The sequence below is a fragment of the Mobula birostris genome, chromosome 7 (assembly GCF_030028105.1).
Source record: "Mobula birostris isolate sMobBir1 chromosome 7, sMobBir1.hap1, whole genome shotgun sequence".
NCBI classification, from domain to species: Eukaryota; Metazoa; Chordata; class Chondrichthyes; order Myliobatiformes; family Myliobatidae; genus Mobula; species Mobula birostris.
In genome coordinates, this window is record NC_092376.1 from 113,303,646 (window position 1) to 113,369,211 (window position 65,566).

At 40.9% G+C, this 65,566-nt stretch overlaps 1 protein-coding gene across 10 annotated transcripts; it reads right to left on the minus strand.

The window, feature by feature from the left end:
- Positions 1 to 5,229: 5,229 nt before the first annotated feature.
- LOC140200378 (matrin-3-like) lies at positions 5,230 to 42,901 on the minus strand. Of its 10 annotated transcripts, none has more exons than XM_072263625.1 (16): positions 42,822 to 42,901; positions 34,332 to 35,395; positions 26,182 to 26,243; positions 25,326 to 25,364; positions 24,883 to 24,977; positions 24,464 to 24,501; positions 23,729 to 23,863; positions 23,347 to 23,478; positions 22,904 to 23,044; positions 22,490 to 22,621; positions 18,784 to 18,836; positions 17,363 to 17,765; positions 16,168 to 16,215; positions 10,060 to 10,513; positions 9,472 to 9,593; positions 5,230 to 7,525 (listed from the first exon to the last, which is right to left on the minus strand). In XM_072263625.1, the coding sequence occupies exons 2-16, from the start codon at positions 35,220 to 35,222 to the stop codon at positions 7,436 to 7,438; spliced, it is 2,835 nt and encodes a 944-aa protein (XP_072119726.1). In that variant the 5' UTR covers positions 35,223 to 35,395; positions 42,822 to 42,901; the 3' UTR covers positions 5,230 to 7,435. The 10 variants fall into 10 exon arrangements, with proteins under 10 accessions (XP_072119726.1, XP_072119732.1, XP_072119729.1 ...); XM_072263631.1 differs by having other exon boundaries at positions 34,332 to 35,223; positions 42,822 to 42,864; XM_072263628.1 differs by having other exon boundaries at positions 42,746 to 42,824.
- Between the last annotated feature and the right edge of the window lie 22,665 nt (positions 42,902 to 65,566).

Sequence of the window (65,566 nt, forward strand, 5' to 3'; positions counted from 1 at the left end):
AAAAGGTGTCCGTAAAGCAGCTGGAACCCATGGTGTTCACAGACCTTTGATGTCTCGATGCACTGGCACTGTTGAAACTGCAAGGTGGTCAGTGCTTCCTTGCGTTCCTACCAAAGCGAGCATGGTTAAAGCACAGACCCAGTTTTGTCCTTTTGCAGTCGCGAGGGTGTGTATGTGTTGGAAGCCCTGCTGACCGGGCTTATCGAGGCAGGGAAAGGAGAAGAAATTATACACCTGAGTGTAGACTATCAGCCATTTTAGCAAGCTGTCTATATAGTCATTCACGGCTGCATTAGCAAGGGCTGTGCAAACTTGATCAGGCATTTTCTGTATGAAGAGTTCTTTAAAAATAAAACAGGGCTGGTGATTCCCAGGAGAGAGGGCATGGAGCTCCGAAGGACTGCCACCGTTTGACGCACTCAGACTCAGATAATCCAGCAGTCTATAAAAGGTGAGTTTTCAGCAATCAGTATTTATCGTGTTCATGTGGATGTTCAAGTAGACTCACAATTCTCGCTGCCGTGGAACTACTCAGCAATGCTACTGCATAGTAATATATGGTGACGCCCACTGAGATTTCTCGCAGCATGAATTCGGCCTCAGCTTGTATAACCAAGCGACGGCATTTTGCTCCCAAAACTCCAGAAGTTTCAAAGAGACTGCATTGGCCGACATTGTTCAATAACTCTCGAATCGTTCTAGAAGAGCATCGTGATCACAAGTGTAGTTATTAATAAATAAAACGGCAGAGATGTTTTAAGTTTAAGGGTAACCGTAGCAACTCCTTTATTGTCAACCAAACCCAGAACATAATGCACGGTAAAAAAAAACTTCAGGTAATTATGCCATCATGTCAGACCAGCCTTTTAAAGTGAACCGCACGGTTCCACCTGTTACATTACCCTACAGCATCATTAGTGGAGTTTTTTTGAGCGGTAGACAAACTGGAAAAAGGTCCAAAGTAGTTGAAGATGGGATTTTATACGATCGTTTATCAACCGCTCAAAGCACTCCATGTTGTTGATGCTAGTGCCACCAGGCGGGAATCATTTAGGCCAGTTACCATAATTTTCTTGAGCACTCAGAATAATGGTTGCTGCCTTGGAGCCTGCAGGGACAGTCGACTGTGTCAGAGGCATAGTAAAGATATCCATTAACACTTTTGTTAGCCGGGTCGCACAACCTCAGTAACTCACCAGGTGGATTGTCCGGACCTGCAGCTTTGTGTGAGTTTACCCTGACTAGGATCCTCTTCGCTCGGCTACGGCCAGACTAGGTATCTCGGGTGGCGGGCGGGGGGGGGGGGGGGGTGCGAGGAGCAGGTTTCTCTTCATTCTGTGCGTCAAATTGTGCGCAGAAAGTATTACGTGACACCTCCAAAAGGGCGATCTCGTGGCGGCGCTGCGCGATGGATAACGATTAAATATATTTCCCTTTCAACCGGTTACAGCTGAGAATCACAACTGCATCCAAGGTCCGTGCGGTTAATAAAGATGTTTTAATGCGTTAATACAATCTATCACTGCTTAAAACCAACGGAAATAATGTCGATTATGGCCATAATATTCTCGCTAGGAGGATTCCTCGTCAGAAATGTGGCTGTCGCTCAATTTTTTAAACGACGTTTTCGACCACCAATACCAACTATCTTGCCGGCAAACGTAGATAAAATTGACGATCTCAGAACTAGTATGCTCTATCAGAGTGATATTAGGACAGCATGCATGCACCGCTTTACGGAATCCTGGTTAACCCAGTGATGCCTCACCATCATTTTGGGGGATTTCAACCGGCCAGTTTGAAAAAGCCACTAAATAATTATATTCAACAAATCACTTGTATTACAAGGGAAACAAAACACTGGGTCACTGTTACACTAGGATCAAGAGTGTTTACCGTGCCCACACCGGAAAGTCTGATCCCCTGGCTGTACTTCTACTAGTGTAGGCAGATACTGAAGGCTGCAGCACCCGTAGTGAGGACCAAGAAGGTTCGGACAAGGGAAGTACAGGAGCGCTTACGGGACTGCTTTGAATCGGTGGACTCGATTGTATTCAGGGATTCATCTTCGAATCTGGATGATATGCCGCAGTTGTTTCCGCCTTCATTAAAACCTCTGTGGATGAGTGTGTGGCAAACCAAAAGCCGTGGATGAACCAGGAGTCGTCGCCCGCTGAGGGCTAGGTCTGTGGCACTTAAGTCTGGCGACCCAGGACTGTACAAGAAAAGCAGGTTGCGGAGACTTGCGGAGGGCGATTTCAAGAGCGAAGAAACAATTCCGAGCGAGGTTGGAGGCGACATCGGATGCACGTCAACCCTGGCAGGGTTTGCAGGACATTACTTCATACAAAGCGAAACTCAATAGTCAGTGGTGGAGGCAGATACACTAGTGAAATTTAAGAGACTACTAGACAGGTATATGGAGGAATTTAAGGTGGGGGGGGTTATATGGGAGGCAGGGTTTAAGGGTCGGCACAACATTGTACTGTACTGTACTGTTCTGTTCTATGAATGTCAGCGATGCTCAGCGCATTTGATGCCCGCTTTGAAAGGGAGAATATAACTGCAGCTGTGAAAATCCCTGCTGCACCCAGTGACCCTGTGATCTCTGTCTCGGAGGCCGATGTCAGGTTATCCTTCAGGAAGATGAATCTGTGTAAGGCAGCAGGCCCCGATGGAGTATCTGGTAAGTCTCTGAAAACGTGCCAACCAACTGGTGGCTGTCTTCAAGGACATTTTGACCCTCTCATTGCTATGGTCGGAAGTTCCCACCTGCAGCAAAAGGGCAACAGTTATACCAGTGCCCAAGAATAGTGTGAGCTGCCTGAATGCCTATCGTCCAGTACCACTCACATCTACGGTGACGAAATGCTTTGAGAGGTTGGTCATAGCCATAATTAACCCTTGCTCCAGCAAGGATCTGGACCCGCTATAATTTGCCTATCACCATAAGAGGTCTACAGCAGACGCAATCTCAACTGCTGTTCATACGGCCTCTGATCACCTGGACAATACAAACACCTATGTCGGAATGCTGTTTGTTGACTATAGCCCAGCGATTAATACCATCAGTCCTACAATCCTGATCGATAAGCTACAGAACTTGGGCCTCTGTACACCCCTCTGCAATTGGATCCTCGATTTCCTAACCAGAAGACCACAATCTGTGCGGATTGGTAATCATATCTCCTCCTTTCTGACGGTCAACACTAACACCTTGGGGATATGTGCTTAGACCACTGCTCTACTCTCTCTATACCCATGACTATGAGGCTAGACATACCATCTGTTATGGTTTGTATACTCTACCATATGCACCGCCTGTCCCTGGTGTTATAAAGGTGCCTGTAGATTTTCTGTGCGTACTCACGCTTTACCTTCCTGATGGCATGGGAGACCGAGGCTCAGGTGCGGCTCTTGCTGACCTTAGATCGGAAGGCAGCGCCCCGATCCCGAAGTAGTGCACGAATCTCTGCAGCCAGCTATGATTTCTGGTTTGCCGTGGTGGAGTAGCGTTTAATCACAATAATGTACTCAGTGCATGTAGCGAGTCACCGATCCCGCATATTTATCAATGTTGATGTGACCCTCGTAGGTAGCCGCCTCCCTATATATTCTGCAGTCTGCTTTCGACACAGTCTTGCAGCGCTGAGGTGGCACCTTCTGACCAGGTCCTGATCTTCCTGTGAACTGGTTTGCCTTGTTTAACCATTGAGGGTAGGAGGCAGCCTTGTAGGCTCCATGAATGTTGGTATAAACCAAATCTGATATACTCTCTCCTCTGGTTGCCAAGTTAACATGCTGGTGGAACTTTGGCAGAACTGTTTTTTAAGTGGGCTTGATTGAAGTCACTACCAACATCAGGGTGAGTGGCTTCGTGAATGCAGTTGGCACCCTAGAACTCCTGCAGCGCTTCCCCAGCGCGGAGGGATGTAAACAGCAATAATCATAATGGCAGACCTCCCTCGCTAAGTAGGGAATTTTATCGCAATGAACAGTCTGCGGATCTTCCCAGAGGCTGCAGCAGTTCTGCCTTCTAGCTGGACGGCCGAGTCTGGAATGATGATGATACGGAGCCACCTTTCTATTAGGATATGTGTGCAGCAAATGCCATGATTTTCACTTTGTGCTTTGAGAGATAATTTCTCATGTGAAACTGAAAATTGATTGTGTAAAGGCTCTGAACACGTTCAATGTACATTAAACCATTGATAGCACATGGGGATGGATTTGAACACTTGCGGAGATAGCGAATAATAAATTAGTGCCAACTTTCAGGACACCATTGGAGAATTCTCCCATACTGCACGATGGAGGAGTGTTTTATTTGGAGGAAAGGCATTTAAAAGTAAACTACCAAACTGAGTTGTTTCTACAAAGAAATACATATAATGCCATATGATAAATAAGCTTCATACTTATTGTTTTCTGTTTCTTTGTATTTACTGTGAACACCCACACGAAAATGGAATCTCAGGGTGACATGTATATTGATAATAAATTTACCTTACCTACACTTTGAAATCAGGTCATCAATGCAGTTAACACTTTTGGATTGCATGACTTGGTGTTAACTATCAAGCTATTTGATAAGGGCATAGGTAACATGAATAGCAGGAAGCTGTATATAAGCTACAAGGTTTGAAAGACTTGGATAGGAAAGATTTACTCTCTGCTATTGACCAAAGGCAAGAATAATGGGACTAGGCCAGGTAGCTAATTTGGTTGGCATGGACAAGTTGGGCTGAAGGACCCATTTCATTGTTTAATTCCATGATTAGGTTGTCAGTAATATACAATCAATAGGGAAAGATGATGTTCCAATTCATAGGTTGAACTACTGAATAATTAAGAGTGTACACTGATAGATGAATTCTATCCAATACAGGACATGCAGATCAGTCCACCATGTCATTCAAGCAATAGACTCTTACCTCATCATTATACAACTAAACAATGAAGACATCAGGGTTGGAAATGAAATTGCTTAAGGAACCTCTAAATAATTTTATTAGCAAAAATGAGAATTCAGGCAAATAGAATTGACATTTTTGTAATAGAGTGATAGTCAAAAATACAAGTATCATGAAATTCAAAAATGTGTAGAAACATTTATGTAATTAACTCAGTTAAAATATACTCAATCGTATTCCAAGAGATGAAATTGTCCTGAAAATCCTTTATTACACATTTATCAACAGAAAAGCAGAAGCAGAGAAATTCAAGCAATCATTGAAACCTGGAGCTTTATTTGAAGAATTACAAAACTACATTTTTCTACTCAAACCAAAACATGACATAACAGCAGTTTTAATACTTTGTTGCCTCTTGATTAAACCTGCAGTGCCTCACACAATTTCCTTTATAAAACACGTGACTATATGTCGTATTTGGTTCAGACACCTTCATTAGCAAATGTCCTCTTCCGGAAGCATGTTATTCCACACTCATGCAGAATATACATTTGCCAAAAAGCACAATGCTTATTATGTCATATTTAACAAGAAACAAACCAAAACTTTTGTCCGCATTGGAAATCTGACATCTAAAATTGATACCTACATTAAAGCATAGCACCCAAAAGACAACATTTACTAAAAAAAAGGAACAATTTTTAACAGGATCATCAGCAAACTAGCAATGGAATCCCAGTCAGACAATAACCTTAAGTCACAAGAATGTGTTATTAAAATTATTTACAGTAAAATTTGTTTAAATGCACAAAGTTTTGTCAAAGAGTTGCTCAAATTCACTTGTTTACAAGCTTACAATAGGATAAATCGAAGGACACTGACTTTTTGGGAACTTGTTCAATTCTGAGTGCATATAGATAATTTTTTAAAAGTACTGTGGTCAAGTAAATATGCATTTTGTTAGCAAATTTTGACAATTTGCATGGATCATTGGTAAATAATACAAGTTGGTTTTATCATTCAGAAATGAATACTATATAGTGCAGTAAAATTTCAGGTTATTCAAGAGAAAACAATATTTTAATACAAAATTCCTTTTGAGCAATCTTACTCCTATTTGTGTAAAGTAACCAAACTACCTCCTACAAAAATAAAAACTTGAAATTAGTTTTAATGGAAACAAACTATAATGATTCTGCAAGACTAATATTAAATATTAATATAATGTTCCCAGTTTCAGAACATTTCTCACCAAGCCAGAAGTTCAATTTATTTTGCTCGATTATAATTCAAACTTTTGCTTTAAAGGAAACATTCTTAAACCAGGGAAATTTCTTTAGCCAGAAGATGGTGTATCTGTGGAATTCGTTTCCCCAGATGGCAATGGAAACAAAGGCCAAGTCTTAAAGCAGAGGTCAATAGGTTCCTGATTGGTAAGGGTATCAAAGGTTATGGAGAGAAGACAATATAATGGGACTGACAGAAAATAAATCAGCTGTTATCAAATGTCAGAGCAGATTTGATGGGCCAAATGGCCAAATTCTGCACCTATATCTTGTGGTCCAATTTGATAAATTTGTTAAAAATCAACTTTGTAAGATGTGTATTTTGTTGGAAAGTCGAAGTTGTAAAGTGACTGATATGTTAGTCAATAAATAATTCCCTCAGTAACTGCAGCATAAATGAGACACTGCAAAAACAAAACTGTTGATTGATTGATTTTGGTGTTTATATATAGGGTTTATTTTAAACTGATCTAAATAAACTGCTTACCAGAACCAAAATTTTACAATTTGGGGTGAAGACTGAAATTGGCTTCTCAACTTGCAGCAACCCTCAACCTCCATGTTAGAAAAACAAAAGATTGACATTATTTCAAATCAAAGAAAATATAATTGTATTCTGGCCTTTATTTTTAACAGTTGCAGAGAATATTGCTCCACAAAATTAACAGAATTTCTACCATTTTTATAGCTTAAAAATCTCACCATCTCAACACTTTCTTTACCTTTAACACCAATGCCATGCAAGCTTCATTACTGTACAAATATGCTGCATCAAATGAATATTAGATATTTTTTCTACAGATTTTAGTGATCATGTAATTAATCCTTGGCAAGCTGTTTTCTTTTACCTGCAACAATAAAACTTGACATTTGCCAACTATTTCCAAATTACTACTTCACCAGCTTCCTTAGATAAAGTAACCTAGATATGGTACTTGACCCAAAGCAGTTCCTGGAATAACTCAAGAACTGATATTCTAACAATAACTTAGAAATCCATCAATTCCCATCAATTCAATACCCTTGAGAGTTGACTGTCCCTATCCTGAGAACTTATTTAACAAATAGTTACTGCAAACAAAATCACTGTTGCCAATCCATTCATGCATGTCTGTACGTTACAAAATTAAGACATCTAAACATTGTTAGAAGGGCAAAAATAATAACCAATAAAATCAGGATGCTAAAAGAATTGCCAGCTAATAGGTTAGATGTTACAGATGATCAGAAGTAGAATCACTGGTCAGTTATCTCTTCGATCTGCACTTCAGGGCTTTGTTCTCTTTTAGATTTCCGGTAATCTTCAGCTTGCTTGTTCAACATTTTCTTTAAAATAAAGAACATTAATGAGGCCATGTCATCATTGTTTTAGGAAGTCTTTAGACACCCATCCTCCATCATAATGTTATGACCTAGGCTTAAGAATGGGGCTGAAGTCTGGGAAAAGAATTGTATTTTTTAAACTATCATTTGTTCTACAGTTCAAGATACATATTCACAGTGTACTTCAAATTTCCATCATTGTATTCACAAATCAATCTGGATTGCTCTCATTAAATTGTAAGTCACTGTCAAACTCAACATAGTTGCATTGAATGGCATCATACTTTTAAAATTTAATTCAGCTTTATCCCATCACACGAATTCTCAATGTTCAGATAGTTAAAATATACTAATTTCTTTTACAGTTGTATAAAATTAATAGAAGATCACAACTCAGCTCTTCAAATATACATTTTCTACCTAGGTATATCCTAGTCCTCACGATTAGAAATTAAATTTAGTAATTACAGATGACTATACTTTCCAGTTTGTATCAGGAACTGGCCAGTATGACACAATGGTGATGTTAACTCATCTTTTCTCTCCACAAATGCCGACTGCCCCACTGAATATTTCTAGCAATGGTCCAGTTTGTATCTCAGTTCCAGTAGTTTCTTTTACTTTGCCTACATACACATCTTTGTTTCTGTATTCACCAGCTAGATAGGCTGCAATTACTAAACCTTAAATCACCATTTTCAGTCAGCATAAACAATGCTCTCTTGGTTTCTACCCAGTTACAGATTCAGTTTGTTCTCCCCAAACTCCTTCAACCCTACAACATAGAAAATCAACTTGTTTTAACTTAAGCAACACACATCAAAGTTGCTGGTGAACGCAGCAGGCCAGGCAGCATCTCTAGAAAGAGGTACAGTCGACGTTTCAGGCCGAGACCCTTCCATCAGGACGAAGAGTCCTGACGACGAGTCTCGGCCTGAAACGTCAACTGCACCTCTTCCTAGAGATGCTGCCTGGCCTGCTGCGTTCACCAGCAACTTTGATGTGTGTTGCTTGAATTTCCAGCATCTGCAGAACTCCTGCTGTTTTTGTTTTAACTTAATCTTTCATCAAAATGAGGAAAGATCAATCTGAAATGTTTACCATCTAGCTTTCCACAAGGGTTACCTGATCTGCCAGATATTTCAAGAATTTTTTATTGCTTTCAATTCCAGTATTTTCCCTTTTTAAAATCCCATTTTAAATCTGAGCTGCAATGGACGTGTTAACCATGTCATTTGTCCATAAATGCTTCAAGTGCTGAATATTTCACTGTTCCAGCATTTATAGTAGTTTGCTTTTGTCAATCTCAATATACACTCCATGGACATCAGAATAGTTGTGCCTGGGAATATTGAAGAATATTTCCTGCCATTCTGTTGAGCAACTGTTCATTAACTGTCTGCACTTCAACCAATCCATGTTGTTTTTTGCCAAGAACCTTTGTCACTCTTTGATAAAGATATTTAAAATATTCACAAGCATCATCTGTTTCAATAAAATCAAGTTAGCCAAATAAGATCTGTTTTTAATCAATCCATGCCAATGCCAAGAAAATAGTTGAATATTGAAAATATTTTCTCTGGAGACCTCCCCTACCAATAACATCAAACCAAATAGTAATTCAACAATTTTGATTCTTTCTTTCCTCACCAATCAAGAATACACACCGTCAGAAAGCCCTTCCCATACAAGTGTACATCCATCCCATTCAATATTGTCAGCATCCGTTATTTTCTTGCAAAACTGAAGAACGATGAAGTGTAGTCATTTCAATTCTAAACCATGATTTGTCTCTAGATCGGCTTCCAAGGCTTTCATTGACTCCCCCCCACCCCCATCCTTCCACCTGGTGAATCGATAGATCTTCAATTGCTTGAACACTGTGAAGAACAAAGAAACACACAAAACATCTAACTACCACCTACGATTACAGGCACCAGAATGCTCACCTTCAGCTTCTGATAATGAGGCAGGCTGCTACAGTGGGTTTTCTTTGCCACTTCCTCCTTTGTGTAAAAGAGGCAGCAGAGTGTGCAATAATATCCAGTCTTTGGAACCACATAGTCTAGTCCTGTAATTTAAAAAGAGACAGCTTATTAGATCTTTTAAATCAGCATTGAACAAACTACCCAGGCAAGTGGAGACCAGATCATCTCACACCTGAAAATGTACCTTTTGAGGGAACAAAAAAAGGAAGGGGAAAACAAAACAACAGTACAGGATTTTCAGCCACCAAATCTACAGCATTTCAGGTGAGTTTTTGGATAACAGCTATAAATGCCAATAATATTTACATGTTTCAAGAAAATAATTAGATTAAGAGAGAGCACTGCTTCAGGACAGCCAGATCGTACTAATTTGCAAATGGACTAGCATTGAAATGTGTGTGAATATACAAATGTGGCACTTGAGTAAATCCAGTATATTTGCAAATGGCTTTAATTGAGTTAATGAACATATAAATGAGTGTGACAAGCACCATAACAAGTATTAAAGAATAGCATTTCTGCATTTTTTCCAAAGAAAACCCTTCTTACCTACAGGGTTGTTGGGCTGATATGGTTCAAGTCGGTACTCATCTGGAGTAGGAGATCGTGATCGAGCACGCTTGCTTTCTGGTTCTGCACAAGTTGAGACAGTCTCTCCCTGCATTTCATTCTTTTCATCTGATTCCATCTTACTGTCAATCAGTTCATTTCCATCTTCACTACCATCTTTTTGGTCACTTTCTGTTCTTTTAGTTTTGATGTTCTTTCCCCTCTTTTGACCATGTTTTATTTTAGGTTTCTCTACATCCTCTTCTTTTTGCTCAGTGGTGTCCTCTGATTTCTCTGTTAAAATGCTTACATTGGCTTCATCAGTTTCCAGTTTACTACTCTCTGCACACGGTGTCAGATCTTCCAGGTCCAAATTTCCAGCTTCCACATCACCAACTTCATCCACAGTTACAAATTCATCTATATTTTCAGGAAAGCATTCTTGCTTCAGATCCTAGAGAAAATCAAATGTTATGAAATGCTTTGAACTTCTGCTCCAGTTACTCTCAAACATAATCTTTAATGGTCAAAAACACACCTAATCTTCTAAAAGGTAATGCTCCTATTCTGGGAGACCTCCAGCCTCCTGGATAACCACATCAACACCAGGCGCTCAGAGCTGTAGCTCCTCAGAGAACGTGTTAAGAAACTCAAGCTACAACTCATTGACTTTCAACTCATATGGGAAACTGAGGAGACAGATAGGAGCTTAAGTTGCAGGAGGCAGGTACCTGGGTGACTGCCAGGATAGGGAAAGGAAAAGGGCAGCCAGTGCAGAATACCCCTCTGGTTATTCCCATCAATAATATGGATCCAGTTTTGGATACTGGGTGGGGAAGGATGACCAGGTCGTTAGCACCAAGTCTGGCGCTGTGCCTCAGAATGGGCTGGGGGAGAAGAGGACTGCAGTAGTGGTAGAGGATTTAACAGAGGAGCAGATATGATATGCTGGGCGCGATAAAGACACCCAGAAGGAGCCAGGTTCAGGGACATCTCAGATCAGGTCCGCAACATTCTAAAGGGGGAGGGAGGGTGAGCAGCCAGAAGACTTGATACATATTGACATGATGACATAGTAAAGGAAAGGGAGGATGTCCTGCAAAGAGAACTTGGGGGAACTAGGTAGAAAGCTGAAAAGCAGTACCTCTAGGTAGTGATCCCTTGATTGCTGCCTGTGCCACATGCCAATGAGGGTAAGAATAGGATGACTTGGCAGATAAATGCATGGCTGAGGAACTGGTGCAAGGGGACAGGGTTTCAGACTTTTGTATTATTGGGATCTCTTTTGGGGAACGTATGACATGTGCAAAAGGGACAGGTCACACCTGAACCTGAGAAGGTCCAATATACTGGTGGGCAGGTTTACTAGAACAATTAGAGAAGGATTAAAGAAGTTTGGCAAGCAGATAGAAAACTGAGTGATAGAGTGGAGGGTGTAGCATTTGGTCTAAAAAGGCAGGGTGCAGAGAGACTATCAGCAAGGATAAGCAGATGATAGGACGAAATTGCAGTCAGTGGGATGAGGGGACAAAACTCAAAAAGGTTTGCAAATACAGGGCTGAAGGTATTATATTTGAATGCATGTAGTATACGAAATAACGTAGATGATCTTGCAGTGCAGTTAAGAGATTGGCAGGTATGATGTGGGCAACACTGAGTCATGGCTGATGGAAGATTATAATTGGGAGCTTAACATTCAAGGATACATATCATATCCAAAGGACAGGCAGCTAGGCAGAGGGGCTGGCATGACTCTATTAGTAAAACATGAAATGAAATCCATAGGAAGAGGTGACAAAGGATTGGAAAATGTAGAATTGTTGGCGGGTAGATTTAAGAAACTGCAAGGGTGAAAAGACCCTGATGGGAGTTATATACGGGTCTCCAAACGAGGCCAGGATGTGGGCTACAATTTACAATGGGAAATAGAAAATGTCAAAAGGGATATGATTACAATAGTCATGGGGGGTTTCAATATGCTGGTATATTGTGAAAATTGGTGCTAATCTTGGATCCCAAGAGAGAATTTGTAGAATGCCTATAAGATGGCTTTTTAAGAGCAGCTTGTGGTTGAGCCCACTAGGGGATCAGATATTCAGGACTGGGCATGGTGTAATGAAGCAGATTTGATTAGGAAGCTCTAGGTAAAGAAACCCTTAGGATAAAGTGATAATATGATAAAATTCACTCTGCAATTTGAGAAGGAGAACAGTGGAGTAAAGAGGGAATTACAAAAGCATGTGAGGAGCTGGCCTAAGTTGACTACAAGGGGACACTAGCAAGGATAATTGCAGAACAGCAATGGCTAGAATTTCTGGTAGCAATTCAGTGGGCGCAGGATAGATACAATGCAGTATTCTAAAGGAAGGATAATGCAACTGCAGCTGACAAGTCCATGCCAACATAAAGGCAAAAGAATGGGCATATAATAGAGTAAAAATTAGTGGGAAGTTAGAAGATTGGGAAGCTTTTAAATATGAACAGAAGGCAACTTAAAAAGCCATAAAGAGAGAAAAGATGAAATATGACAATAAGATAGTTGCAGGAGGACTCAGCCAGATGAGGAGAACGGGCATAGAAGTTACAAACAGAATACAGTGATGGGAAGTGTATAGTCATGTACTTTGGTAGAAGGAATAAAAGCATAGCAGACTATTTTGTAATCAGGGAGAAAATTCAAAGAACTTGGGAGTCCTTGTGCAAGATTCCCTGAAGGTTAATTTGCAGGTTGAATTGGTGAGAAAGGCAAATGCCATGTTAGTATTTATTTTGAAAGGACTAGGATATAAAAACAAGGATGCAATTACCGAGGCTTTCTAAGGTACTGGTGAGGCCTCACTTGGAGTATTGTGAGCTCAAAGGGCCGAATAACCTTATTCTGCTCTTATGTCTTATGGTCTAAGATTTCTATATGTAACCCTCTCCTGCTTAATTATCAAAATCTTTTGCCAGTTAATGTTTCCTTTCCAAACAAGTTATGGGAAAAAACATGGATATACAGAAATACAAGATATTATACAGATGCTAGAAATCTTGAGCAACACTGACTGTGCTGAAGGAATGCAATAAGGTCAGAAAGCATCCATGAAGTGAAGTGAAAAGTCGCCAGTTTGGGCAAGACCCTTCATAGGGACTGGAAAGGAAAGGGGCAGAAGCCAGAATAAAAAGGTAGGGAGGGAGGTGATTAGTGGAAGAGAATGATACCAGTAGCTAGGAGGTGACGGATGGAAGAGGTAAAGGGCTAAACAAGGAATCTGATGGGAGGGGACAGTAAGCCAAGGAATAAAGGGGTGGGGAACCAGAGGGAGTTGATAAGCAGGGTATGAGGGCAATGCAAGGTGTGAAAGGGTCACCAGAACAAGAGAAAGCAGAAGGGTGGGAACAAGAAAAACAGAGGAAGTAGTTAATGAAAATTAGCAAAATCAATATTGATGCACCCCTGCTAAGCCTCCCTGCCACACAGCAATGTATAGTTGGACCTGAGGAAACAGCAAGAATCCCTATGTGATTGAGTAAAGTCCACATGTCTAACACTAACCATGCATATCAAACTGCTGGAGATAAATCACATCCAGTTGAAATGACCAAATAACAGCCACCAGTGGGGCCAGGGACTCTTGTCCCAACAAGCATCCAACTTGCCTCACCACAAACGTTTATTAGTGGTCCTTCCACCACTTATCCCTACAAAAGGCCAAAGTGTAAAACCTCCATTTAACTCCTCCCTCACCTCCATTCAGGGCCCTAAACATTCCTACTAGGTGAGGCAACACTTCACCTCTGCATTGGCGAGACACGTCATAAGTTGGGGGACCACTTTGTCAAGTACCTATATTCCATCCGCCAAAAACAGAATTTTATCATAGCCAACCATTTTAATTCTGATTCCCATTCCGACATGTCAGCCCATGGCATCATCTTGTGCCACTCTCAAGGTGGAAGACCAATATCTCAAATTACGTCTGGATAGCCTCCAACCTGATGGCATGAATATCGATTTCTCCTTCCAGTATAAAATCCCCTTCTATTCCCCACTCCAGCCTCTTACCTCTTCTCACCTCCCTATCTCCTCCCCCTGGTGCCCCTCCTTCTTCATTTTGTCTATTCTCCTCTATCAGATTCTTCTTTCTCCAGCCCTTTATCTCTCTCACCCATCACCTTCTAGCTATCCTCCTTCCCCTCCCCCACCCTTTTTATTCCGAAATGTCAACCATTTATTCGTTTCCATAGATGCTGCCTGACCTGCTAAGTTCCCCAGCACATTCTTAAGTTGCGTTCTATTGATGTTGCCTCAGTACTTTGATAGCTTTCCTCCTTCCCAGAATCCCACTATCAAATAGATGATCACATGTTGACGTGGCTTTCACTGGTACAATGTTTTAAGGTTCAAACATACAAAACTGAGGCTTCTAGGTAACAGGTCCTAATTGATTCACCTGTCAAATCATGGCTCTGTACTTCCCAGTAGCTTTTAGCCTCACTTTTGGCTGAGCTCAATTACACTATTATAACCTTACAGTACCTCAACCAAAGAAAAAAATTATTTTAGCTGAAATCAGTTTGCCACTAAACTTTCTGAACATGAATCACATAACTGAAAATGGTGGAGCAAGCAAATTAAGTACACACAAGAGACTGCAGAGATACAAGGGGAAAAGAGATAAGCTCTTCAGGGATATCAGCAAAGTTTTCATTACAGTTTTACACCAGTAACAGAAGTATTTCCTCGATCTATTCAAATATGAAAGCAACATACTTTCATTCTAGCAGAAATACTGTTTGATTGTGAAAATGTAACTCATTTTTCCTCAGTTGTTAAAAAATAATTGACAGCTGGAATAAAATTAGGTACTCAAGTTTGGGAATACTCTTAAGAATTTGGTTTTGAGAGAAGTACAAGGGAAATTGAAGAGACTCTAGGAACAATTTTTCAATCCATTTTAGACACGGGGATGACGATGGAGCACTGGAGGATTCCAAGATTTACTTGGGAGGGGAAGATAACATCAAGTAACATTTTGATCAGAATAAATGACCCTTCTCAAGTATGTCAAGGGGGGGGAAAAAAAAAATCAAGAATCAGATCCACAAGTCTCTGAAGGTAGCTAAACAAAAGCTTGAGGGGTCCTTGATATTAACTGAATGCAATACAAAAGTAAAGAAGTTTGCTAAACCTATTTAAACCTCTGGTCAGTCTCTGTTTGAACACTTCCAACTCAGAGACCAGCACTTGAGAAGAGCTACATTACTGCAAGGGCATTCACATCTTTAAATATATGCCATCCATTTTAACAAAATGGCTCACCCACACAACCCAATAATAATAAATTCTCTGGTCTGTGGATAAGGTACATGACCACTTGAAGAAGCAATGCCTTGAATAGTGTGTAATTGTGCAGAAGACAAAACACAGGGTGTGGGAGGGTGGTGGTTGTGGTGGTGAAGGAAAAATGGTATTACAAGAGCTGGTATTAGCACAGCGACACAAATGCCTTTTCTGAAATAATTTGTAAACAGTATTTGTTATGATAAAAAAAAATGTAAAGCATATTATAAAGCACTTCAAATTACTAAGATGCCAAAAAAGTATTTCTGTGTTTTTGACATATTGACAAGATATCAAGGAGAAGAAACTCAAATCCACACCAATGACGCATATCCAACATCCAATTACGATCATCTTTTTTAATACCCATGGTCTTACGTCTAGCTACAGCACAATGTATGAAAGCACGAAGAAACTGTGTGAGAGGAAGTGACAGCAGCAGGAGTAATGACTTAGGACTTGTGCCTTAAAATGCTACTGGTAGTATTTGAGAGTGAACATCCATAACATAGACTTCTGACAACGTTGTGTATCTTAATGACATCTTTATTTTAACCTTTACACTTTAAGTCAAAATATAGTCTACACCTCTCTACAATCTGAAAAGCAGATCAGCAGCAGTCAGCTCCTTCTTAAATAAGAAAAATACATCAAGATGCTTCAAAGTAAGCAAAAGTCAAAGGCTGACAAGTGTTAACAAGTTGTTGATAATAAAAAGTGACTTTCACATATTTAAAACTTTAAAATATACAGTCAAATAACTCAAGCAGGAAAAAAAATACCTGGGATGATGCTTGTTGATTTGTTTTGCTCCTTTGAACAGCTGGCACCTGATTCAAAACAGAAAAACACAAGAGGAATAACAAATACAAAAAAACAGGAGGCAGGCTCTACCATTCATCATAACTATGGCTGATCTTCTACCTCTGTTCCATTTTGTTGAACGTTCCCATAACTAACACTTTTAGTATTCACCAATCTTGATTTTGTAGGATAAACTTGGCTACTCGCCTCCACAGCCTCCTGAATATACAACTCCACCAAAGACTCCTCGCTCACCAAAAAGACAAGTTACTGCTCACTTCAATTCCAATTGGCCTTGTTTCTAGGCACAAGCAGGGGGAAAATTCTTCCTGCATCTCGTTTATCAAGTTCTAAAAATTAAAATCTCAACAAAAATTCCTTTCACTCACGAACCTCCGAGAGACTAAGGGCCCCAAGTCCACCCAATCTCTTCTCGTGCAGCAAACTAGTCATTCCCAGATTTGGTCCAGAAAACTTTTCAAATAAAACTACAGTATATTTTTCATTTTTTTCCTAAGGTAAACTGATCAAAATTGAGGTAGTCTTATCTAGGCCTCGTGTATGACTTGTAAGACATCCTGTATTCCAATGGAAAACATACCACATGCTTTTCTAATCATTTACAACTTCATACTGGCATTCAACAACTTATGCCCAGGGATATCTCGGCCTCCTCTGAATATTATTATCACCAACCTCTTTCTCTATTAAAACCAGTGCACACTGTGCAGCAAAATGAACAGTCTCACATCTTTCCCCACAATATGTTGATCTTACATGTTTTGCCCACTCATTCCATTTGTCTCTACCCTGTAAAGCTTCTCCTCTATGTACAAACCCACCTAGCTTTATACTGTCAGCAAACATGCAAATGTGACATTTAGTCACCTCAGCCAAGTCATTCATGCAGATCACAAAATGCTGGGCCCATGCATTAATCCCTGCTATATTCCACTGATCATAGCCTACAGAGAATGATCCATTTACTCTCACAGTTGCTTTATGTCTGATTATGAATTCTCAACCCACCTAAGTACATCACCACAAACACTGTGCTTTTTGACCATCTTCTTCTGCTCAAACTGAAAGGAAGCTTTCTGAAAATTTAAATATACTATATTCCACTTGTTCCCTCCTAGTCATATTCTCAAAGAAACATGTCTAAACTTTTACCGTTTCAGCTGGTCCCGATGCATTTTGCACGCTTGTTGCCATGTCTGTTTTCGAATCTGGTTCCACCAAGTCAGATCCTTCCATCTCATGTACCGTTTCCTTCAGTAAATCTTCTTGATCAGCTTCATTCTCTGATTCACTAATGCAGAGCCCCTCAACCACGCCTCCTTCATCAAGTTCCACATCGCTTTCAACAACTGCAATTGCTTCTTGTGAATCTTCCTTTTTTTCTTCAGATTTAATTTCTAGTTCACTATCTCCCTCAGAGTTATCTTTCTTGATTGCTTTTGAAGGCGAACTCTCCGAGGTTGTCTGCTCTCCTTTATCTCCATCAGCTTTTGGAGAGTTCCTAGATTTGCTAGGTACTTTCTTCTTTAAAGGACTACGGGAACGTCGTCGTCTTCTGGGAATTAAGCAAATAGTATAAAATAATAAGATTTAGCTCTGGTAATTGAATCAAATCGGTGGCAAACAATCTATGGGTTAAAATAAACTGGCCCAAAATTCACATTTGTCAAAGTTTTTTTCAGCATATGGAAAACAAAATTTGGTCCAAAGTATTTTGGAGGTTGATGAGGGAGAATAAGTTAAATTCATAGGCTCCCTCTGACTTGCCTTCCTCTTTATGGATCTCTCTCCTCTAGATTCCACCCATTGCCCTCCCTCAACTCCTGCTACTTAGACTGAATAACTAAATTGCCTTATTTCTCTGTTCTAATAAAGGGTCTTTGATCTGAAATTTCAACTAGTTTCTCTTCCGTTACCCATGCTACAGACATTGCCTGCTTGGCTGAGTTCTTGGACTCTATTTCCATGGCAAACCTGGCCTGCCCCTATTGCCTGTGTCCACCACATCCTTCTCAGAGCTTCTCTGCAACTTAAAACCATTGTGTTTTCTGTCTTAACAACATTGTCAGTTGAGGGGCTATGACAGATAGACCATGCTGGTATTGACAGCTGTGTGCATATTCCAAGAATGAATAAATCTGAAGATATCTGAAGGTCACTAGTTCAAGCGTCAGCTGAGGCAGCATGTTGTGTCCTTGAGCAAGGCACTTAACCACACTTTGCTCTGCAACGACACCAGTGCCAAGCTGTAACGGTCCTAGTACCCTTCCCTTGAACATCGGTGGCATGGAGAGGGGAAGACTTTCAGCATGGGCAACTGCCGGTCTTCCATACAACCTTGCCCAGGCCTGCGCCCTGGAAACCTTCGAAGGCAAAAGTCCATGGTCTCACAAGACTAACAGATGCCTATATACTGCATAAAGAATGTGACTTTCCATTAAGTGTCTCCAAGCGTTTGACAACTTATGGAAATAGGCACATTCCTTTCTATCTTTCCAAATAACCCAAAGAAAAATGCCAAAGTGACTGTCAAATACATTACAATAATATACATTAACTTTGTGCCTATTTACCTATCTGCTTTATCCTGGTCCTTCAACACTTCTTGAACCTTAATGCTTGGTTTCTGAAAAACAGTAAAAATGATTACAATATCAGGAATGCTGTAGAAAACTCCCTAGGTTCAGAGGATATAGGTCATGGCTGTTTAAAGGGTCTCATGTTCCATACATTCCAAAGTTATATAGCTGACTATAAAGGACCAAGACCATTTACCCCTCAAGTCCAATTACTGCTATTTCTCTAATTAGTTTGTTCTAATAAAAAGGACTCCATATTTTATTCTATGCCCACCTAGTAGAAATAGCAATATAGCAGGTAAATATTTGAAAACTTCAAATGACTCCTTAAATGTGTCAATTCCAGGAAATTGAATGCTAATTTGTGGAACCTCAAGATAAGCTTCACAAAGTGTTACCTGGTAAATCTATGCTGCATCCTTGAAAAGAAAAAACACCTTCTAAAGGAACATTGTTTAGAACTGCAACAAGGATTCTCATGTGTACATTTCCATTTTCATTGATGAGAAAGCAGCCAGTGAAAACAAGGGCAGAGAACTTTGAACACTTTAATAGCAAATAAAAAAATCTATTTTCCTTGGAAGGAGGATTCAAAATGGGGGCATTGAATTAAAGATCTTTTACAGCCAGAGATTATAGAACTTACTACCTGCAAAAAGGTGGTGTCACCAGCAAACATTGTTCCCTTTGCCAAACTCAGAATGGAACTGTTCGATTGATATTTTTATCTTCAATAACCCCCATCCCCTTGTCTCTGATATTCCAATGCCTCAACAGGAGAGGAAACTCCAGTACTTTTTTACTTCTTTTCCCCTACCACCATCCAGGAATTCAAAAAATGTTAAATGTGACAGTGATTCACTTGTGCCTCTTACAGATCAGCAACAGCATTTGGTATTCCTAAGGCTGCCTCCTACACACTGTAGAAGCAGAACAGAGATTGAGTTACTGCTTTGTAACCAGCCAAATCACCTTTTTTTAAAAATTCATGCAACATACACACCAGTTATGATAAATCGATTTCCAAATAGGCTTGACTTGGTAGTGGAAAAAGCACATCATCTTACATGGTCTGAACATCAAGACTCAACTTAGAAGTGCCCCATACAGTTAATATAAATTTTTTATTCTGTCAACTACCTCACTGATAGTTTAGAAATAAAGATTTCTAGTAAAATGACTGAAGATCATTTGCGAGCTAACTCATCTGCTTAATTGACAATGTAAAGCCTCCAGGGAGAATAACTACTGTAATTACCCAGAATGGTAGAAACGAGCAGGTATTTTTGTTTCAATTTTCAGAATAAGATATTGTTCGCAAAGCTAACATTTGTTGCCTATCCCTAAATGCCTTTGAGAATATTCAAGTCATTTACTTGAACCACTGAAACCCCTCTGGCAATGATATCTATCACTGTTTGGTTTGCAGTTCCAAAATTTAGATCCACGAAAATTAAGGACCAGCTATGTATTTCCAAGACACAAACACAAGAAATTTTGGTGATGCTGAAAATACATACATACACAAAATGCTATACTGTAATGTCAACTCTTTTTTTTCCTTTCCACAGATGCTGCCTAATCTGCTGAGTTCCTCCAGCATTTTGTGTGTTACTCTGTAATTCCAAGTCAGGTGCTCTCAAGCTTTTGTAGCCGTAGTCCTTCCTGATGGTAAAGGTTTGGGAAGTGCTCTACGAATAGGCCATTGTGGAGTAGAGTAGGGTATCATTTAAGCAAGTGTAAAGTACGCCATTACACTTGCTTTGGGTCATCAAAATGCCACAAGCTACATGACAACTAGCTTCAGCCCTGCTCTTGAAGGCATACAACAATGGTAATGCAGCTGAATATCCAGAGTAAGGCAAGTCTGAGATCATCACTGCCTAAACATTGTCCAGCAAGCAAACAACAAGGGATGAACTACATCATATTCTGGAAGAACCTTAATTGAAATTGCATAATATGCAACCACTAGCTGCCATATATTTGGTTTCAGAATCGTAATCAACGAAGCTGCTGAAGGCAATTCAGTCCAGAACACTGCCACATGTTGGATTGGGGAATAGTTATTTTTCTTGTAGCTTTTTTAAACTTCCTCATTTTTGCCTGTATCTTTAAATAATTATTGATATACATGTAATTGTTCAGTGAATTTCCAGTAATTACAGTAGTTGCTCCTGTATTTTTCTTAAGTTTTCAATAGCAGTTGTCATGCTTTTAAAGGTTAATATTTATCACTGCAATTTGCTGTTATCTCTGCCCTGGTACGAGACGACCACAACTACTTTGTAGTCTGGACTTTTCTTTGTTACCTGAACACTACTACTTGTTACAAGAGCCAAAAAGAATATTTAATAAAATGGCTGCAAGCAACAAGTTTCATGCCTCATTCTTGACTTCCGATGAACCTTTGGATTGCATATCACGAGAATCGAACACCCAGGATACACTTGGAGTTATGTCTTGGGGATGGGTTTAAATTGGCAAGGAAATCAATGCTTAACCAGCTGACTGCCACAACCACAAGTTGCAATGATTCCTCAACTCAAGGAGTTACGCCCACTTCAACTCTGTAATTTATTTCTTCGATTGATGATGATCTTTGTGGCAGTGAGCCAGGTAATTTTCCACACTGTCAGGTAGACAACAATGGGGTAACTGTACTATTGAACCTTCGATTATGCAGTGAATTGGCATTTAACTTTAGATCTGCCTGGTGCTGATCTTGCTCTGCATTCCTTATTGAACTCTGGCTTCCCAAAAGTAAAAGCTTTGCCAGACCATGCAGTATACAAATTGTGGTTGAATTCACTTCTGAATGCCTAGTTTTGAAAGACTGGATTTGTTCTTAATAAATGCAAGTTAATACAAAAGTAGTGCCTCGTAACTTAAATGGAGAGGGTCCACCTGTTAAATTTGTTCAGCGTCAATCTAGATCTTGGCCAGCTCGGTTAAATAGTAGTGCTTGCCAATCACTCCTGGCAATAGGCATTTCATATTCTGTGTCCTTGGTACTTTAAGTCCTTCTTCCAAGTGTTGTTCAACATGGCAGAACAATGATTCATCATAAAAGTACACTGTAGTTGACAGTAAGGAAACTTCCTTGCACATTTGATCCAAATGAAATTAAATATCATGCAATACTTTAAAAGCCCAATGTCAGTATTAGAAAGCAGCAGCAAACTATGCATTTACCCATGTATATTGGGAAATAAATCAGAACAGTGACTTTGTGATGAAAACTATAGGCCAACATAGACGTGTTTCCTTTCATTGCTTCTTCAAGTGTTCTTTAACATTTTCTAGTTCTTATTATCACCAGCCTTCACTATTAACTCTCACTCTGCCAAGATGACACCAGATTAACAGAATATTACGACAATTTTAGATTTTCTGCAGTCATAGATTCATAGTGAATGAAAAGAAATCCAAACCTTTCCTATCCATATACCTGTCCAGGCATCCTTTAAATGTTGATAAGGTACCTGTCATAACCAATTCCATTTGTAGTACTTCACTTTTGAAAAAGTCAAAATACAATGCTAAATACTTAGAGAATGATCACTTAAAAAAAGGGAAAGGACATACCACCATATAACAGCTTTTATCACCATAGGAAGCTAAGAGAATTTTACGGACAAATAATTACTTTTAAATATTTTCAGTTGTCATAGAGAAAGACAATTAGGGTATCCCTTACCTTCAGTACAAGAGTTCTGTATTTCTGAGATGCATCCACAGTTACCTTTCTACCTCGGAATATTAAAGGTTTTTTCTTGTAGTGTTTCACCATTTCTAACATACATTTTCTTGACTCCATTTCCAGAAAGGCCTATTGGTAACAATATTTATATAGTAAGGAGAAAGTTGATGCAAAATTCATCATAACATTGATTTTACAATCCACAGCGTGTTAGGATAACTGTATACTGTATATTCCTGGTCCCAACGGTTCAACTAGTGACAAGCTCTTTTTCCCTTGCTCCTCCTCTGGTCATTTAACTTTTTGGACGTGGACATTATAAACATTACAGTAAATTCTCACAGTAGGTATACCACATAATTAATTGCAACCCTTGCCTTCTTTAAACACCAAAAATACTTTTAACGATACCTGGTTCCTCAGTCTCATCACAATGTAATTAAGTACTTTCCCAAAGCTGGTGCCCATTTTCACAACATCAGCATCCGAGTACCCAGAGGGAGGGAGATTCTGGAGAAGCGCCACTCTGCCACCACTTTCTTGTTTTTGCTTCTGGAAAGAAGAACAATTTTAAAGAAAGAATTGCTTAAATGCCAAATGTTCAATTTTAAAATCTTTTCTCTAATGAAGTCATGCAGGGTAGAACTTTCTCCCCAAATGTATTACTCTGATGGATTCTAACCCTCCTGAAGCCAAAATGCTTAGTCCCAAATGCAGACATATATGTTACAACTGGTAGTCAGAAGCAGCGGAAGAAACATCAACAGCAAAACTTAACACTTTTTTTGTAAAAAAGGAGACTCAAATGCAGAAAACAATAATTGAAACATTCACCAATAGTCCATTTCAATTACCTTTAAATCTATCTCTTTGTATTTGAGAGATATATCCACTCGAACCTTCTTGCCATAAAGAATTGCTGGATTCATACTGTAGTAGGCAACTGCTGCTTGTGCTTGTCCACTTGTGGCCATTTGTACAAACCCCTAATGTTTTGAGTTTAAACAAAAAAACAACAACTAATGTTTGTGATCATTACAAATGTCAAGCTATGGATCTCACTGGTGGTAGGAATTGTTTTTAAAAACTACTTCATTCTCAGAAAGTCAAATTTAATTGTATCCTCAAAGCTTCACATACAATTTACTTTTAGAAACTGTTTAACAAGAGTCAGGTTATTACTATCACCAAATTATGTACGGCCTAATTTGATATTGCCAAATTCCCTTTACTCACCTCGCTCTTTGTATTTAAAAGCAAGTACTTTGCAATAGGTCCAAATGGTTGAGCAAGTTTGAGAATGTCTTTCACTTTGCATTTTCCTTTGGGCAATTCTGTCATATGAAGTACTCTGCCAGGTTCATCCACTGCCTTTTGAAAGGAAAGATAAGACTTAAATGCATGTTTCAACAACCAATATTTCATTGAAAAGTAAATGGCATTATCATTTCATGTACTTAAGCTGATCACAAGTATAATGAATATTATTATTTTAAATTCATTTAGAATTCAAGAGTGGTGAACTCACAACCCCAGACAAAGCTGAAGCAGCTAACAGGTGGCACTTGAGGAAAAGATGAAAGACAAAACAATCTAAAAGATGTGTTAAATAAAACAGGATGAAGGATGGAAATAGCTTGTAAGGAGTAACAAGGATCAAATGGACCAAATAGTTTGTTTCTCAACAGAAAATAGAAAGTAATAATAATTCAAGCACAAGAGGTAATGTTTTTTTAACATCCTGAACTAAAGACAAAAATTATGGAACCTACTTACACATTAATTCACCAGAATACTTTTCAGAAGAATAAACTATTACCAGAAAGCACTAACAGTATCAAATTTATTCCACTTTAGTTCAATCCAAAGTGGAGTATTTTTTTCAAACCTAGATGAAAGAACCAAATTGAAAATTTAAACAGTAATTTTTTGACCTAATATCATTCGTATTGTAATGAGATGAAAACAAACCATGTTTCGCTTGTTCTGGATTTGACCTTTTCTGTTGCCTGAGAAAACAAAAACACATCATGAACTCCCAGCAAGTGAAATTCTATCATATTTTACTACACTTGTCTGCTGCACGCAGATCAAGTGAAAATACAACAGAACTACAAATTTAGAAAAAAAATGGCAAATTCATTTTATGAAGAGATTATGTATGAAAGATCCCAGATGTCTGTGTTGTTTTAATTTACTGCATACGATAAATTGAAGGACAAAATATAGGCTTCAGAGCAACTCCATGTGAAAATTACTTTTTAGTTAAAGACAATTAAGTGTTCCAAATTAGCAAATGATATCAGAAAAGATGATGACAAGATGAACACGAGAAAAACCATTGCTGTGATTTGCAAACAGAAAAGCACACAAGATAATCTTATTCTGACCTCCGTGAGGATCCCGTGCATCCAACTGTCTGATGACTGCGAGGATTGCAGACGCAGCATCTGGAGCAAGATTGGACTGTCGAGCAGGATTGTTCCTACATTTGACCCAAACGGAAAGCAAGTTGAGCATTCATGTACAATCAATATACTCATTACTAGCCACAACTCATCACTTCCTATGTGATAAGCGATATAAATCAAATAATGGATCTATCTGTGTGTGCGTGTGCACAATCAGCAGCTGACCATGTGGTAATCTCTGAAGCAGCAAACTTGGGAGCCTAAAAAACACCTTTATAAAGATTAGGCTGCACCCAACCACTAGTTTAGTGAAACAGATCCAACTGTGTGCAATTTTACTACACTGTACGTGATATTCAAAATAAGCACCACTCAGACTTAGCAATCCTTACCTAAATATCACTGAAGTAATTTAGACATACCTTGTAGATGGTACATCTTCTGGAACCCATTGAGGGTAACTAGAAATAAGACAGAAATTCTCATTATATACTTCCAAAAGCAGTCCCTGAATTCAAACAATTGTCACTCAATAAAAGTAAGTGCAAATGAGGAGAGCTAAAATTCCTAACTGCAATTTGGCTCATCAATAACACCGCCAAAAGTTATCTTGGTTATTTTCAGGGATTATGTGCTCAAAAAGCATGTATACAGAGAAAATTTAAGGGAAAAGGGCAGGGAGGAGGTGGGTAACTTGCTTTAGAATTATCTATTTGAATAAATACTTAAGTACTTAATATTAAGTATGAAGTATAAATACTTAATAAAACTGCCACAAGAATGAGAAGCAATATTTTTTGGAAGAGAACAAAAATATATAGATTAATTGGGCTGGATGATAATGAAACCCAGGGTAGCGACCAACAACTACAACCATATTCTCATTTTCACCCAAAGGAATCTCCACAGAATATTCAAAACTATCAAGGATGCTAAGTAGGCAACATTCACTGAAAAACAGGAAATGGCCTTCTTTTAAAAATATTTTCTTTTACCCGCTGACTGCTGGGTACTTTGTGGAAATGTTCACTGCTAATATATTCCTGCACCCTTTATCCTCCTATGATCCAATCCCCTCCAACCAAATTAAATCCACCCAACAGCAGTATTTCCATTCTTTCCACAAATGCGTTTTAAATGAAATAGCTTAATTAGGATTGTTTAGCCAACAACACAAGTATCAGACTATGTACCACACTACACTTCTCACATGATGATGTTAACTTAAAGAATCCATGTCAATAATCTATCTATAATAAATTTTAAAAAATTGCATACATCTCCAAGAGCAGCAAGCAACGCCTTTTGTGTGCTGGTTCATGCTTATGCTGGTTCCACTCCTGCATTATGGGGATGGGAGAGGGAAAAAACAAAACAAGTTGTATTTAACAAAATCATATGACTATAGTTCAGTACAAACATACTAAAATCTTGTCAGAATCTGTATTTTAAGCAACAAATTAATTCAATCCAATACAGCAGAAATTAGATACATACTAAAAGGTTCATTCTCAACAATACTGGATGAAAATCTTATATGAAACTTAAATGTCAGAATCAAAATCTGAAACGTTAGCTTATAATATACACTGTGTATGATTAAGGGTTTGAAAATCTATTGTTAGTTACATTTCTCTGCTCTGGGCATAAAGTTCATTCTCTGTATAAATAAATATCCTGAATTACAACAAAAACCAAAAATCACTGGGATAAAGGACAAATCTTTAACAATAATTTCTGCAACACTGCTCGTCTATTTTCCTCATCCTTATTTACACGTTCTTATTCTACGTAACTGAGACCAGGAAAATGGAATGATGAATTTATATATACACAATTCCCTGAATAGCAAAACTATTTTAAGCTGCCTGCGTCAAGAGATGATTGCTCCACAAAAACAAATTGAGGAAACAAAAGATGGGGAGATGGTTTGTCACTGAAAACTTAAATATTCAATGATTATTTATGGTAACGTACCAGATCCAATTAGCAAGCCCTGTGACTGAAAAGAAGTGCTGGGTATCAATGGCATCAATACAGGGGATGCCAGCAAGCTCAATAAACCAATTAGAAAGGCTGACTCTGTTATAGGAGTCAAACTGGACACACTGGAGGATGTGGTAGACCAAAGGACCCTATGGAAAATCCTGGCAATTCTGGAAAAAATTTCTCACCCTCTGTATGCCACCATGGCTGAATAGAGGAGCACTTTTAGCACTATGACAACTGCGCTGCTCCGAACAGCGTGATACGAGGGTCAGACAATAGACATTTGGTGAGACCCTCAGACATTAGGCTCTATAATAGCCGGTGGGGGATGGGGAGTGATGGCCCCTCCTATTTGAGGGTTTGAGGTAACTTTTTTTATTCTTTCTACTTTTCTTGTAATATTTATATGTCTGTGTACTTGTAATGCTGTGACACTGTAACTTCCTTTGGGATCAATAAAGTCTATGAGTCTCTAACTAATCTCTAAGTGATTAACCCGCTATAACTGTATTCATAATTGTCAGCTAACCTGTTAGATGCCAAAGTCGAATGAGAGCGTTATTGGGCTAAATCTTAATGCACTTACAGCCAAATAGCATGATACAAAAATGTCAATAGATTGTACAATGCATGGCCAGCTGTATCCAAATCAGAAATCAAGATTTGCTTAGGAGGGAATTGGCAAACTATTAAGAAACTGCAGTATCAAAAACAATGTCTTTTCAAAAATCTTCTAATTAACGCCTTGCTGGAAAACGTCACCATCCTTCAAGGCCCGCAAACTTAATTAAGCTTTTAACGCAATTAAGAAATTGCCCAGCTGTATCAAGGTATGCCTAGATAAGTCTGGAGTAAAACCAAAACTGATAGAAGTGTTTGATGTTATAACTGCAGCAGTAACTAGACTGTTAAAATGTAATAGAACTTTAGGGAAGCCATGAGTGGAACCCAATGAGTAAATTTTAAAAAATGTTAATCTGAATAGGAATAAAGAGCAATTTAAGAGGACAAATGCAATGCCACATGCCTTGGAAATATGTCAGGTGATAATAAACAAATCAGAAAAGTTTAACACACATAAAATGCTGGTGGAATGCAGCAGGCCAGGCAGCATCTATAGGAAGTACAGTCGACGTTTCTGGCTAGAACCCTTTGTCAGGACTTACTGAAAGAAGAGATAGTAAGAGATTTGAAAGTGGGAGGGGGAGGGGGAGATCCAAAATGATAGGAGGAGACAAGATGGGGGAGGATGAAGCTAAGAGCTGGAAAGTTGATTGGCAAAAGAGATACAAGGCTGGAGAAGGGAGAGGATTATTGGATGGGAGGCCTAGGGAGAAAGAAAGGGGGAGGGGAGCACCAAAGGAAGATGGAGAGCAGACAAGGAGTTATTGTGAGAGGGACAGAGAGAGAGAAAAAAAGGAAATAATAATAAATAAATAGATAAATCAGGGATGGGGTAAGAAGGGGAGGAGAGGCATTAACGGAAGTTAGAGAAATCAATATTCATGCCACCAGGTTGGAGGCTACCCAGACAGAATATAAGGTGTTGTTCCTCCAACCTGAGTGTGGCTTCATCTTGACAGTAGAGGAGGCCATGGATTGACATATCAGAATGGGAATGGGACGTGGAATTAAAATATGTGGCCACTGGGAGATCCTGCTTTCTCTGGTGGACAGAGCGTAGGTGTTCAGCAAAAGTCTCCCAGTCTGCGTCAGGTCAGAAAAGTTTATAGTAGTTCTATGTGGTTTTCACAAATTTAACTCATTCAGATCCGAAATCTCATGCCCATAAAACTTTTACTGCAAACCTCAGCAAGTTTTTTTTTTGCACAGGCATAATGATCAAAATCATTCTGTTCGAATTCATATTCTCTAACCCCAAAGGAAAATTTTGAGTCTTCAAGATCAAACATTTTTTGGTTTAATTGCTCTGACAACAGTTCAAGAACAATCGCAGGAACTTTGCTCAATCAACTGGTTTGGTTTCCTAAATATCCACCCCCCCCATGATTATTTTAATTATTTGCCATTTTTGTATAGAATTATTCAGACAAGTATTCCTACTAGCTCAGAGGCCACTTCATATTATTTGTCAAGTAAGTTAACGGAATGAAATGCAGAAAATAATGAGGGATTTCAAAAGTCACTGACAAATATTTGGATACTAATAGAATGAAGTGCTAAAAAGAGCAGGCCAGAATATAAACATACACAATTGGGTAATTCATTGAAAAGCACTAAAGGTCTGCAGGGAAAACACCTGTATTTACTTACAATACCCATATAATGAAGGTAATTTGTATTCCTATAGGCATAGGAATCCCACGATGCATTCAGTTGAACAATGGTAATGTGGGAATAAACTATACAACTCATTTAGTCTTGTCCTTCATTTCTCTATATTTATAATGCTCACACTGGTGACGCAGAGGAAATAAATATGTTCTGCATTCCCTCCCCAAAGGTCTATCACCAAATACACAAATTTCTGCAAGCGCCCCCACACCTTTTATAGGTAATAATATATCACAGGTTGACCAAGTTTTCATAAATTAAGTTCAAACATCTTTCAGGTCAACATACTCTTTCCACAAAAGATTAACACTTCTGGAGTTTGTCCCCAATACTGATTGTCAGTAGATTCTATACTTAAATTACTTCCCACTGCAGCACCTCTGCCCCAATGTTTTGAGATAAAGCCATTCACTGCATTATCTTCGCAATAAGAAGGGAACAAAAATATTAAGATTTGATTTTTCTTTCCATCCAAAGTGTTAAGTTAACAAATGTTTTGCAACCTAAAGCCATTCTTAACTACGCAGATAATCAAATACAACACTGCACATATTTCTGAAGACCCAAACACGAGGAAATCTGCAGATGCTGGAAATTCAAGCATCACACATAAAAGTTGCTGGTGAACGCAGCAGGCCAGGCAGCATCACAGGCGAAGTGTCGCCTCACCTGGAAGGACTGTCTGGGGCCCTGAATGGTGGTGAGGGAGGAAGTGTAAGGGCATGTGTAGCACTTGTTCTGCTTACAAGGATAAGTGCCGGGGGATGAATGGACAAAGGAGTCGCGTAGGAAGCGATCCCTGTGGAAAGCTGGGGGGGGGGGGGGTGCGCAGAGAAAGATGTGCTTAGTGGTGGGATCCCGTTGGAGGTGGCGGAAGTTACAGAGAATATGTTGGACGCGGAGGCTAGTGGGGCGATAGGTGAGGAGCCTACTGACTCTCACAGCTATCTGGACTATTCCTCTTCTCACCCTGTCTCTTGCAAAAATGCCATCCCCTTCTTGCAATTCCTCCGTCTCCGCCGCATCTGCTCTCAGGATGAGGCTTTTCATTCCAGGACGAGGGAGATGTCCTCCTTTTTTAAAGAAAGGGGCTTCCCTTCCTCCACCATCAACTCTGCTCTCAAACACATCTCCCCTATTTCACGCACATCTGCTCTCACTCCATCCTCCTGCCACCCCACTAAGAATAGGGTTCCCCTGGTCCTCACCTACCACCCCACCAGCCTCCTGGTCCAACATATTATTCTCCATAACTTCCGCCACCTCCAACGAGATCCCATCACTAAGCACATCTTCCCCCCCGCCCCGCTTTCCGCAAGGACCGCTCCCTATGCGACTCCCTGGTCCATTCAACCCGCCCCCCCCCCCCCGTCATCCCTCCCCACCAATCTCCCTCCTGGCACTTATCCTTGTAAGTGGAACAAGTGCTACACATGCCCTTACACTTCCTCCCTCACCACCGTTCAGGGCCCCAGACAGTCCTTCCAGGTGAGTCGGCTGGGGTAATATACTGCGTCCGGTGCTCCCGATGTGGCCTTCTACATATTGGCGAAACCCGATGCAGACTGGAAGATCGTTTCGCTGAACACCTACACTCTGTCTGCCAGAAAAAACAGGATCTCCCAGTGGCCACGCATTTTAATTCCACGTCCCATTCCCATTCTGATATGTCTATCCACAGCCTCATCTACTGTAAAGATGAAGCCACACTCAGGTTGGAGGAACAACACCTTGTATTCTGTCTGGGTAGCCTCCAACCTGATGGCATGAACATTGACTTTAACTTCCGCTAATGCCCCACCTCCCCCTCGTACCCCATCTGTTATTTATTTATATACACACATTCTTTCTCTCACTCTTTTTCTCCCTCTGTCTCTCTCACTATACCCCTTGCCCATTCTCTGGGCTCCCCCCCCCCCCCCGTTTTCTTTCTCCCTAGGCCTCCTGTCCCATGATCCTCTCATATCCCTTTTGCCAATCAACTGTCCAGCTCCTGGCTCCATCCCTCCCCCTCCTATCATTTTGGATCTCCCCCTCCCCCCTCAAATCTCTTACTAGCTCTTCTTTCAGTTAGTCCTGACGAAGGGTCTCGGCCCAAAACGTCAACTGTACCTCTTCCTAGAGATGCTGCCTGGCCTGCTGCATTCACCAGCAACTTTTATGTGTGGTGCATATATTTCTAAAGCTTCATGCTTTTTACCTAAAACTACTGTAAAATCTACTTGACACCAGTGTCTAGTGCACCAGAAAAATATGTTTAATGAAATGTATTAATTTTTAAAACAAGCAGAAATTACGAACCTAAAATTAAATAATTTAAAAAAAAGTGTTTATCAACAAAATAAAAATGAGAATCTCAAAAGCTACTGTAAGGTATTCTGCTTTTGGCATCATAATTGATCTGTATAGAAAGGATATAGAAATACCCTTTCTGTATAGAAATTTTGTATAGAATTCTGTATAGAATTTCTGTATATAAATTTTAAGTGTCTTATTTTGCTAAACAAATGTTGAAGCATTTCTTTGTGCACCCACATTGACAAAGCACATAATTTAGTTGACAAGGGCTTAGTATCAATGGTTTAAAAGGTTTTCTATACAACAGCAGCAATCATTACCAATCTTTGAAGCATTTCTACCAGGTATACTTCCTAATCAATTACAAATTTTTTTCTTCCCATTCTCCTGTACAATTTTTCCAACACCCAATTGAACTTGAATACTTCTTCAAAACAATTACTTTTAAAAACATCTTGAGGAATTATGAGCTTTCAAATTTCCAGTTAAATCCTAATACTTTAAAATCACTGCCAATTTGTTACATACACAGTATATATTATGTGAAGAACAAGAATTGATGTAACCAATGATAATTTAAATTGTTACCATTTCTTTACTGCAGTAATACAAAATGAAAACAGATTGTGCAACATTTCCTGAAATTACTACATTTTAACAGATTGAATGGCCATTTATTTGCAAACAACATGAAGCAAGTTGTCTATTTTAATTGCTTTAATAAGGTCAGCTTATCAAATTGAATACTCACCCCAAATGCAGCACACTTCATTCTTCAAATTAAGTTTCCCTGCACGTATGAGTAAATATCCATGTTGTATCCCATTGGTTAAATTTATTTTGCCTATCACATCATCTCATTAAGGGATATCATGCCAGTGCACACCACACCAATGAAAGCTTATCCTTTGCTTTTGTAAATAGTATCAAGGTGCTCCAAGCACACAGCACAGGACTCAAAACTACAACTCTCCTTAGGAAGGGGAATGACAACTTATTATTATGTCATTTTCATGTTCAGAATTACTGCGTACAGGTTTTCTTCAACCATTTTTTCCTCCATACACACTACAATGAGTAAAAAGTGTAATTTCAAGAATGGAAAGGGGAGCTGCTTGATTTAAAAGAGCCAGAATTCAAATAAGACTCCCTGAATCATATATTGAGTAACAAAATCAAAATCACAGGGCAGACAAAAAAAATCAGAGCACTGCTACCAGGCTCCAGAGCCTGCAGGTACCATTCTACTGATTGAGGGCGAGCGGAGGGGCTTTTTGTTAAGTAATCAGGAGAGTGGGCAAGAGTTTTCTGTTAAGTAAGCAGTTTTCCAGAGTCCTCTGAGCATAGTACCAGTATCCTTTCAAGTTCAGTACTAAAGTAAATTTTTACTAAAAGAAAGCACCCATCATTAATCTTGGCGTTACTTTAAACTTACTGCTGGCAGTGCATTTTCCAACATTATCTAATCCAATCAGAATAGGAAAGAAAGCACACCAATACAATAACAGCTCAACTCAACTTTCAAACAAACCCGCTGGTCTGTTGTTGAAAAACCTTGATGCACTGGTTAATAAAAGGAAAAGCATTGGCATAAATGACATTAATATCACATGAAAGTCACTTAATGAGATGCATGTTATGACTATCTGAGTTCAAGGTCTAAATTCTCATAATCTATTAGACATTTATGATACTGTATGCATACTAAAGTTATAAATCTTTGTACGACTATAAAGTGACCACATGAAGTTACTTCAATCACTAAGTGAAGCAGCACTTAAACATTTTGACATCGCTCTTAGAGGAAAAGTGCATTGAATAACATACAAATCATAGCTATGAACATCTATTAAATTCTGTAGATTTTTTCTTAGACCAAATATTTGGACACTCCACAACAATAGACTTAATAAACCAAAAATCCCATTGTTTCTAAAAGAATATAAACAATAATACAAAAAATCAAATGTGTGCACAGTACTGTATTACTCATTTACATTTTTCATAAATATAAATCTTCATTAAGCTTTTATTAAAGCAACAGAAGCTACTATCAGAACCAAAGTTGATTCCTCTCACATTTAACCTTCATAGTTCTGAGAAATAACCTCTTAATGTAACTCAGAAACAGGGCATTGGACTACATGATGCTAGTGTTAATTGAAAATTGTGAAAAAAAACCATGGGCTCTGAGACAAGTTGATCAACATGAAACATTACTTCCATTTCTCTTCATGCTTCTTAACCTACAGAGCATTTCCTGCATTTTATGCTCTTATTTCAGATTTCAAGGACCTGGTCCTTTTTTGCTTTCTATTTACCAGAAAAATACTCCAAATTTCTCTCTTAACAAGGGAACAAGAACATATTATATCAGGATTTTTGGTTTGCTTTCTGAAAAATTGCCCAGTATGTTGAAAGAAACTTGGCTTCTATCGAGGTAGGCAACACACCCACTTGAACACAGTCTCTGGAACAGCCATTCTGCATGTAATAAGGTGCACCATTTGCTCATATTTAAGAACACAAACAAAAAAAAATTGAGACCCAACACCCAGTAGCTTCAAAACAAATGCTATCACTGATAACGCAATGGGTTACAAGTACTGCACACCCCTTTGATTTGACCAAGTATGTTGTAATTTTCACTGGCAATCTGCTCATGAATTTGATTTGCAGTTTCATAACTACTTCTCAATGAAAAGATACTTTGTAAAAATTTCATGTTGCTAAGATGTTCCAAAGAACATCTGGAACAAATTAAGACTCAAGTGAGGTTTCCACAAGTCCAATAAGAACTGTTGCTTATACTTTATAAAGCAATTTTTAAATTAAAGGTCACTCACCTTTACAGAATGAACATTTACATCACACAGCGAACACAAGTGAGGGAACATTCCTGGCAAGAAACCATGGTAATCGTTTATGTTGCTCAGTGAAGGAGATCCTCGTTTTCTTTCAAAAAGGGACCTTTCTTGGCCACGAGAAGGCGGCCCCATTTTTCCATAATCAGAATCATATTTATACATTGGGTCAGACAAATGCATATCATCCCTACGGAAGTCATCACCTCGTAATCGTTCAGGCTCATAGTCCTTCCTGTCATAATATCTAAAACTCAGCTCTCGAGAAGAACCATGGTCATAATTGACCACAGGATCAGCATCAGGATCACGGCCTTCAAAATTACTCCGAAAGCGCCTTTCTTCCTCCCACTCACTACGGGAGGCTCTGAAGGAACGATCTTCCCGAGGAGAAATGTCACCTCTGCTGTAATTCAAAGATGCTCCAACATCATTTCTTTTTCTTTTAAGTTGCAAAAGAATGTCTGGCAAGGATTCAGGAGTAAGTTTGTCTTCAGGATAGCGGCTCAGTTCATCCAAGTCTCTGGATGAAAGGCCAAAGGTTGCTAAAATATTACTGGCCTTGTCCGCATCAATCCGTTTCTGAGCGGCAAGTGAGGGCTGATTACGACTGCTCACATCAAACAAGGAAGTCAAACCACTGCTGGATCGAGAAGGCCCAATACCTGAAGATATTATATTCTGATGCATTTGTTCCATAGCTTGTAGGCCCACTGCCTGACCACGTCCAAAATTCAGATAGCCACCCATTCGTGCACCTTGGTTCATTCTCCCAAGATTTGCATGGGCATTTGCAGACGGAAAGAATCCAATATTATGACTGTCTTTCTTCATGCCACGACCATGATCTTGTTGAACTCCATCCAATGACATTCTGGCACAAGAGAGAGTCTAATTCAGAACTGGTAAGAGCACCATAAAACAATTCTTCAATGGTTAGTAGATAGCCTTTGCTGGCTCTGTAGAAAGTTGTTTCACTATCTAACTTCGTCTAACAGATGGTTGATGCGACAATGTCACAGATTCCTCAGAGAACTTTTGCCAGGCTGAAAAGTTAAAACAAAAATGTTAGATCAAGGATCTCAAGGCCTTTAAAGGACCATACGCCTGGAACCGTCTTCAAAGCCAGAAGTCCAAAACTGGTCTGCAGAAAGACAGTGTAAATAACAAGATCGAATGCAACATTTCACAGTTGCATGCAAAACCCAATGCAGTGGGAAATTTCTTTGTATTCTATACAACCGATTAATGAGAAACGATAAGAATCTCAAAACGCACGTCAGTAGGAAAGCATGGCAAGTACGAACAAAATAGTAACCTGCCACCAAACCTTTTCAAGTAAACAGAATTTTTCCAATACGTTTATAGGAAATCTCAGCCATATTGAAGAATGCCAATAAAATCATTGTAACATTTCAGAAAACATTGTGAATTTTTAAGCTAACTATCCACAGAAAGGGAAGTAACACATGGAGTGGATGTGTTGTGTAAGCCACTGAAAAAGAAAGAGGCAGTGTGTTACAGCATTCATTTCACACTTTGATAAAGCAAATCATTTTTACTTAAGGGCTTTTAAATGATTTAATGCCTCATCTGGCAAGGACACCTCTTGAACATGCTGCCAGCAGCCAACAAATTGAATCAACGGGTAACCAAAATGTGCACAGAATTCAAGGAATATACTTTAAAGGAATAAAGCCAACAAGTTTTAAAATAGCAACCAGCCAGCAAGAAACAGCTGCAATTGCTGAAAAATAACTGCTGTGCATCCAACTCAAGAACCTTTCGTTGGGACTTTTGAAATACTGCCGATGCATATTTGTCTTTGTAATCATTTACCTCCATAAATTTCTTGTCAACATGGAAATGTAATTATAAACATTACCAATAACAGAAGCTGTCTGAAATGAAAACGTAATCTCTGAAAAGATTCTTAAAACAATGATTTTCAAGATCAAACATATCCTACCTTGCTGATCCATGCATTTAGTACTCAAGATCATATGTACCCAAAAAATTGGTAGCTGGCAAGGCAATGAGAATCAACCAGTCTATAGGTTTCTCCACACTTGCTGAAACATGAAAAGATCTGACTGGATCTGAAAGGAATAAAGAGCTAACATTTCAGGCCGAGACCATTCATCAAGACTGAAAAGGGATGTGGAAGAATATTTATTCCTCTCCAGATGCCGTCTTACCTGCAGAATTCCTCCAGTGTTCTCTGGATTCATAACATTAACACTATTTCCCATAAGTAGATCCCATAAATGACAAAAAAAAAGCCACATTCAACACGAGTTATTTATTTCCTAATTACCCTAGAACACCTAGCAATGATAAACTTATCTTCAACACAGGCTTTTACAATCCATTTAACTGTCCAATTTTATCAAAATATTTGCATATAGATATATACATTCTGTATGTGCATGAATGAAAGACTGTAAATGCTGACTGAACCCATAAACAGCCTAAAGGCAAAGTAAACTACTTTCATTCACAGAATGTGCACCTGCAAAAATCGGGCTTTGCAAGAGAAATATTCCAACGTGACCACAACAGCATTTAATTCAAACCTATTACCAACTGATATGTTCAGAATTAGAATTATCACTGACATATCTTGTGAATTTGTTGTTTCGTGACAAATAGACACAGAATGTCCTTAACATCCACTTGAACTGACAGTCAAACTAGGCTGAACTTCTCTGTGGAAGTCCTTTGGCATCACACTGAAGTATTGGCCAAGATCAGCGGTCCCCAACCACAGGGCCGCACAGAAACGAAACGAGTCAATTGCACCTTTCCTCATTCCCTGTCACGCACTGTTGAACTTGAACATAGGGTTGCCAACTGTCCCATATTTGCCGAGACATCCTGTATATTGAGCTAATTTGGTCTGTCCCGTATTTCACCTGCTAAGGTACAGCGTTCTTATGAAACCTTTCGTGCCGAAATGTCGTGAAGTGAAGAAGCAATTACTATTAATTTATATGGGAAAATTTTTTTGAGTGTTCCCAGACCCAAAAAATAACCTACCAAATCATACCAAACAACACATAAAACCAAAAATAAATAACACTAACATACAGTAAAAGCAGGAATAATATGATAAATACACAGCCTACATAAAGTAGAAATAATGTAAGTATAGTCGGGAAGATGAAAGCAAAACCGATTTGTGGGGAGAAAAATCGGCACGTACGCGCATGCTGCTTTCATGGTCATGGTAGTTTTTCCTAGGCTAAAGTGTCCTGGAATTTGACTGCTACTTTGTCCCTTATTTGGGAGTGAGAAAGTTGGCAACCCTAACTGTAAAAGACATGTTGAGGTGAGTTTAACTCCACTTGAACTCCTCCCCCACCCCCCCCCGGCCGGGTCCGCGAGAATATTGTCCATATTAAACCGGTCCGCAGTGCAAAAAAGCTTGGGGACCCCTGGCCTAGATTACACACCTATGTTGCAAAGATGAGTCTAATTCTAAAAGAAATCCTATCACTAAATTTGGCAAAGGTCTACTATTCAAATTTTAATTATCTGACTTTCGCAAAGTCCAATGTCAATTTTAATTAACAGTTAGTTAGCAACCAAAGCAGCATGTAACAATTGTACCTTCAAGAATTCACTTCCTTTGAAGGTTGCTAAAATTATCACAAAAATAATTTAGCTCAGTTGTCTATATCAAATTGCCTATTTCCTACATCAAGGAAGTGAGAAGTTTTTCCTTGTCAAAATATAGCAGAGAATTCCTGAAGCACTTTCCAGCAAACAATAACGTAGCCAGTGCAGACCAGAAATAACAGCTCCTCCTTGCTGACAATCAACACTGGCGCACCTCAAGGACACGTGCCTAGCCCACTACTCTACTCCTCTACACCCAGGACTGTATGGCTAGACACAGTTCAAACACCATCTATAAATTTGCCGATGACACAACTATCGGCAGAATTTCAGATGGTGCCGAGGAGGCGTACAGGAATGAGATTGATCAGTTAGTTGAGTGGTGTCAAAGCAACAACCTTGTACTCAATGCAAGACTGAGGAATTGATTGTTGGCTTCAGGAAAGGGAAGTTGAGGGAACACACCAGTCCTCATTGAGGGATCAGCAGTGGAAAGGGTGAGCAGTTTCAAGCTCCTAGGGGTCAGTATCTCTGAAGATCTATCCTGGGCCCAACGAAGTTAAAAAGAAGGCACAACAGCAACTATATTTCATTAGGAGTTTCAGGAGACTTGGTATGTTACCAAAGTCTTGTAAACTTCTACAGATGTACCATGGAGAGGATTCTAACTGAACATCACTGTCTGGTATGGCACAAGTCTCACCAGCATCAAGGACATCTTCAATTGGTGATGCCTCAAAAAGGCAGCATCCATCAGCCAGGACACACTCTCTTCTCATTGCTACCATCAAGGAGGCAGCACAGGAGCCTGAAGACACACTCAATATTTTAGGAACAGCTTCTTCCCCACTGTCATATTTCTGAATGGACAGTGAACCCATGTACTTTACCTCACCCTTTTTCCTTTTTTTAAAGCCAAACAGGATGTTGGCTTTAGATTTTCCAAACTGGCATTACTATTCAATTCCAACTTTAATCAAGAATATCACATCTTATAGATTATGAAACAGGGATAAATGGGTCAATGTACCACTATCAAAGCAACACATCAATTGGCTTCACAAAATTATCATTTTCTCAACATGTTAAACAAAATCCTAGGATTCATGCTCAATCTTCCTTTCCATTCACATGAATGTTGATCATTTCCATTTGATACCATCACTGACATGAAAGGCATCAAGATCAGAAATTCCTCTTCTGACATGATTAGATACAGAAAAAAACAATTCCAAAGCTGAAGTGAAAAATAGTTTTAGGTGCTAAATGTCTTTACAGGCATCCGCAGATATAGCTATTTCTACAAAATTTTGTTGAATTGTGAAAAGCTGCATTGAAAGAAGTAAACTAAATGGCAACTTAAGAAAAATATAGTACACAACATTGAATGAAACAAAATTTTCCCAGGGATGAAAGATTTAAAGCAGACTAAGTTGAATAGATAAGGAATTAAATAGATAAATTAATTGAACAAAGTATTTTATGAAGTCAAAAATAAAGGTTTCAGTGAACTATTTCTACTAGTATCAATGGGTCTCAGTGAGTTATGGACTTGTGGTCAACCTCAAAAGAAATTATTTAAAAAATAGAGCTGTTCTCCCAAAAAAAACTGTCTAAACTTGATCAAATGAAAATTTAGAAATTGGTAAATTGTTGGACAGGCATGTTAACAACCACACATCCAAGGCAGACAGACAAGATTAAATCAGACTCTTCTCACCAAATACCAGACCAGCTTGAGCAAAAGAAATCATAAATATCCATCTCTCTCCACAGATGGTATTTAAAGCCATACTCATCAGTGTGACTACATTTCAAAATTTCAACATTTGATTTATTTTCTTTTAAATGCCAGCTCTTGATCTTGGATGGTTTATTTGAATGACAAGTTGGAACCGAAGTTAAAGAAACTTAAAAACAGGGATTACAGGGATTAATGGTTTCCAAAACGATCGGTCCACTTAGTGCCCAGAAAACAAAGATCCAAGATAATTGACAAATGGATAGATAGGATGACGGACAATTACCTCCTTCAAAGAGCCAACATTGGTATGTTAGACCAGGTTGCTCATCCACAAATATACATGCTCCATTACCAGTAGCTTTGATTTTAATTGCTAAAGACCAGAAGTCTAAATTCTCTCCCAACAAATCTCCACCTCTTCTGGTTTAAGGTAGCCAGTAAAATCTACATCTTTAACAAAGTTTACCATATGTCTAAACAATAGTTTAAATAGCTTGATTTTTTGGACATCATTGCTATGAAACAAAGAATCTTTAAATGTACATAAGTGGAAATTATTACAGATTCATCTTGAACTATAACCAGTGAAGACCAGATCATTAAGGATAGCCTTAATAGAACAATTAAGCCTTTCAAGGTGGCTCACCCCCAGCATCGAGGAAAAAAAAGGCTAGTCTTGTCAGCAATGCCCACATTCCAAAAAAAATTAACTTAAAATGTCTATGAAGCCATCAATGCATACACGTCTCTTTTGCATGGTTCAGCAGCCACGTTTAACATTGTTTCAAGGAAAGAAACCTAGTTACTCAAAAGGTTCTTTTTAAAAAAAAATCATTCCTTCCTGTGCAGACTCTTCCTTACTTTTGACATTTTCATCACCTAACATATCTGCTGGTATATACAGAACATACATCTTAATACACTATTCATACTAACTTTACCTCAATTCTGAATTTCAACGCTCAAGCCTCATCCTAATACATTTCACCATTCCGTTTCTTGTACAACTGGTCATAAAAATTCCTTATCAACTGTTTTTCACCCTACATCACCTACAGCTTCTTATATTCCATCCATTTTCATTTATTTAACCCAATCTTTCCTCACTCCCCTATGCAAAAGCAAAATTCAATGTTACATCATATAACATTGACCCATATACTCAAATTTACTACTGAAACAATTATTTAATAGGGAACAATAGGGAAAAAAGCATATTATGAAAGAGAAAAGAATAGCATGCAGAGTGAAAAATTGCAGCAAATGATTTTAGTGCAGGTAAGTGAAGTTGTGCATTTATGCGTAAATGCAATTATCTGAAAGGTCAAAAACAAGAAATAGAAAAAAGACCCAAAAATGTTTAGGGGTTCATAGAACAAAACGCAAATAAAAAGCAGATCAGTAACATCAGTTGAATAGTGGCCTTGATAATTATGACTAGAAAAAATAAAGTCTTTGCACAGGTACACAAAGTTGTTAATGATATTAAACATGATACTAAGTCACATGAGATATTAGAGCAGAAAGTACAAATCTTAAAAAGCGTAGAGATATAGGGAAGGTATTGACTGATTAATGTGTTGGCAGGCAAAATTTTGACTGTCAAAAATGGAAAATTTATTTAGGGAAATTCAAAGGCCAGGAATGGAGAACTGTCTTATCTTTGGAAAAATGCAACGGAGGTTTACCTGAAGTTTATTTCATTTCTTGGAATATAGAAGGTTAAAAGGTGGTTTGATTTTATATTATTAAAATCATTTAGTAAGTGCAACAGAAACTTCAACAACACAAGGGGCAGACTATATGGCAATAAAACATTAACAATCTGAATCCAGCTACTCAGAATTGAAATCTTCATGTGTAACAGAGGCTTGGGACTTTCCACAAGAGTAAATAGTTCATTTTTTTAAAAATCATGTTATTACAAACCAAGAGTGTAAAATGATATGAAAAAAGTTGTGAATGATATTTAAATGGTCTAAATGCAGATCAGGCATCGTCCCATTCAAAAGGAACAACCCTATTGAGCTGTTTGGTCTGCTCATGTTCAAATACTCCAACCTAACAGCATAGTTTCCTTATCTACAAACATTTATATTCTATCTTTCCTCTTTATACTAAAACTACTGCACCTCATTAATATTCCTTCATCATTTGTACAATTATTTCTTTCCTTACAACTGTGACAAAAGACAACTAATATGAACTTTAGAAAAACAAAACTACTTTCATCTTTCAATTTTTCTACTGCCTCTGAGCAAACCAACCTCCAAGAGCTATCCACCTTACGTGGCTCTGTAGTACTGTACTTGCTGGTTCCATTAAAAAAAATTCAGTCAGTCAGAAATTGCTGCGCATCCCCTCCCCCCTACACGTTATTCCGATGTCTCAAGGATCAATTGCAAGACCCTGTTTTTTTCATTATTTACATGCTGCCTTTCTGTAAATGCCTTGCTAAAGCAGTGAGGTTTCTTCTGGCTAAATAATAAAATCAAAAGAAATACATTTAGTTTGTGCCAGTGTTCCTTTTTGTAAAATAAAAGCTGTTATCAATTTTAATATAGCGGACTATAGTTTAACAGAACAAGTGAAATTTGTTTGACAACTGATCCCGTAACGTACCCTGGGATTTTCCCCCCAGTGACAGGAACAATATAAATATAAACTGGCATTCCATTCTTCTCCATCCGTTTATTTGCATTCCCACACCATCTCCTCTACCCATACATACAGCGCCCATTTTGTTGTTTTTACTCGAAAATATTTTCGATCTGTATTAAGAAAACACCCAACTTTCTCGTTTCCCCCTATCCTTCACACTTCCTCCCGGATACCTAGGTCTCTTCAGCTGTGGGGTGAGCGGTTCTATCAGGTTGCCTGCGAATTTTTCCCCTTCGTTCGTTCATCTCAAAATGGCGCCGACTCCGGCCGTGAAAACATTAAAGAACCCTGTGGGCGAGTATGAGGGCGGCTCACTGATGCCACATTCATAATATCCAACTTAAGAAGCAAATCCCACTTCTAAACTAACCCCAGTGAGTGATCCAAATTGTCCGACAATTCACTCCCCTCGATTTTTTTCTCCTGTTTCCCTCCTGCTTTCTTACCTCCAACCAACTGTGCGCACGCGCGCTCTGGGCCAAGGCAATGAAAAGCTCGGTCAGAGCAGACTACGCATGCGTTCCAGGGTAGCCCGCGCATGCGAATCGTGGTCACAAGCCGCCGAGGGGGGAAGTAAGCTTCACGCTTGATGTGGAGTTTCGGCCATCTTGTATCCTCATGGAAAATGGCAGTAGTAGTGCCTGTTCTAAAACCTGGGAATCCCCAGTCGGATCCTTCTAGTTATAGACCGATATCGTTAATGTCTCATTTGTGTAAACTTATGGAACGTATGGGAACAGAGGGGTTGAATTATATTTTGGAAAAGAGAGGTGATATAGTGCTTTATCAAGAGTTCATTTTGTAAGTGTAGGAATACCATTTGATCAGTTTTATACACATCCCAGCCCTGCAAAAACTCATTTCAGGGAGGTAGCACCATCACCCCGCCTCCTGCAACCCCATATCCCCTCCCAACACGCTGGAGGAACTCAGCAAGCAGGTCGGGTAGCATCCGTTGAAACGATCAGTCAACGTTTCGGGCCGGAACCCTTCATCAGGTGTTGTGAGTGTTGCTTTGACCCCAGCATCTGAAGAGTATTTTGTGTTTCCCATATCCCCTCTCCCCCCCCCAGTCGACCTCCAAGGGTGTATGTATACAGGACATCTGATTATGAAAGAACACAACAATTTATTTGAGCACATATTGAAACTAAACTATTTACACACACATATACTCCTTGTTGAGTATTTTGTTGGCAGTCTCAGTGTCAGTGCTAATAGCTGAATGCTAATGCAAATAGCTTTTCTATTTAAACGCAAACAACAGGAATTCTGCAGATGCTGGAAATTCAAGCAACACACATCAAAGTTGCTGGTGAATGCAGCAGGCCAGGCAGCATCTGTAGGAAGAGGTGCAGTCGACGTTTCAGGCCGAGACCCTTCGTCAGGACTAACTGAAGGAAGAGTGAGTAAGGGATTTGAAAGTGGGAGGGGGAGATCCAAAATGATAGGAGAAGACAGGAGGGGGAGGGATAGAGCCAAGAGCTGGACAGGTGATAGGAAAAAGGGGATACGAGAGGATCATGGGACAGGAGATCCGGGAAGAAAGACAAGGGGGGGGGACCCAGAGGATGGGCAAGAGGTATATTCAGAGGGAGAAAAAGGAGAGTGAGAGAAAGAATGTGTGCATAAAAATGAGTAACAGATGGAGTACGAGGGGGAGGTGGGGCCTTAGCGGAAGTTAGAGAAGTCGATGTTCATGCCATCAGGTTGGAGGCTACCCAGACGGAATATAAGGTGTTGTTCCTCCAGCCTGAGTGTGGCTTCATCTTTACAGTAGAGGAGGCCGTGGATGGACATGTCAGAATGGGAATGGGATGTGGAATTAAAATGTGTGGCCACTGGGAGATCCTGCTTTTTCTGGCGGACAGAGCGTAGATGTTCAGCAAAGCGGTCTCCCAGTCTGCATCGGGTCTCGCCAATATATAAAAGGCCACATCGGGAGCACCGGACGCAGTATATCACCCCAGTCGACTCACAGGTGAAGTGTTGCTTCACCTGGAAGGACTGTTTGGGGCCCTGAATGGTGGTAAGGGAGGAAGTGTAAGGGCATGTGTAGCACTTGTTCCGCTTACATGGGTAAGTGCCAGGAGGGAGATCAGTGGGGAGGGATGGGGGGGACGAATGGACAAGGGAGTTGTGTAGGGGGCGATCCCTGCGGAATGCAGAGAGAGGGGGGGAGGGAAAGATGTGCTTAGTGGTGGGATCCCGTTGGAGGTGGCGGAAGTTACGGAGAATAATATGTTGGACCCAGAGGCTGGTGGGGTGGTAGGTGAGGACCAGGGGAACCCTATTCCTAGTGGGGTGGCGAGAGGATGGAGTGAGAGCGGATGTACGTGAAATGGGGGAGATGCGTTTAAGAGCAGAGTTGATAGTGGAGGAAGGGAAGCCCCTTTCTTTAAAAAAGGAAGACATCTCCCTCGTCCTAGAATGAAAAGCCTCATCCTGAGAGCAAATGCGGCGGAGATGGAGGCATTGCGAGAAGGGGATGGCGTTTTTGCAAGAGACAGGGTGAGAAGAGGAATAGTCCAGATAGCTGTGAGAGTCAGTAGGCTTATAGTAGACATCAGTGGATAAGCTGTCTCCAGAGACAGAGATAGAAAGATCTAGAAAGGGGAGGGAGGTGTCGGAAATGGACCAGGTAAACTTGAGGGCAGGATGAAAGTTGGAGGCAAAGTTAATAAAGTCAACGAGTTCTGCATGCGTGCAGGAAGCAGTGCCAATGCAGTCATCGATGTAGCGAAGGAAAAGTGGGGGACAGATACCAGAATAGGCACGGAACATAGATTGTTCCACAAACCCAACAAAAAGGCAGGCATAGCTAGGACCCATACGGGTGCCCATAGCTACACCTTTAGTTTGGAGGAAGTGGGAGGAGCCAAAGGAGAAATTATTAAGAGTAAGGACTAATTCCGCTAGACGGAGCAGAGTGGTGGTAGAGGGGAACTGATTAGGTCTGGAATCCAAAAAGAAGCGTAGAGCTTTAAGACCTTCCTGATGGGGGATGGAAGTATATAAGGTTTATCCTTATTATGTTGTCGTATGCAGAAAATGTGACATTGAAATATGTACTTATATTACATTATATTATTATGGAGTCATTTTTTATTCTATTGCAACTTTAAGCAAGTCTAAAGGGAGTTTGGCTTCATCACGTAGGACATCAATAGAGTAGCTCCTTAGCAGCTAGCTAGCTAGTTTAAATAACATTAGCTATACTAATAAACAAATGACACCTGTTAAACTCACCTCAACATGTCTTTTACAGTCATTTAACCCACCATGGGCAATAGAAAAGTCACTGTTGCCAACAGTGCAGGGAGCAACACTGTTATTATTTTTGATCCCTATTAGGCAGGGGTGCACTTTAGTGCAGTCTGGGGTGAAGTACGTTTTATATTTTTTTTTGGAACTCTGCCATGGTGCTGCAGGACACTAAACTGAACTGAAGGACAATGAAAGAGGGAGAGAGGTCGACTAAAGCCCGCCCACAGAGAAAAGTAGACCAATCAGGATTCAGAGTCTCTCTCTCTCTCTCTCTCTCTCTCTCTCTCTCTCTCTCTCTCTCTCTCTCTCTCTCTCTCTCTCTCCCTCTCTCTCTCCCTCTCTCTCTCCCTCTCTCTCTCTCTCTCTCTCTCTCTCTCTCTCTCTCTCTCACACACACACACACACACACACACACACACACACACACACACACACACACACACACACACACACACACACACACACACACACACACAGAAAAATCGATTTCCGGGATATTGTTATAATTTGCGGGCATCAGGGAGCCACTATCAATATGCGGGGAGACTTCTGCAACTTCCGGGAGCGTTGGAATGTCTGGTTTTATGTTTGGAAAGTGATATTAGGAAAGCACCAGTAAATAAAGAAGTTGTAAACCAGTATTTTTAATATTGAAAAAGCATATGCTATGTTATGGAGGGAAGGTCTTTTTTATTAAATTATGGAAGTTAGGAGTGAGGAAGGCTATATATTTTTATGATTTTTTTTGGGCAGTCTATGCAGATAAGGGTAGGTAATGTATATTCAAGTTTCTATGATATAGAGATTGGGATCCCACAAGGCAGTGTTTGTAGTCTGTCCTGCTGATTGGTCTTGGCCTGAAACGTTGACTATACCCTTTTCCATAGGTGCTGCCTGGCCTGCAGAGTTCCTTCAGCATTTTGTTTGTGTTGCTTGGATTTACAGCATCTACAGATTTTTTCTTGTTTGTAGCCCCCTTATTGTTAATATGATTATGATATCTTCTCTGTGGTAAATAACTTTTTGCAAATGATGGAGCTTTATGTATTAGAGGTATCCAAAAACTTTAAATGTTTGGATGTGATACAAGCACAAGCTTTAAGACTGCGTTGTAGTGCAGTAAGGTTGTCTCCTGTTTCGGCTTCACTGGTCAAAATGGGACAATTACCCTTACAGTTGTGGAGGTTGAAGTTGATGTTAACATACTGGATTAATTTGAGTGGGCAGAGGAATGATCACCCTGTTAAAAGTGTGTTGGAAGATTGTTGGGAACATCACAAGGAGAGTGTTTTTAGTTTTAGGTGTCTGGCTTCTCATCGCGCTAGGAATATGGGTTTGCTGGATTGTGTCCCACTGCAGTTTTCTCAATAACCCTACCTTGTTTTTCCCAATGACTTTAGTTGATTTTAGGTTGCATGATGTAATGAAGTCTAAGGTTCCTTATATGCCTGAGAGTCTGTTGGTTCATCAATCTGTCAGGGAAAATTATTGTGATATGTTAACCATTTTGAAGGATGGATCAAAAGATAATTTAACTGGGAATGTTGGTGTGGCTGTTTTTGTGCCTGAACTATAGGTAACAATAAAGAAACATCTTACTAACCACTTATCAGTGTGTATACAGCGGAATTGGTTGCATTATTGTGGGGTTACAGTGGGTAGAGGAAATCAGTCCTTGCAAAGTTCGAATCTGTTCAGATTCTTTTTTGGTTTTGATTAGTCTTAAAACAGGTTATTCTAGCAGTAGGTCAGATTTTCTACGGGAAGCTCTTCAAACTTTATTTCACTAAGTATTCGTTTACGTGACTTCTTATGAGTTCCTGCACATAGGGGAATGAGAGGGTTGATTGTTTGGCCAAAAAAACTGTTAAAAGCTCAACTGTGATATATAGACCATCTACTTAGCAAATCAGAAGCTAAGTGGTTGGTGGGGTTAAGAATTAGGGGATTAGACCACGAAGTAGGCCGTTCGGCCCATTGACTCTGCTCCGCCATTCAATCATGGGCTGATCCAATTCTTCCAGTCATCCCCACTCCCCTGCTTTCACCCTTTGATGCCCTGGCTAATCAAGAACCTATCTATCTCTGCCTTAAATACACTCAATGACTTGGACTCCACAGCCACTCGTGGCAACAAATTCCACAGATTTACCACCCTCTGACTAAAGTAATTTCTCTGCATCTCTGTTCTAAAAGGACATCCTTCAATCCTGAAGTCATGCCCTCTTTTCCTAGAATCCCCTACCATGGGAAATAACTTTGCCATATCCAATCTGCTCAGGCCTTTTAACATTCTGAATGTTTCTATGAGATTCCCCCTCATTCTTCCGAACTCCAGGGAATACAGCCCAAGAGCTGCCAGAGGTTCCTCATACAGTAACCCTTTCATTCCTGGAATCATTCTCGTGCGTCTTCTCTGAACCCTCTCCAATGTCAGGATATCCTTTCTAAAATAAGGAGCCCAAAACTGCACACAATACTCTAAGTGTGGTCTCACGAGTGCCTTATAGAGCCTCAACATCACATTCCTGCTCTTATATTCTATACGTCTAGAAATGAATGCCAACATTGCATTTACCTTCTTTACCACTGACTCAACCTGTAGGGTATCCTGCACAAGGACTCCCAAGTCCCTTTGCATCTCTGCATTTTGAATTTTCTCCCATCTAAATAATAGTCTGCCCGTTTAATTCTTTCACCATAGTGCATGACCATTTCCAACATTGTATTTCATTTGCCACTTCTTTCCCCATTCCCCTAAACTATCAAAGTCTCTCTCTGTTTCCCTAACACTACCCGCTCCTCCACCTATCTTTGTATCATCGGCAAATTTAACCACAAATCCATTAATACTGTAGTCCAAATCATTGACATACATCGTAAAAAGCAGCGGTCCCAACACTGACTCCTGTGGAACTCCACTGGTAACCGGCAGCCAGCCAGAATAGGATCCCTTTATTCCTGCTCTCTGTTTTTTTGCCAACCAGCCAATGCTCCACCCACGCTAGTAACTTCCCTGTAATTCCATGGGCTCTTATCTTGCTAAGCAGCCTCATGTGGTCTTCTGACAATCCAGGTACGCCATGTCTACTGCATCTCTTTTGTCTATCCTGCTTGTAATTTCCTCAAAGAATTGCAGTAGGGTTTCAGGAAACCATGCTGGCTTTCTAACTTGTCATGTGCCTCCAGGTACTCCGTAATCTCATCCCTAACAATTGATTCCAACAACTTCCCAACCCCTGATGTCAGGCTAACAGGTCTATAGTTTCCTTTCTGCTGCCTCCCACCCTTCTTAGATAGTGGAGTAACATTTGCAATTTTCCAGTTATCCGGTACAATGCCAGAAACATGGCAAGACTTGTGGGATAATGGATATAAGGGGCAGACACCTTTACATAATACGTAAAACTGTTGGGTTGATGGGAGAGGGAGAAAACAAGGAAAGGAATTGTATATTGACTTGACTTAGAATTGGGTGTACTATGCTTCATTATTCCTTACATCTTGTGGAAAACATCACTGAGTTGTGTAGATTTTGTCGTCATCATGAAACAGTTGAACACATTTTATTACAATGCATTTAAGGTTGAAAGAAGACACGCAGGCTTCACTACTATTTTTGGGTTTGATGGTTTTCATTGAAAAACTTTATTAAGGAAGTGACTTTAATTCATAATATTGTCTTTCATTATTTACCATCTATAGGGCTTTTTGAGGTAATTTAGTTTATACTTGACAATCTCATATTCTGAAACTGGTGACTGCACTGGAAGAAACTGGCGGTTGTATTAGGAGAAGCATTTAAAGCTCACCTGCAAAGCCAACGGATCTGTAAATGACGCACTTGACATTGGTCTGGACATCGTATTACAGCAAATGACTTGCCCCATATAGAGTACTCTGCAAAGGTCTTGGGTACATACGTATAGCTAGGGTACACAGAAATGTAGTTGTTAACATGGAGCTGAGAGAGAGTTTGTAAATTTGGTGGGAGCAAAGGATGTTGGGAATTGCAAGGGTGGAGCACCACAGGAAGGGTGTGGATCAGGTTGCAGAGAAAGAGTGCCAGGTTGGGGGTTGGCGCACCTGAGAAAACATGCAAGGTCATTTGATTCCAAATGATTAGTTCATTGATCATTGTAGCTAGAGTTCTGGTGCAATCACAACTGAATGGAGCTGAATGCCCTCAAAATTGTGGAGATCCCCGTTGACCAGGAGAAAGGCGTTTCCTCTCCATCTGCTCGTTATCCACAACTCTGCATTTGGCACTGTTTCAACATTCAGTTTCCTGGGCATCATTAAAGGAGCTGGTGGTAGACCTGAGGACAGCTAAGGTTTCCATCCAAGGGGTCAGTGTGGACATGGTGGTGAATTACAAATACCTGGGGATACGAATTGACAATAAACTGGACTGGTCAAAGAACACTGAGGCTGTCTACAAGAAGGGTCAGAGCCGTCTCTATTTCCTGAGGAGACTGAGGTCCTTTAACATCGCTGGACGATGCTGAGGATGTTCTACGAGTCTGTGGTGGCCAGTGCTATCATGTTTACTGTTGTGTGCTGGGGCAGCAGGCTGAGGGTAACAGACACCAACAGAATCAACAAACTTATTCGTAAGGCCAGTGATGTTGTGGGGATGGAACTGGTCTCTCTGACGGTGGTGTCTGAAAAGAGGATGCTGTCCAAGTTGCATGCCATCTTGGACAATGTCTCCCATCCACTATGTAATGTACTGGTTGGGCACAGGAGTACATTCAGCCAGAGACTCATTTCACCGAGATGCAACACAGAGCGTCATAGGAAGTCATTCCTGCCTGTGGCCAACAAACTTTACAACTCCTCCCTTGGATGTTCAGACACCCTGAGCCAATAGGCTGGTCCTGGACTTATTTCCTGGCATAATTTACATATTACTATTTAACTATTTATGGTTTTATTACTATTTAATTAATTATGGTGCAACTGTAACGAGAACCAATTTCCCCCGGGATCAATAAAGTATGACTATGACTAAGAGCAAAGGGCAAACAACATGAAGGATTTGGATGTGGATCAAGATATACCTTCTGTGGAGAGAGTACTGGGTGTGTAATAGTGCATTGTCTGATATTCTCAAGTTGAATATCAAGATCTGAGATAGACCGCTCACCAGAAGGGGGATCCTCTCCACAGTTAGTTCCATGGTGATCCTTTAGGAACTTTGATTACAGTGTTGCTATCTGCCTAAGAGATCCTGCAAGATCCATGTAAGAAAAGGATTGGCTGGGATGACACTATACCAACATCAGTTGCTGATCAATGGACAAGCTGGCTGGAAGGACTCTGCCATTTAGAAGACTTCAAGGTTGTTAGATGTTGGAGAAGTTGCTGCTGCATAGCTACACCACTTTACAGTCACAAGTGAAGACGGCTATGGAGCAGTGATCTATCTTTTGTTGCACAACACTTCTCTCAGGTACACAGTGCTTTTATCATGGGGAAAATCTAGGGTAGCTCCATTGAAATCAGTTTCCATCCTCATATAGAGCTCACTGCTGCTATGATGGCTAATCGTATGGACACGCGTGGAGGAAGGAGTTGTATATGTAGTTTGTGGACTCACTGTTTTGGACTGATAGTACAAGCAAGAAGTGCAGCAAGAATAAAACTTCCAGGTTCTGAACCTTCATTGCAAACAGAGTTTCAGAAATTCTTAAGGTCTCACAGGCATCTCAGTGGAGGAATGTAAACACTTCAAGCAACCTGGCAGATGTGGCCTCAGAGGTTGAAAGTGAAAGCTCTCCTAAGGAATGAGACATGGGTGTCAGGGCCTCGGTATCTTCTTCAATCTGAAGGCCAATGGCCTGTGAATCACAGGTGATCTGGAAAACTTCTAAGTGATCTGGGATTCAAAAGAAGTGTTACAATGAATGCCATACAGATTGAAAAGGAGGTGGGTGGATGTGGTAACACGTATAATCCATCACTTCTCATCTTGGACTCATTTGAGGATGATAGTGGCCTGCATTCTTAGATTTAAAAATCTGCTCTTGTTTCTTGGTTAGAAGAAGAAGTGAGTGAATATCGCTTTTGCTCAGTCTGACTTGGATGAAGAACATCAACGGTATTCTTTGGAAAGAGAGATTGAGGAGTCCAAAGGTCATATTGGCCGAGATTGTCTCTCAGTGGAGGAGCTCAAAAAGGCTGAAATGGAGATCATTGTGTTTTGCCAAAGAAAAGAATTTCCAGATGAATTTTCAAGTTTGCAAATGGGAGAAAGTGTGAAAAGGAGCAGCCATATTTTCAAGCTCAATCCAGCACTTGAAGATGGTGTCTTGAGAGTTCATGGACGGCGTAGTGGTGCAGGCACTGAAGAGTCTAAACATTCTGTTATACTGACAAAGGATCTTCATATCTCAGACCTCATTCTGAGGTATGTACATCAAGAGGTGGGACAAGGTGGCTGTAACCATGTTATCCAGTTTGTGCCAAAATACTGGATTCCTGGTGCTTGTACAGCTATAAGAAGAATCTTGCCTAAGTGTGTTGTTTGTGGACAGTTGCACACAACTCCAGGATGCTAGCACATGCCAGATCTACCTTTGGACAAGGTCTCCAGATGAACCTCTGTATACACGTGTAGGTGTGGACTACTTTGGACCTTTTGAGATGAAGAACAGGAGTAAAGTGAAGAGGTATGGGGTCATATTTACCTGTCTAGCTATATGAATTGTTCACATTGCAGTGGCATCTTTTCTAGATACAAATTCCTTTGTTAATGCACATTGACGCTTTATAGCCAGACGAGGCCGGGTTAGTGCATAGCGCTCTGATAATGCAACAAACTTTGTTGGAGCTGAGCGTGAATTGCAAGAAGCCATTGAGAAGTGGAATCATTCATAGATCAGTCATACCCTCCTTCAAAAAGGAATAAAGTGGATGTTTAACCACATGGCTGGTTCACATCATGGATGAACATGGGAGTGGTTGATCTGGTCTATGCAAAAGATCCTCAGTTCTACCATGAAGATACAGAGTCTCAATGAAGAGGGTTTCCATACAGTCCTTTGTGAAGTAGAGGCTATTAACCATGGTCGTCCAATTACTAAAGCATCTTCTGATCCCAATAATTTGGAAGCACTAACACCCAATCATCTGTTGCTTCTGAAGACCTCACCATCCTTACCACCAGGAGACTTCCAAAAGGAAGACACTTATGCCTGTCGTAGATGAAAGCAGATCCAATACGTGTGAAACTCGTTTTGGAAACAGTGGGCCAAGGAGTACTTACCACAGTTACATGGACGTCAGAAATGGTCAGGTATATAACACAATTTCCTCCCGGGAGACATTGTCCTTATAGTTGACGACACAGCACTTTGGATCATGGGAACAGTCATTCAAGTCTTTGCACACAGAAGAGGATTTGTACAGCAGGTGCAGATCAAGACCAAGGCAAGCTGTGTGGATAGGCCTAGAACCAAGATCTGTCTTCTACTGGAGGCAGAGGAACTACAGCTCTCGAAGTTCATAACATTGACATGACTTAGTGACTTGACAGAGAATGGTGGTGAAGTTCATTCTGTACTAGGCTAAGTGCTAGTAACCTCCAGCCTAGATGGCTACATGACTGAAAGAAGAAAGAAGACATTTGTATAAATGTTAAGATGTTTGTCCTTGAAGATTTCATGCCTCCTGTTTTAGTAGTATGTAGTTATAATTATTATAGTGTAATAATTAAGGGACTGGGATGTAGGAGCCATTTTCTGTCTAAATTGTATTTTGTGTCGCGCTTTTATTATGATAATCTATCACATGGGTTGGGGCGTGGTAGAAGCAAATGAGTATAGTTACGTATTCACACCTTGTCTTAGTTGTTTCATTCAGTCTAAGGCGTGAACCAAGAAAAATAATATTTTCTTGTTGACTGCTAATTGAGACGTTATTGGAACACTAACTAGATTGCTGACTTTGTTATTTAGCTAATTGAAATATTATTGGAATGATTAGTTATGCTAATTATGCTGTTATACTGCTTCGTATTCCTAATATCGCTATTAAACCAGTAATTAGACCGATATATGACTGGTTTAGTTTTGTTAGTTTTTTTTATCGCTACAAGATCATTCATCTTTGCTGGTTGCGTTTTTAAAAAATAAATAAATACATAAATAAATCAAACGTACCTTTTTCGATTTGGAAATTTGTTATTTGGAAGGACATAATACAATGTTGAGTACCTTGGCTTGGTCTCTCAGTGGGTTTGGTTTGTTTTCAAGTAACCACTACATATGGGTTTTGTTTTCAGCTGATTATTGTTGTGAGATATTTAGTGGGTCAAAGTGATTGTGGGATGGGTGGTAGGGATACTCAACAATGATTTGGGCCCTTTGTGCACTGCAGGTAAATGTCACAGATGGGTGGGGGGGGAGGGGTGGAGAGGAGACCCCGATGATCCTTGCTGTCCTCTACAAGTGATGTCTTGCAGCTTCCCTAGCCAACAATGATGCAACTAGACAGGACATTCTCAATGGTGCTCCTGCAGAAAGTTGTTAGAATGGAAGCACAAGGCCTTGCACACCTCAATCACCTCAGAAGGTGCAGACACTGTTGTGCCTTCTTGACTAGTGAGGAGATGTTGTGGGTCCAGGTTAGATTGTCTGCTATGTGTACACTAAGGAGTTTTGTGTTCTTCACTCTCTCCAAAGCAGAGCTATTAATGTGCAATAGAGAGGGGTTAGCCAGTGCCTTCCTGAAGTCCACAATCATCTCTCTTGTCCATGTTGAGCCTAAAGTTGTTCTCGCACCATTGGACAAGCTTCTATACCTCCTCTTCGTATGCAGACTCATCATTGTGGCTGATGAGGCCAACCACAGTAGTACCATCAGCGAACTTGATGATGCGGTTTGAGCTGAATCTGGTGGTGCAGTCATGAGTCAGCAGTGTGAACAGCAGCCGGCTGACCACACCGCCCTGGAAGGCACCAACGCTCAGAGTGATGGAGCTTGAAATGTTGCCTCCAACTTAGACCGACTGGTGTCTTTCTCTCAAGAAGTCCAAGATCCAGTTACAGAGAGGGGTGTTGACTCCAAAGGAGGACAGTTTATCAATCAACCTCTGAGGGATGATCGTGTTAAATGCCGAGCTGGTGGGTGAACAACATCCTGGCATATGAGGCATTGTCAGGGCAGAGTGGAGGGTAGAGGCTATGGTATCATCAGTGGAGTCTTTGGAGCGGTAGGCGAACTGGAAAAGGTCCAGTGTAGCCGAAGGTGGGATTTTATACGATCCATTACCAGCCACTCAAAGCCCTTCATAATAGTTCAAATCAGTGCCACTGGGCAGTAATTGTTTCGGCTAGATGCCATTGTTCTCTTGGGCACATGGAACGATGGTGCTGCCTTGAAGCCAGTGGGGATAATGGACTGTGTCAGAAAGATAGTAAAGAATAAAGGGGCCTTTTCTGGTTGGCTGCCAGTGACTAGCGGTGTTTATCAGGGGTCAGTATTGGGGCCATTCCTTTTCTCATTGTTCGTTGATGATTTAGATAATGGTATTGATGGCTTTGTGGCGAAGTTTGTAGCTGATACAAAGATAGGTGGAGGGGCAGGTAGTGCTGAGGGAGCAATGCTTAAGCAGGTTGGAAGAATGGGCAAAAAAAAGTGGAGGATGGAAAACAGAGTTGGAAAATGCATGATAATTTATTTTGGTAAAAGGAACAAAAGGGCAGACTATTATCTAAATGGGGAGAAAATTCAAACATCAGAGGTGCAAAGGTCCTAGGAGTCCTCGTAAGACTCCCAGAAGGTTAGCTTACAGGTTGAGTCTGTGGTAAAGAAGGCAAAAGCAAATTTGGCATTCATTTCAAGGGGAATAGAATATAAAAACAAGATAATGCTGCGGCTTTATAAGAACCAGCCAGGCTGCATTTGGAGCATTGTTAACAGTTTTGAACCCCATATCTCAGAAAGGATGTGTTGTCATTGGAGAGAGTCCAGAGGAAGTTAGAAAAAAATAGAAAACCTACAGCACAATACAGGCCCTTTGGCCCAGAAAGCTGTGCCGAACATGTCCTTACCTTAGAAATTATCTAGGGTTACCCATAGCCCTCTATTTTTCTGAGCTCCGTGTACCTATCCAGGAGTCTCTTAAAAGACCCCATTGTATCTACCTCCAACACCATCGCCAGCAGCCCATTCCATGCACTCACTACACTCTGAGTGAAAAACTTACCCCTGACATCTCTTTTGTACCTACTTCCAAGCACCTTAAAACTGTGCCCTCTTGTGTTAGCCATTTCAGCCCTGGGAAAAAGCCTCTGATTATCCACATGATCAATGCCTCTCATCATCTTATACACCTCTACCAGGTCACCTCTCATCTTCCGTCGCTCCAAGGAGAAAAGGCCAAGTTCACTCAACCTATTCTGGTAAGGCATGCTCCCCAATTCAGGCAGCATCCTTGTAAATCTCCTCTGCACCCTTTCTATGGTTTCCACATCCTTCTTGTAGTGAGGTGACCAGAACTGAGCACAGTACTCCAAGTGGGGTCTGACCGGGGTCCTACATAGCTGCAACATTACCACTCAGCTCCTAAACTCAATCCCACGATTGATGAAGGCCAATGCACCGTATGCCTTCTTAGCCACAGAGTCAACTCACGCAGCAGCTTTGAGTGTCCTTTGGACTTGGACCCCAAGATCCCTCTGATCCTCAACACTGCCAAGAGTCTTACCATTAATACTATATTCTGCTATCATATCTGACCTACCAAAATGAACCACTTCACACTTATCTGGGTTCAACTCCATCTACCGTCTCTCAGCCGAGTTTTGCATCCTATCAATATCTCACTGTAACCTCTGACAGCCCTCCACACTATCCACAAAACCCCAACCTTTGTGTCATCAGCAAATTTACTAACCCACCCCTCCACTTCCTCATCCAGGTCTTTCATAAAAATCACGAAGAGTAGGGGTCCTAGAACAGATCCCTGAGACACACCACTGGTCACCGACCTCCATGCAGAATATGACCTGTCTACAACAACTCTTTGCCTTCTTTGGGCAAGCCAGTTCTGAATCCACAAAGCAACGTCCCCTTGGATCCCATGCTTGTTTACTTTCTCAATAAGCTCCATCAATTTTCCAACCACTGAAGTAAGACTCACTGGTCTATAATTTCCTGGGCTATCTCTACTCCCTTTCTTGAAAAATGGAACAATATCCGCAACCCTCCAATCCTCCAGAACCTCTCCTATCCCTATTGATGTTGCAAAGATCATCGCCAGAGGCTCAGCAATCTCCTCCCTCGCCTCTCAAGGTAGCCTGGGGTACATCTCATCTGGTCCCGGTGACTTAACGAACGATGCTTTCCAGAAGCTCCAGCATATCCTCTTTCTTAATATCTACATGCTCAAGCTTTTCAGTCCGATGTAAGTCATCCTTACAATCGCCAAGATCCTTTTCCACAGTGGATACTGAAGCAAAGTATTCATTAAGTACCTCTGCTATCTCCTCTGGTTCCATACACACCTTTCCACTGCCACACTTGATTGGTCCTATTCTCTCACGTCTTATCCTCTTGCTCTTCATATACTTATAGAATGCCTTGGGGTTTTCCTTGATTCTGTCCGCCAAGGCCTTCTCATGGCCCCTTCTGGCTCTCCTAATTTCATTCTTAAACTCCTTTCTGCTAGCCTCATAATCTTGTAGATCTCTATCATGACCTAGTTTTTTTGAACCTTTTACGCGATCAGAAACATCCTGGACTCTGGCACCTGAGAGGCAAACTACCATTCGTATTTCTTTCCTTTCTTCTTGACTAGATTTACAATAGCCTTTGTACACCACAGTTCCTGTACCCTACCATCCTTTCCCTGTCTCATTGGAACGAAGAACTCCAGACAAATATCCCCTGAACATTTGCCACATTTCTTCCGTACATTTCCCTGAGAACATCTGTTCCCAATTTATGCTTCCAAGTTACTGCCTGATAGCCTCATATTTCCTCTTACTCCAATTAAACGCTTTTCTAACTTGTCTGTTCCTATCCCTCTCCAATGTTATGGTAAACAAGATTAGAATTATGATCACTACCTCCAAAATGCTCTCACTGAGAGACCTGACACCTGACCAGGTTCATTTCCCAATACCAGATCAAGTACAGCCTCCCCGCTTGTTGGCTTATCTACATACTGTGTCAAGAAGTCTTCCTGAACACACCGAACAAACTCCACCCCATCCAAACCCCTCGCTCTCGGGAGATGCCAATCTATATGTGGGAAATTAAAATCTCCCACCATGACAACCCTGTTATTATTACACCTTTTCAGAAACTGTCTTCCTATCTGCTCCTCGATGTCCCTGTTACTATAGGGTGGTCTATAAAAAAAAACACCCAGTAGAGTTATTGACCCCTTCCTGTTCCTAACTTCTACCCACAGAGACTCCGTAGACAATCCCTCCATGACTTCCTCCTTTTCTGCAGCCATGACACTATCTCTGATCAACAGTACCACGCCCCCACCTCTTTTGCCTCCCTCCCTGTCCTTACTGAGACACCTCAAACCTGGTTACTCGAAGTAACCAAAGTAATCATTCCTGCCCCTGAGCCATCCAAGTCTCTGTAATGGCCACAACATCATAGCTCCAAGTACTGATCCGTGCTCTAAGCTCATCCGCTTTGTTCATAATGCTCCTTGCATTAAAATAGACACATCTCAAACCATCAGTCTGAGTGTGTCCCTTCTCTAACACTTGTCTATCCTCCCTCTTGCACTGTCTCCAAGCTTTCCCTATTTGTGGGCCAACCGCCTGTTCCTCCGTCTCTTCATTTCGGTTCCCACCCCCCAGTAATTCTGGTTTAAACTCTCCTCAGTAGCCTTAGCAAACCTCCCTGCCAGGATATTGGTCCTCCTGGGATTCAAGTGCAACTGGTCCTTTTTGTACAGGTCACACCTGTCCCAAAAGAGGTCCCAATGATCCAGAAATCTGAATCCCTGCTCCAATCCCTCAGCCACACATTTATCCTCCACCTCACTCTATTCCTATACTTACTGTCACATGGCACAAGCAGTAATCCTGAGATGACTACCTTTGAGGTCCTGCTTCTCAACTTCCTTCCTAACTCCCTGTAGTTTGTTTTCAGGACCTCTTCCCTTTTCCTACCTATGCCATTGGTACTTTATATACTTTATACTTTATTGTCACCAAACAATTGGTAGTAGAACGTACAATCATCACAGCGATATTTGATTCTGCGCTTCCCTCTCCCTGGATTACAAATATTAAACATTAAAAATATTAAAAATAGTTAAAATTAGTACATATTTAAAAATTAAATTATAAATCATAAATAGAAAATAGAAAAATGGAAAGTAAGGTAGTGCAAAAAAACCGAGAGACAGGTCTGGATATTTGTAGGGTACGGCCCAGGTCCGGGTCGGGATCCGTTCAGCAGTCTTATCACAGTTAGAAAGAAGCTGTTCCCAAATCTGGCCGTACGAGTCTTCAAGCTCCTGAGCCTTCTCCCGGAGGGAAGAGTTGGCTGGGTGGGTCATGTCCTTGATTATCCTGGCAGCACTGCTCCGACAGCGTGTGGTGTAAAGTGAGTCCAAGGACGGAAGATTGGTTTGAGTGATGTGCTGCGCTGTGTTCACGATCTTCTGCAGCTTCTTTTGGTCTTGGACAGGACAACTTCCATACCAGGTTGTGATGCACCCTAGAAGAATGCTTTCTACGGTGCATCTATAAAAATTAGTGAGGGTTTTAGGGGACAGGCCAAATTTCTTTAGTTTTCTCAGGAAATAAAGGCGCTGGTGAGCCTTCTTGGCAGTGAACTCTGCTTGGTTGGACCAAGTCAGGTCATTTGTGATATTGACCCCAAGGAACTTAAAGCTTTTGACCTGTTCCACACGCGCACCACCGATGTAAATTGGGTCGTGCGGTCCGCTACTCCTTCTGAAGTCAAGAACCAATTCCTTCATCTTGCTGACGTTGAGGGATAGGTTATTGTCTTCGCACCATGCCACCAGGTTCTTAATTTCCTCTCTGTACTCAAACTCATCATTTCCCGAGATACAGCCTACAATTGTTGTGTCATCAGCAAACTTATATATTGAGTTTGATGGAAACTTGGCTACACAATCATGGGTGTGCAGTGAGTACAGCAGGGGGCTGAGTACACAGCCTTGTGGGGCACTGGTGCTCAGAGTGATTGTAGAGGAGAGCTTGTCCCCTATTTTTACAGCCTGGGTCCTGTCTGTGAGGAAGTTGAAGATCCAGCTGCAGATCTGAGTGCTAAGGCCCAGGTTCCGGAGCTTAGGAATCAGTTTATTTGGAATGATGGTATTAAAAACAGAGCTGTAGTCAATGAAATGGAGCCTTACGTATGCATCTTTATTCTCCAGGTGTTCTAAGGAGGAATGTAGGGCCAGAGAGATGGCATCTGCCATTGACCTGTTGCTCCGGTACGCGAATTACAAAGCGTCGAGGTTGACTGGTAGGCTGTGGTTGATGTGTGCCATAACCAATCTCTCGAAGCGCTTCATAGCAATTGATGTCAGTACCACAGGTTGATAGTCATTCAGTCATGCCACCTTGCTCTTCTTCGGCACTGGGATTATCGTTGCCTTCTTAAAACACGAGGGGATCTTAGACTGAAGCAAGGAACAGATGAAGATGTCAGCAAACACTTCAGTTAGCTCGCTTGCACAGGCCCTGAGAACTGGTCCTGGGACGCCATCTGGGCCCGTTGCCTTCCTTGGATTTATCTTCAGGAAGGCCCTTCTAACGTCCTCCTCGGTGACGATGAATCTCGATGCCACCAGGTCCGGTTCATCCGGAGGGAGTGGGACACTCCTCTTCTGTTCGAATCTTGCATAGAATACGTTAAGTTCGTCAGGAAGAGAAGCGCCACAGTTATTGATATTCCCAGCCTTTTCTTTGTGCCCAGTGACCTCATTTAGACCTTGCCATAGTCTACTGGCATCCCTTTGGTTAGCCTGGGCTTCCAACTTGGCTCGATGTTGGCTCTTGGTGCCCTTATTGGCTTTCTGGAGTTCATGCCTGGATTCCGTGTAGCAACTGGTATCCCCGGACCTAAAAGCCACAGCAATAGCCTTTAGAAGGGACTTGACCTCATCATTCATCCAAGGTTTCTGGTTAGGGAATGCCCAGATCGTCTTGCGAGACACAGAGTCCTCCGTGCATTTCCAAATAAAGTCTGTGACAGCTGAGGCGTACTCATCGAGGTTAGCTGCCAAGTCCTTGAATACTAACCAGTCCACCGATTCAAACCAGTCACGGAGGACCTCATCCGTTTCCTCCGTCCAACGCGACACTACTTTTGACACCGTGACCTCCCGCTTCATTTTCTGTTTGTAGACCGGGAGGAGGAGTACGGCCTGATGGTACGATTTTCCGAAGTGAGGTCGTGGGACGGAACAGTAGGCATCCTTGACTGCTGTGTAGCAGTGGTCAAGTATATTCGGGCCTCTAGTGGGGCAGGAGACATATTGGTATAACTTTGGCAGCGCCTTTCTGAGGTTGGCCTGGTTAAAGTCCCCGGCTGTAACGAGCAAAGCCTCCGGATACCTGGTCTCAAGTTCACTGATGTTGGCATACAGTATGTTCAGAGCACACTCCACGTCCGCCTGGGGGGGAATGTAGACTGCTGTCAGTATGACCGAGGTGAATTCCCGTGGCAGATAGTAGGGACGACACTTCACCGACAGGTGTTCCAGGTCTGGGCTGCAGGAGCTTGTCAGTGCCACTGTGTCCGAGCACCACACAGTGTTGATCAGTAGGCAGACATCACCTCCCCTCATCTTGCCCGAAGATGCCGTGCGGTCCATCCAATGGATCGAAAATCCCTCCGGTCGGATGGCACAGTCGGGGGTGGCAGGGGAGAGCCAGATCTCGGTGAAACAGAATACACAGCTGTTCTGCATCTCCCTGCAGTAGGTGAGTCTCCCTTCAATGTGTACCACGAACTCTGGCTGTTCACCTTCCCTCTTCAGGATATTGTGGACACGATCAGAAACATCCTGGACTCTGGCACCTGAGAGGCAAACTACCATCCATGTTTCTTTCCTGCGTCCACAGAATCGCCTATCTGACCCACTAACTATAGAGTACCCTATCACTGCTGCCATCCTCTTCCTTTCCCTGCCCTTCTGAGCCACAGGGCCAGCCTCTGTGCCAGAGGCACGGCCACTGTTGCTTCCCCCATGTAGGCTGTCCCTCCCCAAAAGTACTCAAGCAGGAGTACTTATTGTTAAGGGGGACAGCCACAGGGGTACACTCTTGCATCTGACTCCTGCCCTTCCCTCTCCTGACTGTTACCCACTCCTCTGTTTCTCGAGGCCCTGGTGTGACTACTTGACTATAGCTGCTCTCTATCCCCTGCTCACTGTCCCTGACCAGACGAAGGTCATTGAGCTGCATCTCCAACTCCCTAACGCAGTCCCTAAGGAGCTGCAGCTCGATGCACCTGGTGCAGATGTGGCCGTCCGGGAGGCTGGGAGTCTGACACCCAGCACAGAACACCGGTCTCACACATATACCTCTTGTCTGTATTCTACACAGGCAACCTACCTCGCCTCAACCCATTATCGCTGAAGCCCTGTTGAACCAAAGCCCTCCTACTCTGTCTACCTCTACTTCAGCGCCTGCTCTATAAAGCAGTCTCCTTTAAACTCTCCTTGCTGTTCTTACTGGCTGATGTCCACATGTTTGTGCAGTCATGTCTCAATTAAACCGCTGAAGAAATAACCATCTCCTTTTAAACTCTTCTTGCGAAGGATAATTCTGGGAATGAAGGGGTTAATATATGAGGAGCATTTGGGAGCTTTGGGCCTGTACTCACTGGAATTTAGAATAATGTGGGGAAATCTCATTGAAACCTACTGAATGTTGAAAGGACTAGATAAGGTGGATGTGGAGAGGATGTTTCCTGTGGTGGGGGTATCTATAACCAGAGGGCATGCCCTGAAATCTGAGGGACAACCCCTTAGAACAGAAGTAAGGAGGAATCTTTTTAACCAGAGAGTAGTGAATCTGTGGAATGCTCTGCCATAGACAGCTGTGGAGGCCAGGAATGTAGGTATATTTAAAGTAAAAATTGATAGTTTCCGGATTTGTCAGGGCATCACAGCATACGGCGAGAAGACGGGTATGTGGGGTTGAGTGTGATCCAGGATCAGCCATGATGGAATGGCGGAGCAGACTTGATGGGCTGAATGGCCTAATTCTGCTCCTATGTCTTATAGTCTTATGTAAACAACAATAATCACAATGGCAGTGGACTCCTTCTGAAGTATAAAGGCCTGCACTTCACCATTTGAAAATGTCTGCAGTGAACGGTCTGACAGTCTTGCTAGCAGTCAGAGCATTTATCTCCGGAGATTAGGACTCCCAGATGGATGGCCCAGGTTGGAATGGTGGCATAGGGCCATGTTTCTGTCCAGCAGTCCTTCATCTCCCACTGGTTTATATGCAGAATCAGATAATCCAGTTTATTCTCTAGCAATCAGATGTTAGCGAGTAGAATCATCAGGAGCGTGGGCCTGGAGGGATCTGCTTTAAGTCCTGCTGGAGTACCAGCGCACTTACTGCACTTCTGTATCATCCCTCTTATCACAGACTTGGTAAACATGAGGACATGAACTTGTCAGTCATCTGTCATGTTCATATACAATGTGGTGTCTCTCAAACTCCCTGAAAATCAGCTTTTTACAGAAGGGAATATTTTTGCCTCCTGACCAAAGATCCACAGTACTACCCCAACCCCGTGACCTGCATGGCTTTCCTAATGCCTCCAGTCGTGAATTCTTGCCAGCAGTTTTTACAGTTAAGACACCCATTGAGGGAGTACTTTAACAGCACTCCTTGTTAATTTCAGCGCCCATTGTGAATTTCGCAAGGTCTTTGAGCAGTCTTCCAGTCGGGTTTCTTAAGGTCAGTACATCATTTGTGCAATATAATTCTCCTGAGGTCATTCCAAGATAGTTGTTGGATAGAGCTTTGCGACCCAACTGAGAATTATAGGCTGAAGCTTGCATTGCATGATGACTGGTGTTATTAGATGCACATCTGATACTAAGAAAACATCAGGGGTTCAGTTTTGTGATTGGTGCACTTTCTTATCGAAACAAAAACAAGAATATTTTTCCTGGGTTAAAACTAATTTTGGGCTGTGTAACACTGGGGGAAAATGGCACTACATGATCCAATTTCTAGACATCCTATCTGGCATGAACGAAAATAGCAAGCTATTGGAATAATGAATGAATGCTAGTCTAATGGTTAATATACTGGACTGGTATCCAGAGACCCGGCATTTGATCCAAGAAACACACACAAAATGCTGGAGGAACTCAGCAGGCCAGGCAGCATCTATGGAGAAAAGTAAACAGTTGATGTTGTGGGCTGCACCCTTCATCAGGACTCGGTCCGAAAACATTGACTGTTTACTCTTTACTATTGACGCTGCCTGGCCTGCTGAGCTCCTCCAGCATTTTGTGTGTGTTGCGTAGAACTCCTGCAGAATTTCTCTTAGTTGATCTATGAATATGAGTCCATATTTCACCATCAAAAATATGCGAATTGAAGTTCAAATAATATAGTTCGCAAATTTATTTGAGTAACTACTCGTGCAGACCTAGTCTTCCTAAAGTTCATTACCATCTCGAATGATTATGGGCATACAATCAATCTATGTACTGTATATAGGCTATTTATGTATTTATATTTATTGCATTTTTTAAATTATTGTGTTCATTGTATTGAGTCTTTGTGTTCCATTGGATCCAGAGTAACAATTATTTAATTCTCCTTTACACTTGTGTACCGGAAATGACAGTAAACAGTCTTGAATCTTATCTGTTGATGTAAGTCCTCTCACCCAGTGGTATCCATCTCCTAATTTTACCTCCCTTGATAAAAGTTTGGAAGTTTATATCATTAAAAGGTTATGATCTTCTGGCTGCCTTTTGGAAAAAAATATTATTAAATAGTTATGATGTTCAAAAGATATACTAAAATATTACATTGGTGAGACCCGACAAAGATTGGGGGAGTGCTTTGTCGAGCACCTTCGTTCCATCCACAAAAAGCAGGATTTTCCAATGGCCAACCATTTCAATTCCAATCCCCATTTCCATTCTGACATATTGGTCCATGGTCTCCTCTTTCAGAGTTGTCCTTCTTGAAAGAATGGGGCTTCTCTTTCTCCACCATTGATGCTGCCCCCACCCACATCTCCTCTATTTTCTTGACATCCATGCTCACCACATCTCCCTGCCGCTTTAACAGGGATAGAGTTCCTCTTGTCCTCACCTACCACACCGTGAACCTCTGCATCCAACACATCATTCTCTGCAACTTCCATCATCTTCAACGGGCCCCTACCACCAAGGCTTTCTTTACCTCCCCACTACTTTCCACTTTTCACACGGGTTGCTCCCTCCGTGATTCCCTTGCTCATTCATCCCTCCCCACTAATCTCTCTCCCGACACTTACCCCTGCAAGCAGCAGAAGTGCTACATGTACCCACTCGCCTCTTCCCTCACTTTCACTTTGGGCCCTAAGCAGTCTTTGCGGTTGAGGCAACACTTCACCTGCCAATCTGTTGGAGTCGTATACTGTATCCGGTGCTCCTGATGCAGCCTCCTGTAGAATGGTGAGACACAACGAAGACTGGGGGAGTGCTTTGTTGTGCACTTTTGCTGCATCCAAAAAAAGCAGGATTTTCTGATGGCCAACCATTTCAATTACAATCCCTATTCCCATTCTGACGTACAAGTCTACAGCCTCCTCTTCTGTCATGATAAGGCCACTCTTGGGTTGGAGGAGCAACACCTTGTATTCCGTGTTTGTAGCCTCCAACCTGATGGCACGTACATTGATTTTTTAAAAATTCCAGCTTCCAGTAATTTTCTTC

Coding starts and splice junctions, on each gene's coding strand:
- LOC140200378 (XM_072263622.1), bottom strand. CDS start 42,401: ATGGAGAAGAATGGAATGCCAGTTTATATTTATATTGTTCCTGTCACT. Junction 23,479..23,728: donor TTTTAAATACAAAGAGCGAG/GTGAGTAAAGGG, acceptor TCAAAACATTAG/GGGTTTGTACAAATGGCCAC. Junction 10,514..16,167: donor ATCAACAAGCATCATCCCAG/GTATTTTTTTTC, acceptor GATTTTCTCTAG/GATCTGAAGCAAGAATGCTT.